Consider the following 56,888-nt stretch of genomic DNA (forward strand, 5'->3'; position numbering starts at 1 on the left):
GGAAAGGTTTCAGCCTTACCCAGGTCCTCCTTTGTCTCAACCTTGTCCCCCTCGGCCCTGCTCAGTGCTAGGGTTTGTCCAGAAACTAAGGAACTCAGTGCAGGATCTGCACTGTGTGGAATGAGTGAATGGATGTGGAAGGGAAATCCTTGCTTGATGTCCCCTAGGTTGTTTGTTTTTTAATTTCTATTTATTTATTTATTTATTTATTTATTTATTTATTTATTTATTGGTTTTCCAAGACAGGGTTTTTCTGTGTGTCCCTGTGTGTCCTGGAACTCACTTTGTAGGCCAGGCTGGGCTTGAACTCACATAGCTCCGCCTGCCTCTGCCTCCCTGAGTGCTGGGATTAAAGGCATTGGCCACCACTGCCCAGCTTGTTTTAAAATTTTTTTATTTGTACGTGTGTGTAAGTGCCCAACAAGGTCAGAGTTGTCATGTCTCCTGGAGCTAGAGTTACAGGTGGCATGAGCTGTTGGACTTGGGTCTTATTGCTGTCAGCTATTCAGCGCCTCTATTGGTTTTAAAGTTTACTTTATGTATATGAGTGCTATATCTGCAGGTATACCTTTATGCCAGAACATGGCATCAGATCCCACCAGAGATGGTTGTGAGCCACCATGTAGGTGCTGGGTATTGAACTCAGGACCTCTGGAAAAGCAGCCAGTGTTCTTAAACACTGAGCCATCTCTCCAGCCTCTATTTTGTTGCTTTGTGACAAAGTTCCACTGGCCCTCCTGGAACTTTACTATGTAGCCTCAAACTCACAAGAGCTCCCTCCAACTGCTTCTGCCTCTGGGGTGCTGGGATTAAAAGGATGTACCACTGTGAATTGTTTTTTGTTTTGTTTTTTTGAAGACAAGGTCTTGCTGTTTCAGCCTTGACTGATCTGGAATTTACTAAGCAGGCTAATTCCTAGCTTGCACGATTTTCCTGAGTTTATCTCCTTAGGGCATATTACAGATGGTTTTGTTGTTACTGTTGTTTGGAGACCTGGTGCCGGAGTAGCCCAGACTGATTCAAACATGCCCTGTACTTGAATTACACACCCTTATGCTACTCGCCTCAGAGCTGGGATGACAGGCGTGGGCTCAGGCACGGTTCCTGCTTTAATGCCTGTAAACTTCGGGACACCGCGGTGGAGGATAGGTAACAGGAAGAGGCCTAGAATTATAATCTATACAAAGTAGGCAGAAGTCTCAGAAATAACAACAGTGACAATTCGGACAGGAAGAGACGTGGTAGTGGACCGTCACAAAGACGTGCAACGACGAATCCTTGAGCCGGAAGGAGCGTGGGAGAACAGTGGAAGAGAGGTAGGGGGGCAAGGGATCTAACCTGATCTGGAGATTGCAGATCTCAGGAGGCCTAGAAGAGGGAGGGGCAAGGTTCTGTAACCCCCCTCACCCCGCCTCTTGTCATCTGAACTCAGCCGACCAGGAGAAACCTTTCTGCCACGTAACTCTGCCCCACTCCACTTCTGACTTGGGAAGGGGTCAATCAAGAAGACAACCACGTCCTGATTGACTTGTACGCCCTTTCCTCCATTGAACCAGGCGGGGAGCGGGATGCGGGGCTAGGGCTGAGAACTTCCGGGCTTAAGAGCGGACCATGCAGTGCAGGGACAGTCACGTCGCTCACGGGGGTGGGTCAAGCAGGCATCCCCAAGGATTCTTCACCCCGATACACACGCGCGCGCACGCACATGCACGTACACGCACAAGTACCTCGTAACTACCCGGCCTGTGGCACCTAGCACCCCGACACTTGGCCGCTTGCCCCGCCCTCGGCACTCCCAGGGCCCCGCCTCCGAGGATCTCCCTCCCACTCCCACACCACTTTATAAAATGGGGCGTTGGGTGCAACCGGGAAAAGCTGATCTACTGGGAGCTCCAGGCCCTCTTCTGCAACGCAGCAAGTCTAAGCCTAAGCCGACTTCCCCAGAACTCCAGCTACTGGGTCTCGAACCCCTGCGTTCCGAAGTCCTAGCATCGCCGCACCCCGGGAATCATGCGCTGTGCTCCAACTGCAAGCGCAGCCCTGGTGCTGTGTGCAGCTACCGCGGGGCTGCTGAGCGTGCAGGGTCGCCCTGCACAGCCAGAACCGCCGCGCTTCGCGTCCTGGGATGAGATGAACTTGCTGGCTCACGGGCTGCTGCAACTCGGTCACGGGCTGCGCGAACACGTGGAGCGCACCCGTGGGCAGCTAGGCGCACTGGAACGCCGCATGGCTGCGTGCGGTAACGCTTGTCAGGGACCCCAGGGGAAAGACGCACCTTCTAAAGACCCTGAGGGCAGAGTCCCTGACAGCGAGGTGACTTCTGAGACTCTGCAGAGTTTGCAGGTAGGTGCGCTCACTAGGGGGCTGGCTTCTTCTTAGACTCCTTTAGGGTCCCCTTCGGATACGCATTCGTGTGCACAGGAACCTCAAAGGCAGGGAGAGACCTCAAAGAATCAATGTGTGAAAGGATGGAAGGAGGGGGTGAATATGGAAAGGTTCCAACATAAAGCTAGGTCTTCACCAGTCTTGCATGTCTCCAGACACAGCTCAAGGCTCAGAACAGCAAGATCCAGCAACTGTTCCAGAAGGTGGCCCAGCAGCAGAAACACCTAGCAAAGCAGAATCTGAGAATACAAAATCTTCAGAGTCAGGTATTCACCCCAGGGCATGGCCCAAGTAGGAAAGACAGAAGACAAAATGGGGGGCCAACAGTGGTGGAATGTGGCTAATAGCCCTTTTCCTGTCCTGTCTCAGATTGACCTCCTGGCCCCCACACACCTAGACAATGTAGTGGCCAAGACTTCACGAGGAAAGAGGCTTCCCAAGATGGCCCAGCTAGTCGGCCTGACTCCCAATGCCACCAGCTTGCACAGTGAGTGTCTCTGGTCTTTGGTGTCACAAGAAAGAGACTGAATTTGAATGCCTGTGGGTTCACTAGGCTCTGGTCAAGGGCTCTTAGATGTGCCACCCTCCTGACTTCCGATCCTGCTTGGCTAGGTCACCTCACCTTTTTCCCTAACAAGACTGTCCCCAAAATCTTATTAGCCACTATCCAGAACAAGTGGATCAATACAGATCATAAGGAGCTGAAGTTTCAGGGGAGCTGGGAGATAGCTCAGGGATTTCACCCTGAGGGGCACAGGAGTGTGTCTGTCTCTGTGTGTGTGTGTGTGTGTGTGTGTGTGTGTGTGTGTGTCAGAGACAGGGAAGTTCCTAGTTCCAAGCCTGAGTTCACAGCCACTCTTACCCTGCTTGACATCGGTGACTGTCCACAGCCAACTAGGTGAGAGTTTGGATATCCCCCTTCACACCCTAAGGCTAGTTGCTGACTTCCAGCTGGGGAGCATATAGATTTGTTCCCTTCCCTGGCTTTTACCCAGGCATGGACCTGGACTTGGTGAGGGTCACGGGGGAGCTTTCCCATGTCAGCAGGCACAAGTTCTGGTTGGGTGATGTAGGGGAAGAGAAGGGCAGAAGGGGTGGTTTTGTGGGTTTGGGACTCCTTGACAGCCTAGCCAAGTAGGGGAAAGTTCAGAGCTGGAGAGACAAACAGCTGGCCCTAATAGAGACCACATGGGTGGTTTGGCAGTGTGCCTGTCCCGATTGGATGAGAGGAAAGCAGGGGAAAGGGAGCTGCCCAAGGGATTGGAAAGTGTCTGTCCCACCTCTCTGGGCCGTGTGGACGGAGCTGACTGGCAGAAAGTTCCCGCATGCCCCTCCCCCAGTGACCTTTTTCCTACTTTCCCTGGTTGGGCTGGGGGCGGATCTTCCTGAGTTTAGAGGCCCTGTCAAGGCCAAGTTCTTTTCCTCCTCTCTTCATTTCTGTCCCATTTCTTCTGGTAGTGGGGACAGCCATGTTCCACCCTACCCCCACCCCCACCTTAGTCTCCCCCTGTCCCATCTAGGCACTGTCAGCATCTCCTACTAACTAAACCAGAGTACCCCTTTGCCCAGTGAGCTCTCTGATGTTGCATTGCCCCAGATCCAACCCCATGATACTTTTAAGGCTGTGGACCAGGCTGTAGGTGGATTCAGGTTCTTACTGTGGACAAAGCTTCTCCTTGTCCCTGGCCTTGGGAAGCCTCCACTCAATGGGAGGAGTCGGGACACACCACCAGATGACTTCTCCCCAGTGGGAAGGACTCTGTGTTCACTTTGGGGAGTCTAAGTGGAGTTGAAAGAAAGAATGGAAAGGCATCCTTTTAGGAGTTTGAACCCAGAGAAAGGAATAAGAAAGGGAATCCCTTGCATCAGGACCATGTGCCAAATACTGATGGCAGGAGGGTGTGATACAAGGAAGAAAGGCTTTATGAAAAGAGAGGGTGCACAAGCAGTATGGGAAGAGGGAAGATTGGCAAAGGGGCTGGTTCTCATGCCACCTGGGTCTCCTGAAACTCTGAGGGCTTCTCTCCTGCTTCAGTCTTGCCTTGGTCTACTTTCAGGACCCCCCCGGGACTGCCAGGAACTCTTCCAAGAAGGGGAGCGGCACAGTGGACTTTTCCAGATCCAGCCTCAGGGATCCCGGCCGTTTCTGGTCAACTGTGAGATGACTTCAGGTAGGACATGTTGACCCCCAAGGAGCCTACTTGCCATGTACAGCTTTGGTGTCACAACATCCAGCCACATGTGACTCAGTGATAAAGCACTCGCCGTGTGGCTGTATTTATAACTCCAATACTTGAGCGGTTGAGGCAGGAGGACTGTTGAAAGTTCTAGAACAGCCTGTCTCATTTAAATAAACACGGGGTGGTAGCTTAGTTGGTAAAGTGCTTCCCTAGAATGCCTGAAGCCCTGGATTCCATCTCCAGCCCTGCATAAGCTGTGTGTGATAGTATAAGCCTACTCAGGAGGTAGAAGTAGGGGAGTCCTGATTTGGGGGTCACCCATGGTTATATAATGAGTTCAAGGACAACTTGGGCTAGAGGAAAAGTCCAAGCTCATTCTTAACTGCAAAAGCATGGTCTAGGCCAGTCTAAGGTAGATTTCAAAAATTAACAAAATACATCAGCAGCTGGTACCTGCAAGTTCTTGGGACGGAAGTCTATTCTGATCCCACTCTCTGAGAGAGAAGTGATGAGTTGTGTTGGAACATGGCTTCAGGCTTTGGGAAATAGGTAGGACAGTCAGCTGCCCTGTGAAAAGGGACTTCTGGTGATGTTTTGTCTTCTTGGGCAGATGGAGGCTGGACAGTGATTCAGAGACGCCTAAATGGCTCTGTGGACTTCAATCAGCCCTGGGAAGCCTACAAGGATGGCTTCGGAGATCCCCAAGGTCAGTGTTTCTGGGGAGGCCAGAGTCAGGAAAGGAGGGAGGGACGAAGGAGCATCCCACCTTATGGGATGACTTCTTTTGATGCAGGCGAGTTCTGGTTGGGCCTAGAGAAGATGCACAGCATCACAGGAGACCGAGGCAGCCAGATGGCTGTGCAGCTCCAGGACTGGGATGGCAATGCCAAATTGCTCCAGTTTCCCATCCACTTGGGGGGCGAGGACACAGCCTACAGCCTGCAGCTCACAGAGCCCACAGCCAGTGAGCTGGGTGCCACCAATGTCTCCCCCAATGGCCTTTCCTTACCCTTCTCTACCTGGGACCAAGATCACGACCTGCGAGGGGACCTCAACTGTGCCAAGAGCCTCTCTGGTAAGCAGATTTTCCTCAACTGTAGTCCACATTCAGGACCAAAGGATATCAGCCCTGGGGCCCTTTTTTTTCTGCTTGCCTGCTGTGTGCACTTGGTCCAGTCACTGAATTAATCTCTTCTGTTTTCAGTTTTCCCGTCTTTAAAGTAGCCATACTTGTGGTATCCACTCTTCAGGGTTATTTTGAAAATTCAATGAGAACATTTGCAGGGGGCTAGCTGGTGTTGGGCAAAGCCAAGACAGATCTTGGGTCTTGTGCATGTTAGCCAAGCATTCTGCCACTGAGCTGCAACCTAGCCCCTGGTGATTGTGTTCTAGTTGTCCAACACCAGGTCTCAATAGCTCTGGCTGGCCTTGAACTTATTATATAGCCAAACATGACCTTAAAAGGTCAGTCTCTACTTCCCAAGTGCTTGGGTAGCAGGCATGTGCCAGCAGGCTCCTTCCCATGGTGCTGGAGATCAATCTCATGATTTCATACATACTGGGCAAGCACTTTAACAACTGAATTACAACAACAGCCCTCCTTGTGTTTCATCTGTAAAGACAGGTTAGCCTCAAACTTCCTATCACCCTGCTTTAGCCTCCTGAGCTTTGTGATTACAGTGTTGGACCAGCAAGCCCTGCTCCATAGTGTAGCCGAGTTGGTAGAGAGCATTTCTACCATGAGCAAAGGCCTATGTTTCATCCCCGACACCATATAAACCAAGCACGGTAGCACACAATGGTAACTGTAGCACTCAGAGTAGAGGCAGGAGTAACAGAAGGTTAAGGTTATCCTTGGCTACCTAGAGAGTTTGAGGCCAGCCTGACTAAGAGACCCTGTCTCAAAAACAAACAAACAAACAAAAAGCCAGGGCTTGTGCATTAGCTCAGTCAGTAAGCATGAAGACTTAGTTTGATCTCCAGACCTACATGGTGGAAGGAGAGAACTGACTCCCACAAGTTGTCCTCTGACCCTCCCACCACTGTGGCATGTGCACACCCACACACATATGCACATGCACACAAAATAAATGAATGTAATAAATTCTAAAGGTCTAAAATCCAAAGTTCATCTTCTTGCCAGCTGTGTCCTCTCACAGTATGGAAGCGCAAGACTCTGACCTCGTCTTCTGTGCTCTAACCCTGTAGGTGGCTGGTGGTTTGGCACCTGCAGCCACTCCAATCTCAATGGACAGTACTTCCACTCCATCCCACGGCAGCGGCAGCAGCGCAAAAAGGGGATCTTCTGGAAAACGTGGAAGGGCCGCTACTACCCACTTCAGGCTACCACCCTGCTGATTCAGCCCCTGGAGGCCACAGCAGCTTCCTAGCCTCCTTGGAGCCTGGTCCCACACCAGAGGACAGTGACTTTGCTTGTGACCCTAAGATATCGCCAATCTCTGTTGGGGACAGGAGCTCCAAGTGGGGCTACCTGGAATCAGAGAAGAGGCCCATGACTGGAGAGACTGGAGGACCCCTTTTCCGTGTTGGGGGTCTGCACGTAGTGTTGTCTGAAACAGTCAGAGCAACAAGAAACAAATGGCCCAGACCCAGGAAGCAGGGGCTCAAGGGGCATTGAGACTCATTTCTTGCCTGGCAGAGAAGTCGGGGATGCAGAGGGACCACTTGGGTCCAACTAGCTGGGCCCTTAAATGGCAGACTCAGTCATATTGACTGTCTGGGAGACAGGGTTCCCAGGAGCCCTGGATTTGTATTCTCATGGTGCTGCTGTGGGTGCTGTGGATGAATGGGTGCCAACTGTGGTTACTGGGCACAGCTCACAGCATTCTTGGAATAAAAACAACCTCAGAACACTTTGTTCTCTGTTGTTTCATTTGTTTTTTTTTTTTAAAGCAAATAGTTTCAAAGTTGGCGTAAACATGTTCCTTGGGTGGAGACTGTATTCCCAGATCTCTTAAGGGCAGGCCTGTTGTTGTTTCTTCCACCTCTAGCAAGTAATCTCAGCCTCCTTCTTTTAGTGCTTCATGATGTGGGTCTCTCTTGTTTTTATTTCAGAATCTCCAAACAGGGCCAGGGAGATGATCAATGACCAGGAACACTTGTTCTTGCAGAGGACCTGGGTTTGGTTCTCAGCACCCACATGGCAGGTAACAACTGTCATTAACTTTAGTTCTAGGGATTCAGTGCCTCTTCTGACCTCCACAGGCTCCTGCACATATGTGATACACAGGCATACACTCAGGCACACACACACACACACACACACACACACACACACACACACCTTAAAAAATTAGAGCTGGGGAGATGGTTTAGAGGGTTAAGACACTTGCTGCCTAAGCCTCATGACCGAGTTGAAACCCCCAAACTTAAAGGTGGAAGGACAGAATGAACTCCACAACGTTGTCCTTTGATCAAAGTTGTCCTTTGACCACCACGTGCAAGGCATAGCACATGGGCTGGCACACAGACATCATACCCATGATAATCAGTTTTTTAAATTTTTAAAAATTAAAAATCCTAAAAAAATTAAAAATCATAAAACTTACACAATTTAATCATTAGGAAATCAGGTAATGGAAAAAGTTAAAACCCCTTCCTGATAGCACCAGAAGGGGTGCACATGTATCCTCAGAACTTGGGAAGTGGAGACAGGAGAATTGCCAAGTTCTATGCCAGACTAAGTAATACAATAAGACTCTGGATGCTGGGGATGTCGCTCGATTGGTCGTGCCTGGTGTGCACAGTTTCGAGCTTCCATCCCCAGCACCCCTGCATAAATAGCGTATAGTGGTAGATAACCTACAATGCCGGTCTTTGGAGGTGGAGGCATGAGGATGAGAACTTCGAGGTAATCTGGGTGCACTGGCTGGTTTTGTGTGTCAACTTGACACAAGCTAAAGTCGTCAGAGGGGAATGAGCCTCAGTGGAGGAAATGCCTTCCTGAGTTCCAGCTGTAAGACATGATCTCGCTTTCGGTTTTCGGCTCGGAGGAGGCAACGGTGCAACTTTCTTCGGTCGTCCGGAATCCGGGTTCATCCGACACCAGCCGCCTCCACCATGCCGCCCAAGTTCGACCCCAACGAGACAAAAGTCGTGTACCTGAGGTGCACCGGAGGTGAGGTCGGCGCCACATCCGCCTTGGCCCCCAAGATCGGCCCCCTGGGTCTGTCTCCGAAAAAAGTTGGTGATGATATTGCCAAGGCAACCGGTGACTGGAAAGGCCTGAGGATTACAGTGAAACTGACCATTCAGAACAGACAGGCCCAGATTGAGGTGGTGCCCTCTGCCTCTGCCCTGATCATCAAAACCCTCAAGGAGCCACCAAGAGACAGGAAGAAGCAGAAGAACATTAAACACAGTGTAAATATCACTTTCGACGAGATTGTCAACATTGTCCGGCAGATGCGACACAGGTCTTTAGCCAGAGAACTTTCTGGAACTATTAAAGAGATCCTGGGAACTGCACAGTCTGTGGGCTGCAATGTGGATGGGCGCCACCCTCATGACATCATTGATGACATCAACAGTGGTGCCGTGGAATGTCCAGCTAGCTAAGAAGCAACAAGAGAAAATATTTCAATAAAAGACCATTTGCTTAAAAAAAAAAGACATGATCTCAATGGTGCCACTGTGGGTGGCACCGTCCCCGGGCTGCTGATCCTGGGTTCTGTAAGAAGGTGGGCTGAGCAAGCCCGAGAAGCAAGGCAGTAAGTAGCATTTCCCATAGCCTCCAGGATCCTATCTGAGTTCCTGTCCTGATTTCCTCGAATGATGAATAGCAATGTGGAAGTGTGAGCCAAATAAACCCTTTCCTTCCCAGCTTGCTCATTGGTCCTGATGTTTCATCGCAGCAATAGAAACCCTAACTAAAACAATGGGCTACAAGAAAGAAAAGGAAGAGAAAAAAGTAAAATGAGATGAGATTAATTTTAGAAATCTCTAAGCCTGATGGTCTAACGCACACTTGTAATTTCAGGATTTGGGAAGTTGAGGCAGGGGTATCAGGAACACCATGAATTTGAACCCAACTTGGGCTACACAGTTTGACTCTATCTCAGAAAAATTTTTTTTAACATTTTATTCATTTATTAATATATGGGGGCAAGCTTCTGCCATGATGCATGCCTATGTGAAATTCAGAGAACAACTTGCAGGAACTGATCCTTCATGTGTATCTCGGGAACCTCCTTCACCTGTAGAGACTTCTTCCCTGTGCCATAAAAACATTTCTTATGTGGAGCTGAACGTATGGCTCAGTGGTACAGTGTATTCCTCATCTGGATGAGGCCATGGGTCTGGCTCCCTAGCAACACACACACACACACACACACACACACACACACACTTTTCATTGAATCCATTTTATAGAAATATATCACTATATTACTATTTCAACAAACTTTAATTTATATTCAATTTCAATAATATATTACTATTTCAACATATGATCAATATTTTACAGAGTTTTTGCATTTCAAGATAGGATCTCTGACTGACCTCCAACTCAATATGGAATGGAGGCTTCCCTCGATCCTTCTATCTCCACTTTCTGATTGCTTGCTTCTAAGACAGGTTAGATTCACTATTCCCAGCTTATATTATACTTTAATTTCTTCTAAGACATTAGACCCTTGCATGTATTACCTGTTTGTGGCACTTCTCAGTTTGGAGCAGCCTTGCCACACAAACTTAACACACACGAGCCACTGGCCAGTGGCTGCCATATTACACAGCATATTGCTACACAAATACTAACACAAGGGTTTTGGGTAAGTTCTTAACATTTTTGGCCATACATGAAGCATTGTTCTGTGTCATAAAAACACATTTGGGTCTGATGAGATGGCTCACTTGGAAAAAGAGCTGCCTAACATGGGTGCTGCAAATCAAACATGGGTCTTCTGCAAGAACAGCAAGCACTGTCAATTGCAGGGCATTTCTTGAGCCCTATTTTTAGTATTTTGAGAAATCTCCATGATGATTTCCATACAGGTTAAACGAGTTTGTGGTCCCACCAGCCCTGTATATGGGCTGTCTTCTGTCTTCATTCTCACCAGTGTTGGCTATTAATGTTTGCTTGCTTTCTGCTGTTGGTTTTGTTTTGTTTTGTTTGAAACAGAGTGCTACTGTGTAGCCCTAGCTGGTTTGGAACTTACTATGTATATCAGGTTATTTGCTATTTGTTTTGTTTTGGTTCTGGTTTTTTAACCAAGAAACTCTGTCTTTGACAGAGTTTCCCTATGTAGACCTGGCTGATGTTGAATTCAGAGACCCACTTCCCTCTGCCTCTCAAGTGGCATACACTGCTACACCAGGCCAGATTATTTGTTTTTCTTAATGGCTGCCTTTCTGAGTGGTGTAAGAGGTAGGGGTGGTTTTTTTTTTGTGATTTGTTTTGTTTTAATATTTAAGAGCTGGAGTTACAAACGGTAGGGAGTTGCCTGATGTGGGTGCTGGAACCAAACTGTGGTCAAAGAATAGTAAAGGCTCTTAACAGCTGAGCCGTCTCATTTGCACTTCTCTCATGGCTAGTGAGGGGAGTATTTTCCCGTGTCTACTGAGCATGTATACTCCATCCTTTCAGTACTGCCTGCTCATCTCATCACCCACCTTTCTGACTGGGTAGTTCGGTTTTGCTATTGTTTGACCTATTTATTGAGTGACTAAACATGCCAAGTCCTATGTCAGACATCAAGATCTCTGCCCTTCCTCACGTAGCTGCTCTTCCAAGCAGCTCCCATGGGAACAGGTTAATGTTTAACTGGAGATCTAAACTGGAACACTATTGAGATTAAAATGTGTTGCTGTCAACAATTAAGAAGGATGATAGATGTAACATGGCTTACTCTCGGGCATATCAGGATGATATACATACACACAAATAGGCAAAACATTCATACACATAAGATATTTAAATTTATTTAAAGATTTTATTTATTTTTATGTATACATTGTTCTGACTCCATGTATGCCTGCAGGCCCGAAGAGGGCACCAGATCTCATTGCAGATGGTTGTGAGCCACCATGTGGTTGCTGGGAATTGAACTCAGGACCTCTGGAAGAGCAGTCAGTGCTCTTAACTGCTGAGCCATCTCTCCAGCCCCAAGATTTTTAAATTTTTTTAAAGAGGGCTAAAGATGAATAATTTGCCAACTGACCTGAAATATCGTGTGTGTGTGTGTGTGTGTGTGTGTGTGTGTGTGTGTGTGTGTGTGTGATAAGGTTTTTCTTAGCCCTAACTATCCTGGAACTCTCTCTGTAGACCTGACTAGCCTCGAATTCAAAGATCTGCCTACTTCTGCCTGTCCAGTGCAGTGCTGGCTGGATCCACAGCACCTCAACTGTCTGCCATTATTGAGTCACTTGGCCGTGTAAAATCTTTAACACAGGTGTGTTTTTCTAGGAACTTCTGCTCACAACTTATGGTTACCTTGAATTCCAGGTATATTGGATCTTCATAGGACAAAGGATCCCAAAAATGAGAGAAGTTATCTACATTGGGGAGGTTGCACCCTGGAGCAGATAGATGATCATCCTGTAGGAAACCAGATTGATCCCCTGCGTGGCTGGTGATGATGCTAACAGGCACTAACAATGGTTTATAGTTTAACAGACTGACACCTTATCAGTCACCAGAGAGAAGGAACCGGGACCATTTCTAGACCAAGACTACGTGATTACACACACATCTTGTCCTTCCTCTCTCTAAAGCCAAAAGTTCACAGCAGCACCCTGAAGAGGAACTTGTGGTTTCCTTCCCCCCTGTGGACACCGATTAAGTCTCCGCTCTCTGCTTTACAATGTTATTTACCTCTTTTTTTTTTAAGATTTTTTATTTATTATGTATACAACATTCTGCCTCGATGTATGCCCGCACGCCAGAGGAGGGTGCCAGGTCTCAGTACAGATGGTTGTGAGCCACCATGTGGTTGCTGGGAATTGAACTCAGGACCTCCGGAAGACCAGCCAGTGCTCTTAACCTCTGAGTCATCTCTCCAGCCCCTGTTATTTACCTCTTTAATTGGTGTATTAGGATACTGAGCCTGGCTGGCTGAAATTTCAGGAGCAGTGCCTTTTGCTTCAAACTCTAGTTGTAGGTATGTTGAAATAGGCAGGAGGATTGGGAGTACAAGGCTAGCTCAATACACAACAAAACTAAAAACAAAACAAAACCCAAAGTCATCTGTTAACAGTGTTGGATTAGATAAACTCAAAGCAATGAACTCAAGATGGCATTAATGGCTTTAATTGTTTCAATTGTTTTTTTAGTTTATTCTCTGTAGCGTTGTTTGGTTGGTGGCATATGCAATAGTTTTCATGGAGGTCAGAGGACAACTTTCTGGATTCAGTTCTCTCCTTCTACCTTTACTTGGGCTCCAGTGATTGAATTTATACCCCAGAGCAAGCACTTTACCCACTGATCCATCTTGCCAGCCCTATTTATTATTTTTGGTTATTGTTGTTATTTGATACGAGGTCTTGTGTAGCCCAGATTGGCTCAAAAACTCACAATTTAACCAAGGATAACTTTGAACTGGATATCCTTTGGCCTCTACCTCTCAAGTTCTGGGATCATAGGTGTGTATTACTATCCTAGCTGTTTGTAACAAGGCTTTATAATGTAGACTTTACTGGCCTAGAACTGGCCATGGCCTCGAGCTTCCTTTGATTCTCCTACCTCAATTCCAGAGTGGTGGTATTACTGGCAAACACCACCATGAGAGGTTTCTTTTTGTTTACCTATTTGCTATCATATCCTACCTTCCCATGAGATTACTGAAACTTTGTCTTTTTCAATCCTGCATTGCCAACACATGTATGTATTTAGAAAGAGTTTATTAAAGAATGGATTAAAAGGATTTTCTTGTCCTTAATGCTCTAATTTCAATCAAAGGATTAATATGATCTGACTTATTTTTAAAACTCCCTCTGATCCAGAAGAAGTGACATGTGCCTGCCATCTTTAGCACTTGGAAAGAGGTGGCAGGAAGATCCATTTAACGTCTTCCCCTGCTACGTAGTGAGTTTAAGATCAACCAGTGGTGTAGGAAGTCCTTCTGTCTATATGTTGCTTTCATTGGTTGATGAATAAAGAAACTGCCTTGGCCTATTTGATAGGGCAGAACTTAGGTAGGTAGAGAAAAACAGATTAATGGAGATGGGTTAAACTAATATGTAAGAGTTAGCCAATAAGAACTTAGAGCTAATGGCCAAGCAGTGTTTTAATTAATACAGTTTCTGTGTGGTTATTTTGGGTGTAAGCTAGCTGGGCGGGTGGGACAAACAAGCGGCCCTCTCCTTACAACAAACCAGGGCTACCTGAGATGCTAAAGACTCTTCCCTGTGGCATTAGGAAAAACAGTGGACTGTGAGTGATGAGGGCAAAGGAGCGAGAGCAGAGAAAAGGAACTGCCTAGTCTAGTGATGGGGTCACCACTAAATGGCAGCATGAAGTGGCTGAGAAACAATCAAAACCAGCATGTCCTAGTGCTGAGGACTGAGCAAGGGAAATGAGCAGGGGTGAAGAAATGAATTGTCCAACCACCAGGGGAGTCTCACACAGGTGGCCATCCTGGAATAGCTCCAGCAGTCTTTATCTATACATCAGAACAAGCATGTTTTCCCCACGTATAAACAAGTTTTTCCCATCCTCCCAGAAAAAACAAATATGTCAAATATGTTTTCCTCCAACTTTTACATCAAAACATCTTTTAAACCAAAAATAATATTTATCATTTTGCTAACTTAGCTAAATATCGAGCCAGGTACATACTGTCTTTATAAAACTAAAAGGTAATTGACATAGGCACATATTTTCAAGAACAATCTCGTTCAAAACTTAACAAAGCATATTTACAGAAACAGGGGTGATCTGCCTCCAATCCTGTCAGCACTGAATCAGGAAAGCTTCCTGGGTCTGGAGTGACAACTGGCATCTCCAGAAAAGAAACCTGAGAAGCATCAGCTTCCAAAGAATTTTAGGGGAAAATATTCAAGAAAAAAAATGGGATTTCCAAGATTGATCACATCTGTCCCATGTGACACTAACAAGTGACTAACTAAGAAAGTGACACTAAATACCACCGAGAGAATCATCAATATGAGAGAGAAGAGAGTGTGTGGGTCCTGTGATCCCAGCAGTATTCTGCACTGTCCCAAAGTCCACCAGTCCTTGCTGAGTGAGACTGTCCCCGTGGGCTTTGCTTCATCTGAAGACCCACTAGACAAACACTCATATACTGGCCCAAAACTAGGCTGCACAGCTCCCAACATCCTAGTCTGTTTCTCTGTTGTGATAAAATGATGAGCAAAAGCAAGCTGGGAAGGAAAGGGTTGATTTGGCTTATGTTATAGTCCACCAAGGAAAGCCAAGGCAAAACTCAAAACAAAACAAGACAAGAACCTGGAAACAGGAAATGAAGCAGAGAGCGCAGAGGAACACTGCTTCATGGCTTGTTTCTTACGTTCATGTACAGTCAAGGCCCACCTGCTCAGGGATGGTACTAACTGAAGGAGGCTAAGCCTCTTATTTCATTTAGCAATCAAGAAAATGTCCACAAGCGCAGTTGTAGGCTAGCCTGGTAGAGACAAGTCCTCAACTGTAGCTCAGTCTTCTCAGATATAGAAAGTTAATAACCAAGATTGGCTGAGAAATGAAGGAGGGTGAGGGACAGAATGAGGCAGTTAAGGGTGACAGGCGGAAAGAAGCAGATGTAGACAGAGAAGTCCTTGACCTCTCTCATTGACAGGGTGGAGGGAAGATGGACAGAAACAAAGAGCCCATGTTTATGTCTGGAATGCTTGATAGACACCTCAAAGATGACATCCAAGAGACAAACGGAACTGCTCTAAGGGGCTGGAGAGATGGCTCGGTGTTAAGAGCACCTACTGCACTTGGGGCAGCACACAGTCATCTGTAACTCCAACTCCAGGGAATATGATGCCCTCTTTTGGCCTCTGTAGGCAGGCACTGTAATACATGTGGTCTATACACACATACAATTAAATAAAAACAAAAGAATTGGAGGGGAGAGAGTGTTCGGTGAGAATGATGTATGAATGCAATTCTAAAAATAATGAAATAAAAGTAAGGAAATAATAAACTAATATAAGAAGTAATTGTTACAATAGGGCTGGGACTGTAGCTCAATAGAGTAGAGTGCTTGCCTGGGACGAAGCAAATCTGGAATTTGCTCTATGGCACTATAAGAAACTAGGTATAAAGTCACATGTCTGTAAAGTCAGCATTCAGAAGGTAAAGGCTGGCAGAATCAGCTGCTCAAGGTCTTCCTCAGGAACAGGAGGGTGTCAGGAAAGGCTGGGATATATGAGACCCTGTACCAAAACCAAAACCAAGCAGAACTCAATAGGTCACTGAGAAAAAGAAAGAAAGAAAAAAAGGAAAAAGAAAGAGTGGATGAGTGAAAAGGGCAAGAACATAGAAGAGGGGCATATTGGGAAGTGTTCAGGGCAGGGGGGGATGGAAAGAGGAAGTTAGAAGTGGATGTGGTCAAGATGCATGCATGAAATTGTTAAATAATGAATTTATAAAATATCCTAACAGCAATACCCCTTCCAAAACAGAAAACAAACAAACAAACAACAACAAATAAACAAGCAAACATAAACCTAAGCGAAGGGCTGGGGAAATGGCTCCATTGGTACAGTGACTGCTGAGTCAGGGTTCCAGAACACAGAGCAGAGACAAGTGTTATATAACTACCACGTGGGCTCTGCAGTTGTTATTCTTCATTTAGCAGATGTTCAGCACAAGGGTCCAGCAATGATGAGTACACGGTCCATGTGCTCTGAAACAGACTGAAATTCTGTTACTGCTACAGAAACTTAAGTGAGAGCTGGTGGAGGGGTGTGGCCTATAAACCCTAGGTTTGGTCCTCAGCACTGAAAAGAGAAACAAAACAAGAAGCTAAATGGATCAGGAAAGTGATGCATATTTTCTGGTTAGTAACACTGCAAAAGACATCTATACATTTGCAATGTGTGCCACAGCTTTCCTGAGAGTAGATGTCAGATACTTTTGCCACACATAAAAGTTAACTGCAGAAGATAATAGATGCGTCTGTATACCAAAACACCATTTTGTACATTTAAAAGAAAAACATAAAGTAAAAATACCCCTCCACACACAGAGTCTTTTGAGACAGAATTGTAGTCCTAGAACTGAACTGAATGTATAGACCAAGTTGACCTTGAGCTCACAAAGATCTGCCTGACTCATCACCTTTCTTTTGAAAGGGTCTCATGAAGCTCCTGTTGACCTTGAACTTGCTATACACCCGAGGATGACCTTTAACTTCTGATCCTCCTATCTCTAACTACTAAGGGTTGGGGTTGGACATACCTGACTATATATATATAACCATGCATATGTATACCTGATTCTGGTGATGGAACCCAGGGTTTGGGTCTTGTTAAACAAGCATTCTTCTCACCTATCTCTTTAATTGGCATATTGGACCAAGTAGGCTAACCTTACCTGTTGGGCTACCAGAGCCTGGGTTCCCCCCCCAAAAAAAACTCCAGTTACAGCAACAATTCCCAATGTAACACTTCCCTCTTACTCTATTTCATCCCCCATATAGAATTTACTACCCTGTGACATTAACAAATGCTTTAGCTGGGTATGGGGGCTGTCTTAGGGTTTCTATTGCTGTAGAAAGACACCATGACCATGGCAACTCTTATAAAGGAAAAGATTCAATTGAGGCTGGCTTACAGTTTCAGAACTTTAGTTTATCATCATCACGATGGGACATGACAGCATGCAGGCCGACATGGTGCTAGAGAAGGAGCTGAGGAGCTCTACATCTTTATCTGAAGGCAACAGGAAGTGAACTGTGTGTCACATTCGACATATTTTAGCATATATGAGGCTTCAAAGCCTTCCTTTACAGTGAAACACTTCCTCCAACAATGCCACACCTACTCCAACAAGGCCATACCTCTTTTTTTTTTTTTTTTTTGGTTTTTCGAGACAGGGTTTCCCTGTAGTTTCTAGAGCCTGTCCTGGAGCTAGCTCTTGTAGACCAAGCTGGCCTCGAACTCAGAGATCCGCCTAAGGCCATACCTCTTAATACCACTCCCTATGGGCCAAGTACTCACACACATGAGTCTATAGGAGCCATACCTATTCAAACCACCATAGGAGCACACTTATTTGATCCCAGCACTACTGGGGCAGAGGCAAGCAGATCTCTGTGAGTTCAACACTAGCCTGGTCTATATAGTGAGTTCCAGGACAAGCAAGACTACACAGAGAGACCCTGTCTCAAAAAAAAACCTTAAAAAAGTTAAGATGAAAACTGATAAAAAGTAGAAAAGAGAGGTTAAATTAATATGGTGGAAAAGGAATAAATAAAGGACTGTAGTGAGGAGCTGCGGGCCGCAGCTAGCTCCTGGCCGCCTGGCTAGCTTATGCCCCGAAATAACAACACACAAATAGTATTCATTTAAACAGTGCCTGGCCCATTAGTTTCAGCCTCTTACTCACATCTTGATTAACCCATATCTAATAATCTGTGTAGCACCATGAAGTGGTGCCTTACCGGGAAGATTCTAGCGTACGTCCATCTTTGGCCAGAGCTTCATCACATCTGTCTCCCTGAGGAGAGGTACGGCATCTGCCCCAGAGAGGCGAGGCATGGCGATTGTCCGAGGCATCTACCTCTCTTCCTTCTTCCTGTTCTGTATACTCCACCCACCTAAGGGCTGGCCAAGACAGTTTCTTTATTAACAAATGAAATCAACACAAACAGAAGACTCTCCTACATCAAAAGGACTATCATTATCCCACTTACCTTTGAGATTTACAGAACTGGATCAAGGGTTATGCATAACTAGGAATGGGGAGATGATTTAGTGCTTGGATCCGCGGCACCACACAAACCCAGGTGTGTCGGTGTGCACTAGCACTCTCTGCTTTAAGGGTAAAAGGCAGATAGATCTAAGGAGCCTGCTGGCCAGCTAACCTAGCCAAATCAGTGAGATTCTGGTTCAGTCTTCAAAAACTGAGATGGTAGTCATGAGGAAGACATCTGACATCAATCTTTGACCTCCACAAGCTTGTTTACACACACATGCATACACACCCACCTCCACATATGAACGTGCACATACATACATCACATATGCACAAGAAGAAAGCAAGCAGTATCTATGATTGAGCAGTCAGAGTCAAACAGTGGTCTCATCAATCAATTATCTCTGTTCTGGTTCTAACAAAGAAGTTAGCACCATCTTGCTTGAAGAGATCAGTCCCCTTTCAAAAGCATCACTTCTGCCCTAGGGTGCAGCCTTGCTTGCATCAGATACTTGCCCTTATCTAGAGGTGGGAAGGAATCCAAGGTGATCATAGACTTTAAGTCACTGAGCTCACTTTGTGCTTTCAGAATCATAAACTAGGTAGTCCAGACATCCCTGAATGATTAATATGCTTCTGTAGTCAAGGAAGAGTCTTTATTCAAAGCAAAGGAGAGACACAAAATGAAGACAGATAGCAGGCCTTCATCTTTCTCTTTATTATCCTGAGGGCCTAAGTGAGGAGTTAGTAGATCTTAACAAAAGGGTTTTGTTTGTTAGGTTTTTCCTTTCTTTCTTTTTATTTAATTTCTATCAGAGGTTCTTTCTTTTCTTTTTCTTTTTTTTAGACAAGTTTTCTCTGTGTGACAGGCCTGGCTGTCCTGGAACTTGCTTTGTGGACCATGCTGGCTGCTCTTACACAGGATCCAGGTTTGATTCCCAGCATTCACATGGTGAATCACAACTGTCTGTAACTCCAGTTTCAAGGATCTGATATCACCCCTGACCTCAGTGGGCACTGCCTGCATATAGTGCACAACATAAACAACACCCACATACATGCAAAATAAATACAATTAAGCTGCATTCTTTTTTCTTACTAGTCTTCCCAGCTTCTGAATATCTGTTAAACAAAGACTTCATGGCACAAAGTGGACTGTTAATTATGTGTGTGTTTAAGGAAACAATCCACATCATTTTAGGAATACATGAGCAGAGGAAGAAAATGAAGTCAGAGAGGTAACTTCTAAGTTACCAATGTACAAGAGAATCAGAAGTTCAAAGTTGGCCAGGGTGTAGTGGCAAACATTTTTATTTGTTTGTTTGTTTGTTTTTTGAGACTGAGTTTCTCTGTAGCTTTAGAGCCTTCCCTGGAACTAGTTCTTGTAGACCAGGCTGGCCTGGAACTCCTCCCGAGTGCTGGGATTAAAGGCGTGCGCCACCACTGCCTGGCAAGAACATGTTATTCTTTTTTTCTTACTTTCTCTCTCTCTCTCTCTCTCCCTCTCTCTCTCTCTCTCCCTCTCCCTCTCTCTCTCTCTCTCTCTCTCTCTCTTTCTCTCTTTCTCTCTTCTTTTTTTTTTTTCAAGACAGGGTTTCTCTGTAGCTTTGGAGCCTGTCCTGGAACTAGCTCTTGTAGACCAGGTTGGACTCAAAAACTCACAGAGATCTGCCTGCCTCTGCCTCCTGAATGCTGGGACTAAAAGCGTGCGCCACCACCGCCCAGCGTGGTAAACATTTTTTAATCCGTGTGTGGGGGGAGGAGGTGGAGGCAGAGGTAGGTGGATCTCTGAGTTCTACACTGCAAGTTCCAGGCAAGCTGGAGAGACACAGTGAGACCTTGAGCTCCAAATAAAACGGGAAGAAGTTCAAAGTAATCCATAAATACATAGTAAGTTTGAAGCCAACCAGAGCAATATGAGGCCTTGTCTCAAAAAAAAAAAAAAGAAAACCAGCGGGGCGGTAGTGGCACACACTTTTCATCCCAGCACTCGGGAAGCAGAGACAAGCAGATCTCTGTGAGTTCGAGGCCAGCTTGGGCTACAGTGCGAGTTCCAGGACAGACTCCAAAGCTACAGAGAAACCCTGTCTCGAAAAACCAAAACCAACCCTGTCTACCCCCTCCCAAAAAGGAAAAAAATAAATGTAATCTGATCCACATCACTAATTCCAGTGCAGCCAGGGTTACATAGTGAGACTCTGCCCTAAAAAAGAAAGGAAAAACCATGAGTAATGGTAAAAAGAGAATTTGTTGAGAAGAGGAACAAATAAAGAAGTATAGGATTCCCATTTGTTTTGAATGTACTGACATAAACTTTAGGTTTAAACAAAGAACTGGGTAACTGTAACCCAGAGAAGTTTCCCCTGATCCACGCACATATATCCGGAAATGGTCATTTATGGGGCTAGGGTAAGAGGCCAGAGCAGAGGCACCGACCTATGATATCATCAACACGTTAAAGCCCTTAACATCAGCTGGAGGGAGCTCAATTTCCCTTCCCCTACAGGTCTGCTGGAAAGCCGAGTCCGAATCCAGTCCCTTATTGGTTACGCACTCCGTCAATCCACTTCATTGTTTAAGTCTTCCGCCCCGCCTTTCTACCTCTGCTTCTGATAGGCTGCTGAGCCTGTCAATTAGAAAAGGTCCGCATTCCTTCCGCCTTTCTCCAGGAGACCGAGGGCTAGAAGGGCGGACCCCAGGAGCGTCCCACCCCCCTGAGCTCGACTCCAAAGTCTGATTGGCTGGCCTGGGTGCCTGTCACCACCACTTTCACCGTTGACTGGCCGTCGGAGCGTCGCTCTGTGCGGCGCCGGTTCCGCCCCCGTCGGGTGTTTGTGGTGGGGCTGCGGAGTCGCCGATCCCGCCGGAAGCGCCAGGACAATGGGGACCCGGGACGACGAGTACGACTACCTATTCAAAGGTGCGCTCGGTGCAGTACAGACGGGCAAGGGCGCGGTAGCCACGGGAGGGCCGCCACTGCGCTACCGGGCGAGACGGCTCAGGGTGGAGCCCGGGGCTTCAGCGGGGCCCGTCCAGGCTAGGGAGGCGAACGGAGCCGCTGCAAGCCGAGCTAGGCTTTGGGCCCTAGTGCCCAGCGGTGAGAAGACGGAGGCTCAAAGAAGCCTACGGACCCCGGATGCGCCGGGGCGGGGCCGGGGCCTGGAGGGGGTGGAGCCCCGGAGGTAGGAGAGGCCGTTGGGGCGGGGCTCCTGAGTGGCGGGGCTTCCCTGGGTTTGGCGGGCGAGCTAAGTTGAAAGCAGGGTTACAGATGGGATGAGGGCAGTTGGAGGAAATTCTGGGCGTGCCCAAGAAGTCTGATTGGTGTGATCCTTTTAGGGCTGGTCCTGGTCTGTTAGGGATGGGGCCTACCTTGGGGTGGAGCCTAGGTCATGTGCTGGAACCCTAAATTGTGGTGCCTTGGAATTGGGTGGGACGGTACCAGTGTGTGCAGCACTAGTTCAAACTCTGGGTAAGTGATGGAGATGTAGTTCAGCTGGTAGATAGCTTGCCTAGCGGTAGCATGCACAAAGCCCTGGCATTTATTGCCAGCACTGCAAAAGCCTCGCATGATGGTGCAGACCTTGGGAGGCCTGCATTTGGGAGGCAAAGGTGGGAAAACCAAAAGTGCAGAGGCCAGCCTGGATTACTGGAACCCTTTCTCAAAGAAAAAGACACACGTGGATGACATTGACCCAGTATCCCCTTTAATCCTCTTTATGAGTTTATACAGTCCATATTATCCAGGAAACAGTTCTGTAGCGGTGCACGTCTGGAATCCCAGTACTCAGAGTCGAAGGCAAGAGGATCCTTTTCTGTTTCAAAGCCAACTTGAACCTAGTGAGGTAGCTCAGCAAGTGTTGGTGTATGCTGCCAAGCCTGATAACTTGAATTGAGTCTTGGGGGCCTACATGGTGAAGAGTCTGCATGTTGTCCTCTGTCCCTATGTGTACTCCATGTCGCATGAGCCCACACATATACAGGCACACAAAATAAATAATGTAATTTGGACGGGTGTGATGGCACACACATTTAATTCCAGCATTCAGGAGGAAGCTGAAGCAAACAGCTCTGTGAGTTCAAGGCAAGCAAGCTTGGTCTACACAAGTTCCTAAGGGTGGAGCAGGATTGAGCGCAGGACTCTTTGTGGATTTTTGCCACTTAGCACCGGTGTGAGCTTTGGGGCAAGCCTTGCAGCTTAAATCTGGAACAAACAGGTGTCAAACCTCTCCTCAACACATACACATCCAACCCGCAGGAATAGTTTTCCTACCTGGTGAGCACGTTGTCCGTGGTGCCGCCCCTCACCCCCCGCACCCATGTTCCTGAGGCCTTTTATTTCTCTGGTGAGGGTGTTTAGGGATCTCAGGCATTGTGACACCTCATTATGCCAAGATGACTTTTTGGTCCAGTACTATTCTAGAGTCCCCAGCTGACAGTGGCTGGCTGTGAGAGCTAATTCCTGGGTACTCAAGGGATACACTGTTGCCCTTCTGGGAGTGTAACCTAGTGCTCACAGCCAGCCTTGGCATCTTGGGATTGTGGAGGTAGCTGGAATAGCCATGTGACAGAAGACTTGTAGGGCAAGACAGACTTCTGCAAAGATAAAGTTACCGCATAGTACCATGGGCTGATAGTGAGCTTTGTCCAGACGTGAGGCTGTTAGCAGGTGTTAGGCTCTAGGTTTCATCTAGAGGCAGAGGACGATTTGAAAGGACTTTAGACCAGAGGACCAGAGATTGGAAGGGCTCTTTAGGGACTGGTGGAACATACTCAAGTCCTGCTGTGGCAGGGACCATCCCCACCCAGCCCACCCTTGAAGAAGCGTCAGGGAGGGCGCAGGGGATCCTTTCCCTTCAAGTCAGCTCATTCGGCATCTGTGGTCGTCCCTGCTTGTTTTCGACCTTCTGCTGTTATAAATAGCCTGGCATTGAATGTGTGCCCAAGTCTTTTCTTTGCCCTGTGGGCTATTTCCTTGATGTGCATTCCCAGAAGTGCAGTTACTAGGTCAGGGCGATGTTACTTGTCTGCAGAGCACTTCCTGGAAACACCAATCAGGTCCCGAGCAGCTGGCATGGGGGCGTGCCTGCCTGCCCTGCTGCCTTCCCCATCCCCCACCCCCACCCCCTCCCCGGCCTCCTTTCCTGGTCGGGCAGGTGCCTCTTCACTTAGCCGTAGTAGCCGCCAAGATCAGCATCCCGCCAATCTCACCCTAGGTCTCCTCTCCGCCCCTTATAGCTCATTTGAGGACCTTTAACCTTGTCCCTTTCATTCAGATTTTCGAGTTCTTCAATTACAGAAGGGAGTGCTAGGGAATTAGAAGGGAATGTGAATACTCTGCACCTGCCAGTGCCTTCTGAGACCCACAGCCCAGAAGCCCAGGCCTACGGCCAGCCAGCCATCAAGACCAGGGTGGTGACCTGGTCAGCCTTAGAGAAGTATCTCATATTCAGTGGCGAGAAGATGAGGCCAAGGGCAGTCTAGGTTACATAGTGAGATCTTGTCTCAAAAAAAAAAAAAAAAAAACAGAACAAAAAAATCTGCAGTTGTACTAGAAGTGTCCACAAAGACTGATCTTGTATCTATGTGGCTCTCTCTGATGCCTCACCCCACCCCCAATTCCCTGTGCTCATCCAACCTTGCCTGTCCCCACCTCCTTATCCTAGGCTTTGGTCACCGTTCCTTGACATGGAGAACTACAAGTCTTCGCTTGAGACAGTGACTGTTCACACACACACATTTTTGGCAGGCCCATCACACATTGGCTCCCTTAACCTTATGGAGAAGGCCAAGAGGTCCTTAGAGTGGGTGGCCACATGCCATTTGTTTTCCTCCATAAATAGTCTCTTCTGCCCCAGGAGTAAGGTTATTTATTTGTACCTAATAATAGATCCTCAAATTTATTCACCCAACATTTTCTCCTGTCAGCCGCTGGCCATTTTCTCAACTTGCTGGTGGATCCCCAGGGATACTCCCGACTTCTCTTCAGAGGAACATTAAGTTAGGGGTTCTACACTGGGACCACCTAGGCTCCATCCTCAGACTCTTCTCCCAGAATTTCTAGCCAGTTAGTTTTCAAGGAAACAGGTCATGTGAGAAGCCCTGGAACCCTGCTCTTTAGGTGGTGCCCACCCCTGCCCAAGGACATAGAAATGACTAGATTCCAGGGACAGACAGGGCTAGCACTAGAACTTACATCCTTCTGCCAAGCACACCAGGCTAGGCACCATGCCTACCAGGCCTGCTGTGCAAGTGACTCCCCCTAGCCCCAAAGAATAATTGAGGCAAGAATGTATCCCTGTGCCAGTCCCTGGAGCCTGGGATGGTAAGGGCCCACTTCCTAGAGGACACCTTCTTCCCTACACTGAATAGCTGCTCAGTCAGCCTGAACATGAAAGGCTCCAGGGGTGCTACCCTGTCATAGGATAGACTGCAGCGTCCAGGGCTCCTGAGAAGTGCCAGACCTTTGTTTTTGCCAACTGGGCTTGCCTGCTCAGCACGCCATATCCAGGGGGACCATTTCCTGGCCAGCAAAGCCACAGACTTCTTTGGAAATGCTGGGGCTGAGTCCTCAAGGTCTTATTATTTTCCCAAGACAACCGATGACTTGTTTTCTTGACAAAGCCATTTTCATACCCATCATACATGCAGAGGCGGCCGAGTCACCACTCTGGTGTACAGTCACCCTGTGCCAGGGATGTCCTGAGCAGCTTAGCCTTCCTGCTGGTCACCTGGGCGTGGTCTGTGACCCTCAACTTTCTCAGTGGGTAACCTTGAACTGGGAATTTGTCTCTGGGTTGAGTATCCCTAACTGCAGTGGGATTATTGACATTGTGTCTTTCCCTGGGGTTGCTCTGAGAATTTGCTAAACCTAGGCTCATGAGGCATTTGAGCACAAGCTTGACCCAAGGTCCAGTCTTGGTCACAGTGCAGTGCTGTGACCAAGGATCTGGAAGGCTGTGCAACAGAGGCAAGGCTGAGAAGACAGAGAGGGTATGAGAGACCTCCTGAGCAGAGCGGGTTTTCCATGTCATTCCTGTGGGTGTGAGAATGAGGAGCAAAGTTCTCCTGGCTGTGGCAGCTCCTGTGGGAAGGAAGAGAGGAGGTAGATGCTGTGGAGAATGATGCCTGCCCAGGAGCCAGCAGGATTGGGGGTCCTTGACTCCTTTCTTGTCTCGCTTCATCTCTTTCTCTGAACTTGACATGCTTATACTGTTCTCAGGAGGATGCTGAGCCTGTCATCACATGACTTGTGGACCAGGCCATATGATACTCTTCTTGGAGAGGAGAAGTCTAAATTGAGTGAGGAGTCTCACAGACTGTTGGATCTTGAAAACTGAGCAGGAGTTTGTTGGCTCTCCCTGAAGGATGCCCAGGTGGTAGGCTAAGGTGCACTGGGCTTCACTGCTTCCAGAAGTAGAACCAGGACCCCTGAGTTGTATGCCAGCGATAACAGGAAAATGGCAGTCAAGATGTGAGATTGAGATGGAAGGGAAGAGCCTTGTTCCAGAGATCCGAATTCAGATTCTGCTTAGACAACTTCCCAGACAAGTTGCTCTGGACGTAGGTTGCTTGGTAAATGGGATTGGGAAGTGGGGGCAAGTCTGCAGATAAACACAGGCCTTGACTCCTGCTTTGCCGCCACACCCTGTCTTAACATGCCCTGGGTTCCTCATTCCTCCTCTGAACCTCAGTTTCCTTTTTTGTAAAAGGGGCTGTGTAAAGTAGTATATGCTATCTCCACAGCCTCTTTTTGTTCTCCCTCTTGTGAATCTGTTTGTGGGGTTTTATTTTTTGCTTGTTTGTTGAAGTTGTTTGCTAGTTTTGTAGTTTTGTTTTTGTGGGGAGTTTTTGTTGTTGTTTTATTTTGAGGTAAGATCTCACTATGTAGCCCTAGCTGGCCTGGGTCTTCTTCCTGAGTGCTAGGATTAAAGGTCTGAGCCACCACACCAGGCTCCTTTTTTTTTTTTTAAGGGTCTCATGAAGCCTAGGGTTGTCCCAGACTCACTACGTAGCCAGGGATGACCTGAACAACTTCTGCCTCCACCTCCAGAGTAATTCCAGGGCACTAGGCTTGGCTTTATGCCCACCACCACACCCAGTTTACTGCGGTGCTGGGGACCAAACCCAGGACTTTGTACATACGTAGACAAGCACTCTACCATCTGAGCCGCATTGCCACTGCTGTTTGTCCTTGGAAACAGGAACTCAAAAATGTAGCTCAAGCTGGCCTTGAATTTGTGCTGTAGCCCAGGCTGCTCTTAAATTCATGGTTCTCCTTCTGCAGCCTTCTGAGTCCTGGAATTGTAGGTATGTACTACTGTGCTTGCCCGAGTCTTACAATTCTTGGGTCTAAAGCAGCCAGCCGAGAAGGTAAAATGGGTTGGGCTCCCTGTTTTTGCTTCATCTTCACCTGTGCCCTGAGGGGGCCGACCTGGGCATTTTCCTAGGGTGATCCAGGCATGTCTGGGGTCAGATGAGGTAGATAGGGAGGCTCTTCCAGCTGCTTTGGGGTTTGTTGATTCATTCCATAGACATTTGTTGGCACTTATCATGTGCCAGGCCCTGTGCCAGGCCTGAGGATACAGCAAGGAACAAGACTGTCCAAGAGTCATGTTTATGGGGCAGACTAGCCACAGAACAAGGCAAGAGCGAACCCAGACACATGCGGGTGGCACAAGCTATGATGGAAAGCTAGAACAGAGAATGGGAAGGTCGGGAAAGTAGGATTGTAATAAGGGTGTGGGGAGCATCTTCTTGGCATCCAAAGGGCCCACAAAGAGGTGAGGCGGGGGCCAGAGAAAGAATGGTCTGTGTAAAGGTCCTGAGGCAGGACTGTGCCTGGTGTGTTGGGGCAGAGCAAGGAGCCCATGAAGCTGGCTGCAGTATGTAAGATATTGAGGAAGGGAAGGAAAGACGCTTCAAGGCATGTAGTGCCATGCCTCGTGGGCCCCAGGGAGGACCTGGGCTTTGATTCTTAGGAGTCATCATTCTAAGTCTCTGCCCTGGGCAGACAGTGTAGTGCTAGTGCTCACAGGTGATTTCTTGTGGCTGTGAGGAGCACAAGCTTTTGCCTGGGACCTCAATAAGAGACTGATACTGTGAGATGGTGGCCTGGCCTTGGAAGGTGGTGATGAGCAGACGTCTACAGACACACCATACACACAGGCACTCACACACACATACTTTGGCCAGCAATTGAATTCATATAGACAAGTACACATACAGACTAAGGATGTATCTCAATTGGTAGAGCATTTACCTAGAATTCATGAGACCGTGGGTTCCATCCCCAACATCATATACAACAGTATGAATACTTATACTTGAAAGGAAGACGTAGGACAATAAGCAATTCTAAGTATTTCTCAGCTACATAGTGAATTGGAAGCCAGCCTCAGCTGCCTGAGACCCTATCAGAACGAGGACTGCTAAACTTGCCTAAAGGTGAGATGATCCTTTGGGGTTCTGACTCATAAAAGAGTCTGCAAGACATTCTGCAGGACACAACAAAAAGTGACTGAACTGTCTTTGAAATTTCCTGCTTCATAAAAATGTCTCCTGTATACTATGGGCCTGTAGGCCAAAGATGGATGCCCCAACAATACAGAGGAACTTTGGGTGACTGTCCAGGCAGGGAGTTGTCTCTGTCATTTCTAGAGTTTGGAAGTTGCTTACTTCTTGTTTGCTTAGGTAATATTATATCCTTCTGGAGACTTTGATGGAGTTAAAAAAATGGATAGATATAGTTTTCCTTAGTTATGATAAAAGATAAAATAGATATAAATATAACTGTAATTCTTGCTTGATAACTGTTTTGTTATATGTAATTTTACTATGTTAAAGTTAAAGCCATTTTTGTTTAAACAGAAAAAAGGGGAAATGATGGAGGACTCTCATTGGTTAATAAAGAAACTGCCTTGGCTTTTTATAAGGCAGGATTTAGATAGGTGGAGTACACAGAACAGAATGCTGGAAAGAAGGGAAGTTAGTCAGATGCCATGCCTCTCCTCTCTGAGGCAGACGCCATGGAGCCAGCCGTCAGGTCAGACATGCTTAATCTTTCCTGGTAAGCCACCACCTCGTGGTGCTACACAGATTATTAGAAATGGGTTAATCAAGATATGAGAGTTAGCCAAGAAGAGGCTAAACTAATGGGCCAGGCAGTGTTTAAATGAATACAGTTTCCATGTAATTATTTCGTGTGTAAAGCTAGCCGGGTGACGGGATGCAGCCCCACCGTTCTGGGGCTAAGCTAGCCATGCGGGAGCCGGGTGGGAACGCAGCCCACCCGCTCCTTCTACATAACGTCTTCCTTGTAGCCACTGGGAGGTCATGGGAGTGGGGACTGAGTCCTCCTGAGGGCTCTTCCCATGGTGTGCTCCTCACCCTGCTCCATCAGGCTGGGAGCCTGATCCTGGGTGAATATCCTTCCAATTCCCACCCCCCCCCCACCACGTCTGCCGCCCCCATGGCTCTCCACTGGTAGGCCCACCCTCAGCTCTACAGTCCCACATCTCTGCCTTCAGGGGCCACAAGATTTCTGGCCAAGGTGTCTGATTAGACACCACTGCCTTATTACATCTGCACTGTATACATGTGGGCACATGCACACATAGGGTACAGAATGTGCGCATGTGCATGGTGGATCCTGGGTCTAAGGACAGCCTGGCACCAGCCAGTTCCACTGCATAATCCTTGTCTGTTGTTGCCATGCCCTGTGTCATGGGGAGCTTTCACCTGCAATACTTGATCTGTCTGAGCTATATTGTCCTGATAGCCATTCTGGAATAGATTTCTGTTTTGTCCTTATTGTTTTGAGACAATGTCTCATGTAGCCCAGGCTTGCTTCAAATTTGTCATGTAACCAAGGATGACCTTGAATTTTTTTTGTTGTTGGGGGCAGGGCATAGCTTTTTTGAGACAGGGTTTTACTGTGCAGCTTTGAATGGCCTGGCACTTGATATGTAGACAAGGCTGGCTTCCCTTGAGTGTTGGGATTAAAGGCATATGCTGTCATGATCTTGGATCTCTGATCTTCCTGAGTGCTGGGATAACAGGCATGTACCACCATGCCCAGTTTATGCAGTGCTGGAGATTAACCCAGGGCTTGACTCGTGGTGGCAGACGCTCTGCCCCTGAGCTGCAGCACTGGTTTGCGTTGTAGTGATTGGTTCCAGCTTCAAAGGAGTAACGCACGGGGCTAGATAGAGACCTTTTCTCCCTGTCACTGTGACATGGCCAGCATTTAGTAAGAAGGAAGTCATACACACTGACATCTGTACCTACTAAAGATGTGACAGTGATGGGACCGTTTAGGAGCACCGAGTATAGTCATCCTCACCTCAGGCAGGAATGGTGGCAGCCCTGTGTAATCTGCAGCCAGAACACATGTTCCTGCTGCTCATGAAATGTAGTGAGAAGCGGCGGGGCTGCGTCCCGCCACCCGCCGCCGGCTAGCTTTACACCCGAAATAATTACACGGAGAACTGTATTCTTTTAAAACACTGCCTGGCCCATAGTTTCAGCCTCTTATTGGTTAATTCTCACATCTTCCTTTAACCCATATTTAGTAATCTGGGTAGCACCACGAGGTGTGGCTTACCAGGAGAGATCTTAACCTGCGTCCATCTCGGAGAGGAGCAGCATGGAGACTCCTATGGCGACTGCCTGAAGCGTCTCCCCAACTCTACTTCCTTGTTCCCACAATTCTGTTCTGTCTACTCCACCTACCTAATTTTCTGTTCTTAAAGGGCCAAGGCAGTTTTCTTTATTAATTAACCAATGAAAGAAACATAGACAGATAACTCTCCTCCATCATTTCCCCTTTTTCTGTTTAAACAAAAAAGGCTTCAACTTTAACATAGCAAAATTACATATAACAAAACAGTTATCAAGCAAGTATTACAGTTACAATATTTAAATCTATTTTATCTTTTATCATAACTAAGGAAATCTATAACTATCTATTTATTCTTCAACTCCATCAAAGACTCCAGAAGGATATAATATTACGTAAGTAAACAAGTCATTTGTAACTTTCAAACTCTAGAAATGACAGAGACAACTTGCTGCCTAGACAGTCACCCAAAGTTCCTCTGTACCGTTGGGGCATCCATCTTCAGCCTTCAGGCCCATAGTGTCCAGCAGACTTTTTCATGAAGCAGGAAATTCCAAAGACAGTTCAGTCACTTTCAGCTCTGTCCTGCAGAACGTCTCGCAGACTCTTTCATGAATCAGGAACCCCGAAAGACCATCTCACCTTTAGGCAAGTTCAGCAGTCCTCTCTCTGCGGGTTCTTTGTGTCCAGTTTATGGAACAGTCCAGCCAAGAGCAGTTTCTTGCCCAAATGGCTAACAAACTCCATAAGTAGCCTCTTCGATGCCCATCTTCCTCTTGAAGTAGATTGGTGCTGCCAGGAGCAGACGTGTCTCATTGTCATGAAAAACCCTAAGTTATTAAAACATTAAATGCCATATTCTGCAGTCTTTGAAAGATATGAAGAATGTCTATCTAACTGAAATATATCTCTACATATCTAGAAAATCTAATAACATTACTACAAGCTTAACTATTATCAATGATTATCCATTAACAATCTATATTTCCTAATTATACATTACAGTTTTTAAAATGAACTACAATCACAATAGCTTAATCAAGATCAGAAATACATATACATATAACAAAATTGACCTTAAAATCTATACCAATGCAAATTCATATCTATATCATCTCCCCCTTTAAATGTAAAAGAACATTTATAAGCAATATTTGGGAAAATGGGCGCAGTTTTTTCTCTCCAAACTGCTTCCTGCTGAATGGGGGCGCTGTTATTTAGGTCTTTCATGGTGTAACCTGTGTGCTAGGTTCCTCTCAGTTGGCAGTTGAGTGAAGTAATTTTTTGAAGATGTTCACAGCAACCTTTCAGGAGGGCGTGGTCTATCATACCATATTGGGATAGAAGCAATCCACAGAGTCTCGTCCTCTGTGAAAACAAAAGAAGAAACTCTTTTTTTTTTTTTTTTTTTTTTTTGTTTTTTGGGACTGGGTTTTTTTGTTGTTTTTTTTTTTTTTTTTTTTTTTTTTTTGTTTTTTTTTGGTTTTTCGAGACAGGGTTTCTCTGTGGCTTTGGAGCCTGTCCTGGAACTAGCTCTTGTAGACCAGGCTGGTCTCGAACTCACAGAGATCCGCCTGCCTCTGCCTCCCAAGTGCTGGGATTAAAGGCGTGCGCCACCACCGCCCGGCAGAAACTCTTTTCCAAAGCATCATGTTCTTAGATCCAAATCCTGAAGTCATACCGTTAAGATGTCCATTCTGGTCTAGCCTGGCAGCCCATATAATGAAATGTCTCTCTGTATTTAGCTCCTTTACAGTCAAAAAAATCAAAGAAAACACAATAAAATACATAATCCAGACTCTCTGTGAATTTTCCATTTTTACGTGGCTTATTTTCACTCTATCACTTTACTTTATTCTGTCTCTTTAAAGACTTTACCCCTTTTTTAAGGCATTAACTTTATTCTCTATATATTTATTTTTTTCTCTCTCTCAAGCCTACGTACAGTCATCCAACATTGTGACCCATATGGGGGTCTTATATGTCTGAATCTGTCCTATTGTGAATCTGTAATTTTTTACTATCCAGGAGCATTTCTTAAAATGTTAAGCACTTCTTAAAAACTTAAGTTGCGCCACTTATAGGTAATACGGTACTGCCTGTTTCCAGCCAAGTCTAAACCTTAACTGCGCTGTTATCATGGTAATTACGATAGATCCTGCCTGAGCTCAGTACAGTTCAGCATGGCGGAGCAGAGCCAAAGCTGCTACTGCCTCAGTCATTTGGTGCCCCTGAGCTGCACAAAGTTCCAGGTGCACAGCAGTCCACATTGGAGCTGCACTCAGCAGTTTAATTTTGATACTGAGCGTGCAGCACAGAAACTCTCTTAATCCAAGTCACAGCCGAATCTGAAGCGCAGAGCACCGTGCAGTCTGAAAACATCTCTCTCTCTATGGCGGCAGGAATCCGCAAATGCTGTCCCGCTCGCCTAAGCCTGATTCCGCCATCTGCCCAGGTGCAGGCAGGGAGCAGTGAGCCATTGGCATGGTCTCAGAGTACTTTCTTTCCGATCCCAAGCGGGCAAGGTTTTTAAGTGGATTTAGTCACCACGTTGGGTGCCAATCTGTAGTGTGAAGCGGCGGGGCTGCGTCCCGCCACCCGCCGCCGGCTAGCTTTACACCCGAAATAATTACACGGAGAACTGTATTCTTTTAAAACACTGCCTGGCCCATAGTTTCAGCCTCTTATTGGTTAATTCTCACATCTTCCTTTAACCCATATTTAGTAATCTGGGTAGCACCACGAGGTGTGGCTTACCAGGAGAGATCTTAACCTGCGTCCATCTCGGAGAGGAGCAGCATGGAGACTCCTATGGCGACTGCCTGAAGCGTCTCCCCAACTCTACTTCCTTGTTCCCACAATTCTGTTCTGTCTACTCCACCTACCTAATTTTCTGTTCTTAAAGGGCCAAGGCAGTTTTCTTTATTAATTAACCAATGAAAGAAACATAGACAGATAACTCTCCTCCATCAATGAAACAGGCGAACAAGGGTTTGTTTATCTGAAGCAGCTGGAGAAGAAGCATGGACAAGGGGAGAAATATTGTTTCCTATCACTTCAAACACCAGACAGACAAACTGTAATAGGTATTAACCCTGCCGAATGCTGACCCATCCCATGCCCAGAACAAAGGCACAGTGATGATGACAAATGCTCCCCTGTGTCCCTGTGTACTGCATGCTGGCCAGGTCCTGACTCTGTGTGCTCTCACTCTCACCTTCCAAACAGGCCTACTGACTTTGGTCCACTCATGCACCCAGAGAGGGTAAGGGTCACTAAGCTCCAGAGCTTTCTGTGACCATTCTTGACTACTCAGCCATCAGGCTCTGGGGTTGGTGAGTCTCAGGCCATCGTCTCTGCAGCGTGGCCTGGGGATGTCTCTCTCTCCTAACTGGGACAGCCTTTCTCTGAGGACAAGAGACAGGCAAAGGTGTCTGTGCTGACTGTTTCTGAAGCTTCCATTTTCTGTATGTTACCAGGGTGTCTGGGGGTGGCAGAAACCAGGGAGCCACCATGTAGGTTTTGTGGGTAGACGTGGGAAATATTGGGTGCTGCCAGATCCTTACCTCTCCTCCCTCTCGCCCTGCCCCCAAGTGGTGCTTATCGGGGACTCAGGAGTGGGCAAGAGCAACCTGCTATCACGCTTCACCAGAAACGAGTTCAACCTAGAGAGCAAGAGCACCATTGGCGTGGAGTTTGCCACTCGCAGCATTCAGGTGGATGGCAAGACCATCAAGGCTCAGATCTGGGATACTGCCGGCCAGGAGCGCTACCGTGCCATTACCTCTGCGTGAGTTTAGCTAGGGTTAAGACATGAAGATAGCAGGGGTGTGTGGCCTATGACGTGGGAGTTTGTAAGGGTATGTAGAGGTTGGACTGGGGTGTGGAGACCTAGATCAAGAAACAGAAGGGTACCCCGAGAGCTGTTGGACCCACAGGCAGACCAGCGCCCTGCCTGGAGCATAACCTGGCACTGAGGTTTTTACTGGGTAGACTGAGAGTCTGGCTTAGGCCCTCCTTTCTAGTCCAACCCCGCCCAGGCAGCCTACCTGTCCTGGCGTCATCATCTCCTAGCCCCCCAATTGCCGAGACCACCTAGCCTGCCTCTTATGCACCCTTAGCCCCTGGCTATCCTGTCCCCTCATTTGCTATGCTTTGCATTCCCTTTGGTCCTTCATCTCCACAGGATGCAAATGGTCTGTCTGTACAGTGGGCCTTGGTACTTCCCCACACAGCTGCTATATACTCTCCTTCTGTTGATGGCCTTGGAGTGTCTTCTAGCCCTGAGCCCCAAGTTCACTTCTCAGCCTCTCCCACTTGTGTAGGGCCTCCTTCAAAGATACGATGGCCACTGTCCCCCAAGGTTCCCCCAGGCGCTGCTGCCCTCCAGGTTGCGGTTCATGCCTGCACCTACTCTGCAGGTACTACCGTGGTGCAGTGGGTGCACTGCTGGTGTATGACATCGCCAAGCACCTGACATACGAGAATGTGGAGCGCTGGCTGAAGGAGCTGCGGGATCATGCGGACAGCAACATCGTCATCATGCTGGTGGGCAACAAGAGTGATCTGCGCCACCTTCGGGCTGTGCCTACTGACGAGGCCCGTGCCTTTGCAGGTGAGCTTGTGGTGGACATGCCAGTCAGTGGTGGGACTGCTCTGAAAACCAAACTGATGGATTCAGAGAATTGTCTAGAAGTCGGATACCCACCTCCTCCAGTGTCAAGGTTCATGGTCATAGTGCCTTTGTTGAGCCTTTGTCCCTGAGCAGTTAAGTTAACCTCTTGGTCCCACCCACTAGCAGCAATTCTTCTTATATGGTTTAGGCAGGTGGGCAGGTATAGTCCTGGAAAGGGGTGTGGGGAGAAGGCTGTGGGAGCCAGATCCAAGAGACAATTTTCTTTTTTCCAGAAAAGAACAACTTGTCTTTCATTGAGACCTCAGCCTTGGATTCCACCAATGTAGAAGAAGCATTCAAGAACATCCTCACAGGTGGGCCCAGTGTCTACGTGGGTATAAGGACGGTACCCAGTGTGCAGGTGCACTGTAAACCCAGTTAAGACCTTCCATGCACCACAGAGTCCAGACATAGCTAGCCCTTGCTGGCACATGGACACAGAGGTCCTTACTCGAATCCCTGTGATAGACCCTTATGGGGTTTCAGGGGAAAGAAGGAACAATCAGCCTGGGCTAGCTAGGACCAGTTCTGTGACTTGCCCCTGCCCACTTGGCTGTGCCAGGGAACCTCCAGGAGCCCAGCCCCCAACACTGTTTTACCATGATATGGTAGAGTCCTTCACAGCATGGTGGGAATTATCTTTGTTTCCTGTTGCTGTGATAAAATACTCCAAGGTACTTGAAAAGCTGGTCTGGTCCCGTTAACACAATCAGAAGAGCTGCTATTCAGCTCCCTTTCTTCATTGAACACAGTCGAGCATCCCCCACAGAGAATGGTCCTGCCCTTGTCAATTAAGTCATCAAGAGCCTCCCATACAGGCATGTACAGAGGCCCTTCTCCCAGGTAATTCTGTCAAGTTGAGGACTAGGGTCCTACAGAGAGGGAACTTGCTTTGGGCAGGCACACACCCTGCTCACTACATCCTCCCTGTTGCAGAAATCTACCGCATTGTGTCACAGAAGCAAATTGCTGACCGTGCGGCCCATGATGAGTCCCCTGGCAACAACGTGGTGGACATCAGTGTGCCGCCCACCACCGATGGACAGAAACCCAATAAGCTACAGTGCTGCCAGAACCTGTGACCACCCTGCGCCTCCACCCAGCGTGCGTGCACGTCCTCGGTCCTTGGCCAGCCCCTCCAGTGTCCTCCCGGCCCTTCCCTCGTCCCTCTAGGACAGGCTGCTCCCACCCTCCTCCTGCCAGCCCACTGGCCCAAGAGGAGCAGGAGTCAAGTGGCCTCTCCTGTCCTGCCTGCTTGAGAAGCTAGAAGTCCCTTGCTTATGCACCTGCTCTTCGGTGTTGTGGGCATCTTGACAGGGTGGGGCGGCTGGTAGATGGACAGGGCTTTCCAGAGGTGAGGAAAATGAGTGGAAGGAGCCGGCTTCTCCTGTTTTCCGTGACAGACTCCAGGGATCACCGCCTTCCCTCTCTGGCCAGTTGACCCAGCTGGCCCTGCATCCCTACCCCAAACCCTCTCTAAGCTGATACCCGAAGAGCCAGGCATCAGGGGCTGGGCAGGTGGCAACTCTGGGCTCTGCCTCCTGCCTACACCACCATAGCCAGCGCCAGCACAGCCTCCAGCATTCCCAGGCCTGCGCACTCCTGCTCCTGCCTGTAGATTTATGTTGGGAGAAGACCCCCACCCCTGCCCCTCGCCATCTTCCTCTGCACGCAGCGCTCTCCCCTGCCCGTTCCCCCTTCTCTGTCTTGTCTACCTGTCTGGTCAGGAACCTGTCTGCAAGTGAAGCAATATCTCCGTGTTTTGTATATACAACTGCTCTTGTAGCCTTTGGTTTTTGTTATTGTAGAGAAACACAGATTCTTTATACACTTTGTAAAATTTACGCAAACCCCAGCTCTCGAACTCTTACTCTCCCTGTAGCCCCTGCACTGTTGCCAGTTACTAAAATGTATAAGCCAACTTCTGTACAGAAACCTGCCACTCAGCCTCTGTCTTCTTCTCTTCACCAGGTGTTGCACCTGAGCTGGGGCCCTTTTCCCAGTCCCCAATGATAGGTTGGTTAGTCGAGTCCCCGTTGAAGGCAGTGGGTAGGCCTGCTGAACTTGCATACTAGGCTATAAGATGAGGATCCTGGGCCCCAAGGAGGGGAAGGTGAGTCCTATGCAAATGGCTCCTATATAGTATGGAGGAAGGAAGAAGCACTGGTGACCTAAAGTGGCAGCCTTAGTTTAGAACAGTTGAGGGAGAAATACCTGTCTCCCCCAAATAGCTTGTATCTAGGATTGCCAGGTGTGAGGGCGCCCCCTGGTGTGGATGGGAGGCATGAGCATGCCAGGCTTGCCATTTCCTCCTACTGCCAACAATGGTCCTCGCAAAAGTTTGCTTGGTAACTGTGGGTGATGTCAGGTTCCCTCCCCACATGGCTCTCTCTACTCAGAACTGACACTTTATGGGGCTGTGGAAGATGCTAATGATTTGCAAAATGAGAGGCTCTTGATTTTCACTGCTTCTTCCCAGGACCCATTTCCCTTGTCCCTGTGCCCCAAGCCTACATAGTAACACGATGAGACCTTCTCCACCCCTGGAGGGAACCTTACAATCCGAGTGCAGCCAGCTGTTCTAGAAGCCCCAGTCTCTGAATGAAGAAAACCTGGGGGCACCTTCCCTCCTGATTCTAGATGAATGTAGCCTCCTTGCCGGGGGTGGGGGTCACAGACACATCTCTCTCGTCTAAGCTGGTAACAGTGGCTCACACTTGGTAGGTGTGATAGCAGGAGATCCTGTCCAAGAAAGAAAAAAAAAGGAAAAACCAACGAGCTTAAGGAAGTTGGGGTCAAAAGCCAGAAGACAACCTGTGCCAAAGCTGCTGGTGTGAGGTGGATGTTCTAGCAGAAACAAGCAGGAGGTGGCACAGGTCTAAGTAAGGCCCTGCTCACAGTGACTGGCAGTGGGGCTGGCTGACTTACCTTAGGTTTCACTGTGGCAGGACAGTTTAGGTATGATGGGTGGGGGCCAAGGTAAAGCCAAAGGCATTGGGAGAGTGTAAGCAAGTGATCCCTGGAACCTAGTCAGTGAAAGAACCAACTTAAAACACATAACTATATTTTTACCAAGATAATCAAAATTAGTCATTGGGCTGGGTAGATGGCTCTGGGTGAAGGTGCTACAGGGTATAGATCTCAGCACTCAGTAGATCCCAGAACCCACTTAAAGCTGGAGTCATTAATACAACCCTTCGGGGAAATGAGAGGTAGAGGCAGGATACTCAGAAGTTCATGGGCCAGCTTCTTCAGGGGTAAAACAAAGACACCCTGTCTCAAACTATGTGGAAAGTGAAGGCTGCCTCAAAAAGTCCTTCGATCTCAATCCTTAGGAGGATTTCTATATTTGCACACAAATCACCCATGTGTAGTGTACATATACACAAATGTGCACGCATGCACCCATATGCAGTACGCACACACAAATGTACCAACATGCAATGTACAGACATGGACATTAACACACTATTGTTGGTTGCAGGAAGTAGAGAAATCAAGGTAGAACTGGACTGGAAGCTTCCTGCGTAGCTTTCATAGTGCCAGAAGTTATGTAGGCTGCTAGGGGAGAACTGCCATTGATGACCCCGTCTGTGGATGCCGCATGCTACAGTACTAACATGCGAGATATGCCTGCTGGTGCAATAGTGGAGCACGGCTTTTATGGGTAGCAGTTACTCTCTGATTAAATCTAAAGCCATTCCACAGAAGGCAATACATATTTAGTACTGTAAGCCTAGTCAGAAGCCTGCAGCTGGGAATGTTCTAGGCTCTCCTAGGATGTCCATGGCTGCATTCTTACACACCTGCTTCTCTCTCTTCCTTGCATCCTCTCTATTTCTGTCTCTTTTTCACACACATAAATAAGATTAGAGCACATAAATATTTGTTGTTTGGTCAAGCTTTCAGCTGCTGTGTAATTAGACTAGAATTGGATTCCGGGCCAAGTTTTAGCCAAACATAAGGTTGGCTGTGTTACAAAATTGGTAAGTTTGCAGCTTAGTCCACTATGTCATACTGCATCAACAGACTGGACAGAGTAATACCAAGATCAACACATGAGAGACAAAAACCTTGCCCACATACAACAAACGGAACACCTCAAGAAAGTCCACAGACTTGGGAGGCAGAAGCAGGAGAATCTGTGAATATGAGGTCAGCCTGGTCTACGGAGCAAGTTCTAGGACAGCTAGGGCGGGCTACATAGAAAAAAAATAAAAAAATATAAAGCCCAAGATATAAAACTGTGGGGAAGCAGATGCAGTGCAAAGAGTCCTGAGCCTGTGGCATTGCACCCCGAGCAGATGTTTCTCCTCAGCTTACTAGCCTACTCATCAGGAGTGTTTTCTCTTTGTTTGTTGGGTTTTTTTTTTAACATTATGTGTGTATGTGTTTTGCCACATGTATGTCTATTTACCACATGTGTGCAGATTGCACAGAAGCCAGAAGAGGGCATTAGATTACTCTAGAACTGGAATTACAGATGATTGTAAGCTACCATGTCCATGGCTGGGAATTGAACCTGGGTCCTCTGGTAGAGCAGCCAGTGTTCTTAACACTGACCCATCTCCAACCTACTTTCTGCTTCATAAACTTCCTTTCTCTTTTTCTTTATCTCTTTGTATATGTATATGTTGAGTTTGTAGTGTGTGTATGGTATATGTCTGTATGTGTGTGCAGATGCACATACCTGTGGCCATATGACTGGCAGGCAGCAGGTGTCCTCAGTCACTCACTGCTTACTTTATTTGAGGCAGGATCTCTCTCTCTGAATCTGGAACTGGCTTTTTTTTTTTTTTAACTAGGCTGGCAGCCAGCAAGCCCAAGCAAACTCCCTCTCCCTACAGCTTTTAGTGCTGTATTTATAGGCATGTGCAAGATGAGACTTGGTTTGTTACATGGACGATGGATGCAGATTTTGGTCTTCATGCTTACACAGCAAGTGCTCTTAACCACTGAGCCATCTTTACAATCCTAGATTTTCTCTTTTTCACCATATTTCTAGGTACAATTCTTTGTCCTGGACAGTAGACCCTGGAAACCTCAGTGGGTGTCCTCAAAACTCTGATCCATACCCGACACGATGTTAGTGGTGCTGGGAAGTATGGTCTTTGTGAGTTCACTAGACAGACGTCATCAGAGTAGGGCTCCCTTGCCAGCGTGGCAGCTTCATAAGAGGAAGAGACCCCGGCACACTTACAGTGTCCCGCCTTGCAGTTCTTTCGGCCACATCACACAGTTGCAGGAAGTCCTCCAGCAGAGGTTGTGCCTTTCTCTTAGACCTCCCAGTCACCAGGACAGTGTACTAAATGAGCCTCTGTTTTATTACATTTGTGTTCGGGGCCCTGGTGAGAGGACACTTCAGCGGTTGTTTCTCTTCCTTCACTGTGTGGGTTCCAGGGGTTAAACTGAAGTTATGAGGCTTGGTGGCAGGCACCCTTACCTGCTGGATCGTCTAACTAGCCCTACTCTTGACAATATCCTGCTCATAAGTCCTAAGTACAGCAAAATAAAATGGTCTTAGGTGGCCAGTGTGGCCGGAGTTTGAGTGTGTGTGCGTCGAGAGAGGCTGTCCTGAGACAGGGAGCCAGGTTCCTGCAGGCAGAGAAGAGAGATTCTGGGATCACTTCTGATGCTGGCTGGTCTGATGTCAACTTGACACAAGCTAGAGCCAACTGAAAGGAGGGGACCTCAACTGAGAAAATGCTTCCGTGAGATCCAGCTGTAAGGCATCAGCATTGCTGTGATAATTACTGTGTGTGCTTGCACACGCCACTGTGCAGATGTGGAGGTCAGGCCACAACTTTTTGGAGTCAGTTCTCTTTTTTCATCTTCGCACGGCATAGTTTCTGTTGTAACAAAGCACCGTGACCATGGCAACTTATTGGAGAAAGGATTTATCTGGGCTCATAGTTCCAGAGGGACAAGGGTTCCATCATGGCAGGAAAGTGTGGCAGCAAGAAGCCATCAAAAGAGGCAAGTGTTGTGAGGCTTTCAGTTCTCCAAGCCTGCCCCCAGTGACATAAACCTACCCCAGATAATGTCATCACCTGGAAACCCAGCGTCCAAATATCAGAGCCTATGGGGGACATCATTTGACCACTGCACGTGGATTCCAGCAATGGAATTTGGGTAGTCGGATGTATTACTTTTTTTTGCTGTGTAAAACACCATCGCCAAGACAACTTATAGAAGGAAGAGTTTCTTGTGGGTTTACAATTCTAGAACACTAGGAGTCTATTACAGCTAGGAACATGGCAATAGACAGGCAGGCATTACACTGGAGCAGCAGCTGAGAGCCACATCCTGATCCACAGACAGGAAGCAAAGAGCACACTGGAGTGTTGCTGTATGCTTTTGAGCCTCAAAGCCTGAACCTAGTGACACATCTCAGTAAGGTCACGCCTTCTCATCCTCCCCAAACAGTTCCACCAACTGAGTGGGAGTATGAGCCGGTGGGCACCACTGTCATTAAAACTACTACTACCTACCTATCCCCCTCTCTCTCTGTGTGTGTCTATGTGTCTGTGTCTGTGTGTGTGTGTTCATGTGCTACATGGCAGGATGCCCCATGCCTTTGGGCCTGGCACCTTCCCTTTGCTGAGGGTTCTTAGCTCACACTGACTGCCACGGAAGTCCAGGAGTTGTGGATAGCACTGAACTCAAGCCTGGGTCTCTGTGCTCTTAACAGCTTACTACTCCGATTACTACAAACCAAATGGCATTTGAGGTCAAACTAGAATAGATCAGTGTAGCCCAAAAAAAAATATGCAGAACCTACAGGAAGGAAGGGAACTTTAAGGTAGGGATGGGCGCTTTAAACCAAGAAGAAAAGCTGCCTGTGAGCAGGCAGGAGGGAAAAGGCCTGGGGGAGGAGGAGAGGAAACACTTTGTGTAAATAATTTGTTAAATCAGTTTATCTTGAAATAGTGACAACAACTGGCCACACCTGTGGGGCTGGTAGTTGCGTGGTCCTTGAGACTGGAAGCCTCAGCAATCGGAGTAGTTCCACAGTCTCCATCTTTCTCACATATATAGTGTCTGGGCTGCCACCTCTGACCAAGTAGGTGTTCAAGCGCCATGCCACCATCTGAGTGGCCTGCTCTCCACCTGGTGCCATGGTTGCGGTTGAGGCCCATGTCTGGGCCATGGCTCTGTGGCAGCCAGGGTCTGAGTTGATTTTGGTGGCTCCTATTACCCTTGAAGGCCATGTGGGTACTCGATATCTAGACTGCCATCTTGGGCCATGTTGGTATCCAAGGGCTGTGCTGCTTGTGGGGCCATGCCGATATGAGTGGCCTGCACTGCCACCAGGAGCAGTGGTGACATCCAGGCCTGGCTGCTGCTGAGGACCATATCTGGGTCTGTAATCCTACTGAAGCTGGGGTCTGTGTTGAAGTCCGAGGCCTGTGCTTCCACCTGGAGCCATGGTGCCATCTGGTTCTGAGCTGCTGTAGAAGGCTATGTCTGGGTGGCTGGCCCTGATACAGCTCCTGTATGGGCTGATGACTGTGGCCTGTCTTTCCACAGAGGTATAGTTTTTTGTTGTTGTTTTGTTTGTTTGTTTGTTTTTACTCTTTGGGTCCTACCACTCAACTCCCAAATAAGTAGTTGGAGACTTATTCTTACTTATGAATGCCTGACTTTATCTAGACTTCTTTCTAGCCTGCTTTTTGTTGTTGTTCGAGACAGGGTTTCTCTGTGTAGCTTTGGAGCCTGTCCTGGAACTTACTCTGTAGACCAGACTGGCCTTGAACTCACAGAGATCCTCCTGCCTCTCCCTCCCGAGTCCTGGGATTAAAGGCGTGCTCCACCACTACCCAGCCAGATTTTCTAATTTAATTATCCTGTTTCTCTTCTTCCACATTTTGCCTCTGGGCTTTTTACCTTTATTCTATGTCTTCCTTCTTACTCTGTGGGTGACTGTGTGGCTAGCCCCTGGTATCCTCTTCTCTTTCTCCTTTTCTCTATCCTATCTTTTTTTCTCTGTCTCCTATTTATTTTCTCTGCCTGGCAGCCACCTATTTCTCTCTCCTGCCTAGCTATTGGCCGTCAGCTCTTTATTAGATCCATCAGGGGTTTTAGGCAGGCAAAGTAACACAGCTTTACAGAGTTAAACGAATGCAATGTAAAAGAATGCCACACATCTTCGCATCATTAAACAGATATCCCACAGCATAAATGAATGTAACATATCTTCAACTAATATTCCACAACATGGGGGCCATAGGAACCATGCATGATGAAATCAGAGGGCCATACTGAGCTGGCCCTGCCCTTCGATGGTCCTGGAAAAGCTGGCTCTGCCCCTCGATGGGCACTGCAGCAAGAGAGCTGATCCCGACCCTCACAGAAGAGCTTCCCACCTCCACCCCACAACCTCTGCACTCAGGAGACATGGACAGAACTGACCCTGAGGGCATGGGCATAGGAGAACTGGCTCTGCCCCTCACCTGAGGGGGACAGCCTCAGTGGCCCAGACTGACCAGTTCACCTACTAATTGAGGCCCACATCCAGGACCTAGGTTGGCCCACCCTAACATGGACCCGACCCCATTTATGACCTGCTAGAGCACATGAAGGAACTGATCCTGTGGAAAAATAACCACAGGATCTCCATGACTTCTGGGGGCCTCGGGATGGTGAGGGTCCAGTGATGATGGTGTACCAGAAACCAGAGGCCTTGAACCAGACCAATGACTAATTGCACTGAACATTTGGAAGTAGAGCTGATTGGGCTAAAAGGAATACTGTGTGACACACCACGGCTCCTAGTGCCATTAAGATGAACAAAGAGGTGTTGGAGAAATGGGAAAGAGGAGCAAAGAGAACTTTTATTTGTGTTTTTGTTTTGTTATAGTTTTATTTTTTTTTAATTTTCTTTTGGGGTGGATGCTGGAAGGGTGAAGGGCAGATATGGAGGACTAGGAAATGGGCGGGGTTGGGGTGTGTGATGTGAAATTCCAAAAGAATCAATAAAGAAATTGTTTTAAAAACCATCACATTGCCCAGCAAAATCCCAGCAAAATTCTTCAAAGACCTCGAAAGAATGGTACTCAACTTCATTTGGAAAAGCAAAAAACTCAGGATACCCAAAACAATCCTGTGCAATAAAAGAACTTCTGGAGGCATCACAATCCCTGACTTCAAACTCTACTACAGAACTACAGTACTGAAAACAGCCTGGTATTGGCATAAGAACAGACAGGAGGACCAATGGAACCGAATCGAAGACCCAGATATCAATCCACACATCTTTGAACACCTGATCTTTTTTTTTTTTAAAGATTTATTTATTTATTATGTATACAACATTCTGCCTACATGTATGCCTGCACACCAGAAGAGGGCACCAGATTTCATCATAGATGGTTGTGAGCCACCATGTGGTTGCTGGGAATTGAACTCAGGACCTCTGGAAGAGCAGCCAGTGCTCTTAACCTCTGAGCCATCTCTCCAGCCCCCTGAACACCTGATCTTTGACAAAGAAGCAAAAAATATCAAATGGAAAAAAGAAAGCATATTTAACAAGTGGTGCTGGCATAACTGGATATCAACATGTAGAATGAAAGTAGACCCATATCTATCACCATGCACAAAACTCAAGTCCAAATGGATCGAAGACCTCAACATAAAGTCAGCCACACTGAACCTTATAGAATAGAAAGTAGGAAGTACACTTGAACGCATTGGCACAGAGAACCACTTCCTAAATATAACCCCAGCAGCACAGACACTGAGAGAAACAATTACTAAATGGGACCTCCTGAAACTGAAAAGCTTCTGTAAAGCAAAGGTCACAGTCAACAAGACAAAACGACAGCCTACAGAATGGGAAAAGATCTTCACTAACCCCATATCAGACAGAGGCCTGATCTCCAAAATATACAACAAACCCAAGAAATTTGACACCCAAGGATCACATAATCCAATAAAAAATGGAGTACAGACCTAAACAGAGATCTCTCAACAGAGGAATCTAAAATGACTGAAAGACACTTAAGGAAATGTTCAACATCCTTACTCATTAGAGAAATGCAAATCAAAACAACTCTGAGATTCCATCTTACACCTGTAAGAATGGCCAAGATCAAAAACACTGATGACAACTTATGCTGGAGACGTTGCAGGGGGGAAAAGGGAACACTTCTGCATTGCTGGTGGGAATGCAAGCTGGTACAACCCCTTTGGATGTCAGTGTGGTGACATCTCAGAAAATTAGGAAACAACCTTCCTCAAGACCCAGTAATACTACTTTTGGGTATATATCCAAAGGATGCTCAATCGTGCCACAGGACATGTGCTCAACTATGTTCATAGCAGCTGGTAATCTAGCCCTTGGTACTGGCAGAGAAAGTACTGAAAAAAAACCCATCGCATTATTATTATTTGTATATATTTTTTGTATATTATTATTTGTGTATATGTGGATATGGACCTGTGGTGACATGGTGCACATGTGGAGGCCAGGAGACAAGACAACTTCTTTTTAAAAAAAAAAAAAATATATATATATATATATATATATATATATATATATATATATATATATTATGTATACAATATTCTGTCTGTGTGTATGCCTGCACGCCAGAAGAGGGCACCAGACCCCATTACAGATGGTTGTGAGCCACCATGTGGTTGCTGGGAATTGAACTCAGGACCTTTGGAAGACGAGGCAATGCTCTTAACCTCTGAGCCATCTCTCCAGCGCCAGGAGACAACTTCTGAGGGTCATTTTTTTCTATCTGCTGTGGATGCTGGGGATGATCTCAAGTCATTAGGCTTATTCATCAAATGCTGTACCCACTGACCCATCTTACCAGTCCTTTGTTTTTTAGGGAAAGTTGGAGGCAGGGCGGGAGGAGCTCACACTGTAACTCAGACTAGAGCAGATAGAGGTCCTCTTGTCTCTCCTTCAAGAGTGCTTGGATTACAGGTGTATTCCTCTGGCCTGGTTTCACATTTTTGTCAGATTCAAAAGAAACTCTGGACAAATGGCTATCTGTGGTGCCTATGAGCATCCCCAGATCCACGCTGGCCCCCAGGCTCTCTCAACACCACAGATACCTGTTACAGTGTCCACGCTGGCCCACTGGCTCTTCTCAGTTCTTCTCACCCTTCCTCCTACCCTAAACTACTTAGCTCATGGGCTTCCCTCCCACCGCTTTTCATTTCTTACAGCCCCACTATTTCAGCCATGCACTCTCTTGGTCCCCTCTTCTGTTGTCCTTCTCTTTGGCTCCCCTCTTCTTGCTCCTCTTGGTCTCCTTTGCTCCCCCTTTCTTCTCTTTCTTTCACTGTCTATCCCCTCTCTTCTCATGGCTAAGTCCAGTCTGTGGGCCATGTTCAATCTACTACTTTCTCTGCCTGTTCTGGACTCTTCCAGATGCCTGTGACTGTACTCGCTCTCATATATAAAACAAAATCCTCTCTGTGGTACTTCGCAGAGGCCATGCCTTCAGTTTATACAGTTTTTCCTTTTAAATATGGAATGCTTAATGAATTTTCAGATCATCCTTGCTTGCAGGAGCCATCTTCTCTGTCTCATTCTAATTTTATTACAAGTACTGCTGAAGCAAGAAACAGATCTGTGTGTGTGTGCGCGCGCGCGCGTGCGCGCGTGTGACACGCGCGCATGCTGATGTGCCTGCCCTCCAGTCCTCATTCGAGGACAAGAACACCAGAGAACCACGTGGGGGTGTCCTGTTCTCTCACTCTTCTTATCCTGGAGGCAGGGTCTCTCACTGAACCTGGAAAAGGGCTGGCAGCCAGCAAGTGTGAGCGATCCTTTCGTCTCTGCCCCACTGCAGTGCTGAGGTTACAGACAGACACTATTATATGTATTTACATGGCTGCTCGGGTTCTTATGCCTGTGCAGCAAGTGTTCCTAGCTACTGAGCCATTTCCTAATGCCAGATTTCAAATTTTTAACTTATTTTTTTTATTTTATGTGTGTGAATGTTTTACCAGCATGTATATCTGTGCTCCACATGCATGCCTGGTGCCCACAGACTAGAATTACATTTAGACTCTAGATGCTGGGAATCCAGCTTGAGTCCTCTGGAAGAGCAGCCAGTGCTCTTACCTGCTGGGCGATATCTCCAATCCCCCACCTCCATTTTTCTTTCTAAATAGTATTTGCCAGAGGCAGGGTGTACAAATCATCCTGAAGTATCTTGCTGGGCCAGTAAGCAGGCAAGATGGAATGAGAAAACTATCTTCTAGGAGCTATCTAGCAGGACTGTGGATTCACAATACTTGATCTCACTAAGCCAGGATGGCCTTGAACTCACAATCCTCCACCCTCTGCATCTGGAATGCCCGGATGACAGCCATGTGATGACAGCTATGTACTGCCACGTCCAGTTTCTGTGACGCTAGGGATGGATACAGGGTCATCACTTTTTTCTTTTCTTTATCTTTCCTTTGTTTGAGATAGGGTCTCATGTAGCTCAAATTGACCTTTATTGTGTAGTCAAGGACGACCTCGAAGTTTTTATCTTCCTGCATCTACCTCCCAAATGTTAGGAATACCTGTGTACACGATAATGCCCAGTTTAAATAGTGCAAAAGGTGGACCCCCAAGGCTTGGTATGTGTTAGGCAAGCACTCTTGTCCCTTGAGCTACACCCCCATTCTCTCATCTTTTCTCTGTCTGCAAAATTAGTATGGTTTGTTTTGTGTGTATCTTGGTCTCTCTGTCTCTGTCTCTCTGTCTCTCTCTCTCTCTGTCTCTCTGTCTCTCTCTCTCTCTCTCTCTCTCTCTCTCTCTCTCTCTCTCTCTCTCTCTCTCTCTCTCTCTCTTTTAGTCCTAGCTGACCTGGAGCTCCCTGTAGACCGAGCTGGCCTTGGCTGGCCTTGGATATACAGAAAGCAGTCTGCCTCTGTCTCCCCAATGGTGGGATTAAGAGCACGCACCACCATGCATGGCCCCAAAATGCATATGTTTAGTGAACATGAGGGAATGGGAGCTTGAAGCTAAGCATTCAAAAAAAGATATACAAAGCTGGCACTATATACATATATAAAAAGATATAGTCTCTTTCCTGCTGCTTTTTTTTTTTTTTTTGAGAATTAGGCTGGTCCTTGCCTTTCTTCCTCTTTCTGTTTGTATTTTTCTTTCTCTCTTCCCTCCCCCACTCCCTTCATTTCAATAAAACTTCCACATAAAAAAAATTTAAAAATCTAAAGATATAAAAAGCTGTCCATTCATCAAAAGAATGGACCCAGAGACAAAGAGCCCTACCAGCCTGGAAATGGAACTAGGTGGCGATCTTATAGCTCTCCACAAGCGAACAAAACCCCCAAGCCTCTTAGCACTTCCAAAAAGGAGGAAGATAGGGTCTCCTAGAGGGTGAAATGTCCATGCCCCGTCTCTCCCCACCCCACTAACACACACCAGTGACACAGTGATGACGATGATGATAGTGAAACAAAATGGGGCTTAGTTAAGTTGGTGAGGGCTCACTTAGCACGCACACCTGGGTTGGGTTTCCTTCTCAGCACCAACAACTACAAGCGGTGAAGCAGGCCTGTCGCCTCCTCTTTAGGTGACATCAGGAGGGTCAGGAATGCAAGGCCGTCCACAATTACAGAGCAAGTTGAAGGGCAGTGTGGAATAAAAATATAAAACACGGGTACGGCTGGCCATGAAGCCGCCGGCTGCCAGGCCTGACAACTTGGGTTTAATCTCAGGGACCCACAAGTTGTCTTCTAACCCCCTAATGGGCACCATGGCAGACACGTGTATAGGAGAGTGTGCTGTGCGCGCACCCCTGCACACACACACACACACACACACACAATTGATAAAATAAGTGTAATATTTTGTAAAGAGAGGATGTAAGTCTTTAAGACCATGTTTTCTTCCAGCCCTGAATTAAAAAAAATGTCTTTGTGGGGCTGGAGTTAAGAGCACTGTCTGCTCTTGTAGAGGACTCAGGTTGGATTCCCAGAACCCAAAAGATAGCCCTCACAACCATTTGTAACTCTAGCTTCAGGGAATCTAATGCCTTCTTCTGGATTCTACATCACTGCACGCACATGGCAGACATACATATACACAGGCAAAACACTCATTAAGAATAATCTTAAAATAATTTAAATTGTGTCTGTCACAGAGCAGAGACAACGAAACAATGCATCTAACTTTTGGCTCAGATCTGCGTCCCAGAAAAAGACCCCTGAAGCCATATCACAGCTAAGCTTACATCTGATCTAGCTTTTCTCTCAGCTTTCTGTAACCGGAAGGGGGCTATACTCATGGTGAAGAGAAATTAGACCTCAAAATTGGCCAAGATACAAAAGAAAAATATTTTTAAAGACATGGTCTGTAGTCTAGGTTGAACTTCCTCCTGCTATATAGGTGAGGATGACTTGGAACTTCCGATCCTCTGCCTCAGCTTTCCTAGTGATGGGATACTGACATTGGGGACCATGCCCTTAGCCCTCACTGGGGATTCTACACCTTGAACTTGATCACCTAGCCCTACCTTTAAAAGATATCATCCAAACTTGGAAAGGGTTTTGGGAATTATATGGTAATAGAAGATTAATGTCAATTTTCTGATCTTGAAGGTTGATCTCTGATTCTATGAAAAAGTATGCTAATATTTAGGAAATGGCTGAGCCTGATAGCACCTAACTGCATTCCTAGCATGTGGGAGGCTGAGACAAGAGGATTACCACAACTCAAGAGCAGCCTAGATTACATAGCAAGAGCCAGTCTCAAAAAACCAAAAAGCAGGGCTGGGGCTGTAGCTCAGTGGGTTAGAATGCTCACCGAGCATGCAGAAAGCCTGGGGCTCCACCTCCATCACCAGAACTGGTGATGTGATGCAGGCCTGTCATCCCAGCCTGGGAACCGTGAGAGTCTGTCTCAGAAAAAGCAAAAGCTAAAGCACAGCCCCATGAGGGCAATATGTGTATCATGGTAGACCAAGTGTATATTTAGAGAGGTAGAGGCAAGGGGAATGCTGTAAGGCAGAGCGGGAAGGATTACATAAGTTACCTTGAATCAGTTATCCTTGGAGGTAGTGAACAATGACCAGAGTGGTGTCAAAGCCTGAGCAAGCCTTCAGCAGATGTCCTTGCATAAACACTTTTGTGAAGTCCCAGTGTCCTCTGCAGTCACTGCTGTTATGGTTGTTATGAGGTGAGTGAAATACCCTCTTTTACAGTCTCTGGATTTGTTTTTCTTTTTGCTGTTATTTGTTTTTGAAGACACAGTTTCTCTGTAGCTGTGTCGAGTAGGCTGTCCTGCAACTCACAGAGATTTGCCTTCTGTTTCGGAAGGCTGGCATTAAAAGCTTGCTCTACCACACACTCCCGACCTTTTAAACTCCTTTTCACCATTGCTGTTGAAACTGAACAAAAGTGCCTCCACATTTTTTTCTTACAACATTCATACTCAAGGAAAGTTACTAAAGCCAGGCCTGACGACTCCTGCTAGCCATGCTCACACTGGGAAACAGGAGTTCAAGGTCCTTGGCTGCATAGCCAGTTCAAAACCAGATTGGGCTTCTTGAGAGCCTGTATCAAAAAACCAAACCAAACAAAACAACAACAAAACAGAATTTAGGGGAGCAGCTGAGCACCTACTCAGCAAAATAGAGGTCCATCCAAAGTCCTGTAATAGTATAAATAATGATGAAGTGGAGGTGGGGTGGCACCTGCCTGTAATTTTACACTTGCCAGGGTAAGGCAGCAGCACCTGGACTACATAGCAAGACCCTGTTTCTAACAAACAAAAAATGATTCAAAGAATTGCTAATGCTTGTCTTATAATATTCCTATTAGTTAATGGTTCCCCAGGATCTTGAGCGGTGCCTGGACCATAATAATGCCACCTTCTGAATTTTGATCTCTTGATCAAAATTATTGTTTCTCTTGATATGGTCTCTTGTAGTTCAGGTTGACCTCAAATTTCCTATGTAGTTGACAGGTGACCTTGAACCTCCTGAGTGCTGATATTATAGGCATATACTGTCATAATCCAGATTATATGGTGCTGGGGATCAATTTTAGGGCTTTTTTTCCCCTGAGACAGGGTTTCTCTGTGGGCTGTTCTGAAACTCGCTCTGTAGACCAAGCTGGCCTCAAACTCAGAGAGGTCTGCCTGTTTCTGCCTCCCAAGTACTGGGATTAAAGGTGTATGCCACCACCACCACCTGGTTCAAATTTAGGACTTTGTGTATGCTAGGCAAGTTCTACTAAGTGTTGTAGTTTTACTTGTTTGTGTGTGTGTGAGTGTGTCACTGTGTGTTCGAGCAGAACAAACAAGTGTGTTGCTGGGCGGTGGCACATGCCTCTAATCCCAGCACTGGCAGATCGTTGTGAGTTCAAGGTCAGCCTGGTCTACAAGAGCTGGTTCCAGGACAGGCTCCAAAGCAACACAGAGAAACACTGTCTCAAACAACAACAACAACAACAACAACAACAACAAAAAGTTTGTATGCATAGGTATCTCTCTTTTCACCTTATTCTCTTAAGGCAGGGTCTCTTAGTAGAACTGGTACTAAAATGACAGTCAGTAAAGCCCTAGTCACTCTCATGTCTACACCATTCACATCACTGGGGCTACAGGAGTTCTAGGCCTCTTTCAGCCTGCCTGCCTGCCTGCCTCCCTCCCTCCCTCCCCTCCTCCCTTCCCCCTTCCTTCCTTTCTGGGTTTTTGTTTGTTTGTTTGTTTTGTTTTGTTTTGTTTTGTTTTGAGACACGGTTTCCCTGTAGCTGTGTAGAGTAGGCTGACCTGCAACTCACAGAGATTTGCCTTCTGTCTCGGAAGGCTGGCTTTGGTGCCTGTCTTGGAATGGAACTAGCTCTCTTAGATTAGACTGGCCTTGAATTTACAGAGATCTGCCTGCCCCATACTGGGATTAAAGGTGTGAGCCACCACCGCTCATTCAACTTTTTTATGTGGATACTGGAACTCAACTTTAACAGACCCTCATGTTTGCTAGGCTCTTGCACATAGAGCCATCTCCACAGCTATTTCTGCCATCTTCCTCCCTCCCTCCCTCCCTCCCTCCCTCCCTCCCTCCCTCTTTCTCTCTCTCTCTCTCTCTCTCTCTCTCTCTCTCTCTCTCTCTCTCTCTCTCTCTCTCTCTTTCCTTTTTTCCTTCTTTCCTTTTTTGTTTGTTGAGGCTTCTCTTTGTAAATACCTTGGCTGTCCTGGAACTCCCTCTGTAGACCAAGCTGGCCTTGAACTCACAGATCCCCCCCCCCCCATTTTTGCCTCCCGAGTGCTGGGATTAAAGGCGTGCGCCAACGCTGCCTGGCTTCTTGCTCCATTTTTTTAAAAATATATCTTTTGCATGAATTAGTGACTAAAGATGTGGGCTTTAGTCTCCTCCACAACACCCTAATCCTTCTGGGCTAGTTCTGTGATCATACCGTCTCCCCTTACCCTAGGATTGGTAAGTGTGATAAGGATGAATGACCAGTAAACACAAAACCCTTGATTCAATTCTAGCACTCCATAGCTCTGGAAAGGTGGAGGACAGAGGATCATAAAGGTTCAGGGTCAACCTCCGCTACAACACGCGTTCGAGACTAGCCTGATTCATACAAGGCTCCAGAAAAGACGGGGAAAAAAGCGTAAAGCAGTCACTTGGCAACAGTCAAGCTCTTTTCTGCGCGGCGTTGTTTACTTAAGCGCGCCTTTGTTCTGCAGCAGGCGCTGGCTGCAAATCTACAGCCCTAGCTTGTGATGGGGCGGAGCCGGGATGAGGCGGGACCCATTCTGGGGGCGGAGCCAGGACGCGGCAGGGGCGGAGCCAGAAGCTTCGGCGCCGTTGAGCCTGGACCGCCCAGGACGTCCCCGTAGCTACAGGCTCCACCTCCTGGGCGGAACGTGAATTCTGATTGGCAGATGTGGCTGAGAGGTGGTCTCTATTGGTCCTCCGTGCTGTCCGCTCGGCGGGCGGTGCCCGGACGCAGGTGCCGGCTGGAGCGGAGCAAGCAGCTGCTGACTGGCCGGGCCGGGCCGGGACCCGGGCCAGGGAGAACCGAGGAGCCTGCGCGGTCGCCCGGCCCGGCCGCGAATCAGGTAGGCACGGAACAGCGGGTCAGGCCCGAGTCTGCAGGCGGGTCCACTGATCCCGGGTTCGAGGCCCCGGCTCAGTACTCGGGTGGGACAGCGCGGTCTGTACTCTTGGTCTCAGTCCTGCTCAGGACGCAGGCACCTCGGTTTTCATTACGAGGTTGGTGAGAGATCTCGGTGTCTCGGCACGCAGTAGGAACCTCCGTTGGCCTCGGTTTCCCCATCTGTGAAAAAAGTGGGTCATCCCAGAACCAACCTGATTTAGGAGATGGCTGATGAGGAAAGCGCCTGGCATACAGTAGGTGGTCAATAAGTGGCTAATGTCACTCTGTGACCCTCTTCATAAGGATTCTATCTGGGTAATAATTAACATAATAAGAGTTGGGCGCTTCACAAAAAGCTACTCAGAGTGCACTGTACTGAAAATGTTGTTTTTCAAACGCTAGTCAGGGACTGCCAAGATGGCTCAGCTGGTCAAGGTGCTTGCCTGAGTTCTGCCTCGAGGTCTCATGGTCAAAGAAAAAACTGATTCCAGAAAGTTGTTGTTTGAACTCCATAGCACATCCTTGCATGAGTACGCCCGCATGCATGTGCACAAACACACACAAAATAAGTAAAATCGAAAACAGTTTTTAAAAACTCTGTAGTCAGAGTTTATGTGGTTAGTGGGAAACATACTGGGTGAAAATACTAAAAATAATTCTTCTCGTCCAGATGAGCAAATTGAGGCTTAGTGAAGTTAAGGCTGTGGCCCCAGGTCATACAGTAAACAAGATGCAGTGCTTCTGGGATTAAAACTTAGTTTCTGGACTGGGGATGTAGTTCAGTACTTGCCTAAACATGTACTCGGCCCTGGGTTCAATCCTCAGTACTGACACACACACACACACACACACACACACACACACCAAAATAAAAAAAAGAGACAGATGGGCCCAGAAAAACAAGTTAACTTGAATCAGGACTACAACATGAGTGACAGAGCCAGGATAAAGTGCCTAGGTCATGGCCCATGGTGGCACAGGTCAGTTTTCTCAGGTACTTTGGAGGCTGAGGCAGGAAGAGTTCAAGGCCTGACTGGGTTACTTAGTATAACCCTGGTTTTGTTTAGTGCTTATAAAAAAAAACCTTATTTTTTATTTTAGTTTATCTTATTTTTGAGACAAGGACTCACTATGTAGCCTTGTCCTGGAACTCTATATGGAGACCAGGCTAGCTTTGAATTCACAGAGATCCAACTGCCTATGTTTCCCAAGTTCTGGGACTAATTGTATGTGCCACAATGCCTAGCCGTTTTTTAAATTTATGTATATGTCCCTGTATGAATTTATGTCTGTTATGTAAGAGCCCTCAGAGACCAGAAGAGGGTGTTGGATCCCCTGGAACTGGAATTACAGGCAGTTGTGAACCTCCATGTAGGTACTGGGAACCAAAAACAAACTTGTCCTCTGTAAGAGCAGTAAGTGCTTTCAATTGCAGACCCATCTCACAAGCCCCGTGATACTTTAAAACGTTTGTTCATTTATCTGTTTTGTTTATATATGAGTTTGCGAGCCCTCACCTGCCACAGCTCATGTAGAGATCACAAGACAACTTTTGGGAGTCAACTTTTTCTCTTCTCCTACCATGTGGGTTCTGGGGATTAAACTCAGCTCATCAGACTTGGTGGTGGCAAGCACCTTTACCCAAGGAGCCATCTCACCAGTCTTTAAAATAAAATTAAAAAAAAATTCAAAGCAAGCCCTGGAAGATGGGCATGGTGGCACATGCCTGCATTCAGTGTAGGCACTCAGGAGAATGAGCAGGACTGCTGCAAGGGAGTGCAGCTAGTCTGTGAGCCTCTGGTTGGAGAAAAGACGGTGCAGTGTAGCTCAGTGACTTCTTAACATATTTGATATTCTGGGTTCAGTCTCTGTCATTACACATGGGTGCGGGACTCAGAGATGTGACCTCCGGTAAGGTCCCCACTCCTGAAGTAAACCCTTACCTATGCTCCTGTTGACTCACTCTTTTCCAAAAAAGTAAAGAATCTGAGTGTGACGATGCATGCCTGTCATCCCAGCACACAGGACGCTGAGGCAGGAAAATCACCGGAAATTCAAGGCCAGTGTGTGCTATGTAATGAAACGCTGTCTCAAAAGCAAAACAAAGGAACAAAACTAGGGGTTTGGAGAGTTGGTTAAAAATACTTGCTAAACTGAACGATATGATTCAGACCTTTAATCCTAGCACTCATGAGTGAGAGGCAAGCTGATATCTGTGAGTTCGATGCTAGCCTGGTCTACAGAGGGAGTTCCAGAACTGTTATAAAGAGAAACCCTGTCTCAAAAAACAAACAAAAAACTCAAACAACAAAAAGAAAAAAGAACCCTTGCTGCTCTTGCGAGGACCTGGAATAAGTTCCTAGAGCTTTCATGGTGGCAAAGAGCAATCTGTAGGTCTAGTTCTAAGGAATTCAGTTCCCTCTCCTCTTTAAGCACCTACTGGACACATATAGTGTACTTAGTGCATGCAGGCCAAAACTCATATATGTAAAATAAAATTAATAAAACAATTAATAAAATTAATAAATAAAATTAAACAAGTCAGTCACAACAAAAAAGAACTAGTGTCTCTTGAAGACCAGACAATTCACTGTACAGTTTAAGTTCAAATCCTGGCTCTGTCTCTTGCTAGTCGTGTGACCTTCTGAACTTTGGCCTCTTCTTCAATCAGTGAGACTAATTACTGGGCTTGTAGTTTTCTTGTGCAGACCTGATGACTAGCCCTAGAACTGTTTCCCCTCTGAGGGCAAGCTAGCCTCTGGGGCTCCTCTAACTTGATTCTTCAATCTGTTTCAGAGTGGGGAGTGAGACATGTGTGCAGCAATACCACATGCGGTCACCATGCTAGATCTGGGTCTGGGTGTGGGGACCACGGGACGAATGTCTGACATTCGTTCAATGAAGAGTGTGAAGACAGGCATCTCAGGTCCATTAACAGACAGCATTTCAGAGGGGACCACATGCCCGGAGGTGTCACTTTAGCCACACTGGTTGAGATAGGTACTCTGAGGATGTAATCTTTGAAGGAGACTCTTATCAGCAATTGAAGTTTGAATGGGGGCAGATAGCTTGGCAGTATGATATTGTGTGTATTATTTATTTTTGAGATGGGGTCTCCTGTAGCCTACGCTGGCCTCAAACTCAATATATAGCTGAGAATGACCTTGACCTTCTTATTCTCCTGCTTGCACACCCTGAGTGCTGGGTGACAAGTGTGTACCCCCATACTCAGTTTTTTCTGTTTGATTTTGGTTTGTTTGTTGTTTTGTTTTTATTTTTTGAGACAGGGTATCTCTGTAGCTTTTGGAGCCTGTCCTGGAACTAGCTCTTGTAGACCAGGCTGGCCTCAAACTCACAGAGAGCCACCTGCCTCCCCTCCCGAGTGCTGGGATTAAAGGTGTGCGCCCCCACCGTCCGGCCCATATTCAGTTTTATAAGGCCGTGGGGAGCAAAGCTAGTGCTCTGTGCATGCTACATAAGAACACTGCCAGCTGATCACAAACCATCTTAGTATCCAGTGTTTAATACACTTTTGCTGATGTTCCTTTTAAAAATGTATTACATTGTGTGTGTGTGTGTGTGTGTGTGTGTGTGTGTGCGCACGCGCGTGTATGTATGATTTTCTTCCACCATGTGGGTTCTGGGAACAGAAATCAGGTCATCAGTGCCTTTATCTGCTGAGCTATTTACTTGCTGGTTTTTGTTTTGTGATTTTTAATCAAGGTCTTTTGTAGCCCTACCTGATTTCCAGTTCTCTCTATAGCCAAAATAAATGTGAACTCTTGATTCTCCTGCCTTGGTGTCTAGAGTGCTGAAATCACAGGCATGTGCTACCTTGCCCAGCCTTGCTGTAACTATTTTGGCAATTTATGAACTGGTATGAGCATATTTACTAGTATTGGTGGATTTCCCCCAATAGCAGATAGGATAACAAACTATGATGGCCCTTATAATGTACAATGTCATCTTCTAGCACTTGAAAGACAGAGGCAGAGGATCAGGATCTAGCCTGAGTTGTATAGTGATACCCTGTCACCAAGAAGAGGGGGGGGGAGGGAGGGATAGAGAGGGAAGGAGGGAGGGAGGGGAAAGGAGAGG

At 47.0% G+C, this 56,888-nt stretch overlaps 4 protein-coding genes and 1 pseudogene across 8 annotated transcripts in view; 4 read left to right on the forward strand and 1 right to left on the reverse strand.

The window, feature by feature from the left end:
* Window positions 1-2,005: 2,005 nt before the first annotated feature.
* Window positions 2,006-7,438, forward strand: Angptl4 (angiopoietin like 4). Its single transcript, XM_038331210.1, has 7 exons — window positions 2,006-2,343; window positions 2,541-2,651; window positions 2,755-2,872; window positions 4,443-4,556; window positions 5,176-5,271; window positions 5,359-5,640; window positions 6,774-7,438. Exons 1-7 carry the CDS (start codon window positions 2,011-2,013, stop codon window positions 6,953-6,955), a joined length of 1,236 nt encoding a protein of 411 aa, XP_038187138.1. The 5' UTR covers window positions 2,006-2,010; the 3' UTR covers window positions 6,956-7,438.
* Window positions 7,439-8,591: 1,153 nt separating this feature from the next.
* On the forward strand, window positions 8,592-9,189 carry LOC119824940 (60S ribosomal protein L12-like). The gene has a single exon (XM_038345542.1). The coding sequence runs from the start codon at window positions 8,646-8,648 to the stop codon at window positions 9,141-9,143; it is 498 nt and encodes a 165-aa protein (XP_038201470.1). The 5' UTR covers window positions 8,592-8,645; the 3' UTR covers window positions 9,144-9,189.
* An 11,989-nt stretch (window positions 9,190-21,178) lies between these two features.
* Window positions 21,179-36,635, forward strand: Rab11b (RAB11B, member RAS oncogene family). The gene is made up of 5 exons (XM_038334163.1): window positions 21,179-21,328; window positions 33,620-33,815; window positions 34,447-34,640; window positions 34,934-35,014; window positions 35,637-36,635. Exons 1-5 carry the CDS (start codon window positions 21,289-21,291, stop codon window positions 35,780-35,782), a joined length of 657 nt encoding a protein of 218 aa, XP_038190091.1. The 5' UTR covers window positions 21,179-21,288; the 3' UTR covers window positions 35,783-36,635.
* Window positions 36,636-46,183: 9,548 nt separating this feature from the next.
* LOC119806057 lies at window positions 46,184-46,282 on the reverse strand (annotated as a pseudogene).
* Window positions 46,283-52,620: 6,338 nt separating this feature from the next.
* Marchf2 (membrane associated ring-CH-type finger 2) overlaps window positions 52,621-56,888 on the forward strand; it is a 30,846-nt gene continuing 26,578 nt past the window's right edge. For 2 of the 5 annotated variants that reach the window (XM_038341316.2, XM_038341325.2), the window contains exon 1: window positions 52,781-53,044. In XM_038341316.2, the coding sequence (XP_038197244.1) occupies window positions 53,022-53,044 (23 nt within the window). In that variant the 5' untranslated portion in view covers window positions 52,781-53,021. Of the gene's footprint in view, window positions 52,753-52,773; window positions 53,045-56,888 lie in introns of those variants that run through there. The other 3 variants (XM_038341336.2, XM_038341311.2, XM_038341345.2) reach the window with 3 other exon arrangements.

This window comes from Arvicola amphibius, chromosome 1 (assembly GCF_903992535.2).
Source record: "Arvicola amphibius chromosome 1, mArvAmp1.2, whole genome shotgun sequence".
NCBI lineage: Eukaryota > Metazoa > Chordata > Mammalia > Rodentia > Cricetidae > Arvicola > Arvicola amphibius.

Bases quoted from the DNA above. Each gene is read 5' to 3' on its own strand.
- Angptl4 (XM_038331210.1), top strand. From the start codon at position 2,011: ATGCGCTGTGCTCCAACTGCAAGCGCAGCCCTGGTGCTGTGTGCAGCT. The intron at 2,344-2,540 runs GTAGGTGCGCTC...GCATGTCTCCAG, and splicing joins AGACTCTGCAGAGTTTGCAG to ACACAGCTCAAGGCTCAGAA. The intron at 2,652-2,754 runs GTATTCACCCCA...GTCCTGTCTCAG, and splicing joins TACAAAATCTTCAGAGTCAG to ATTGACCTCCTGGCCCCCAC.
- LOC119824940 (XM_038345542.1), top strand. From the start codon at position 8,646: ATGCCGCCCAAGTTCGACCCCAACGAGACAAAAGTCGTGTACCTGAGG.
- Rab11b (XM_038334163.1), top strand. From the start codon at position 21,289: ATGGGGACCCGGGACGACGAGTACGACTACCTATTCAAAG. The intron at 34,641-34,933 runs GTGAGCTTGTGG...TCTTTTTTCCAG, and splicing joins CGAGGCCCGTGCCTTTGCAG to AAAAGAACAACTTGTCTTTC. The intron at 35,015-35,636 runs GTGGGCCCAGTG...TCCCTGTTGCAG, and splicing joins ATTCAAGAACATCCTCACAG to AAATCTACCGCATTGTGTCA.